Source organism: Ixodes scapularis, unplaced genomic scaffold, assembly GCF_016920785.2.
Source record: "Ixodes scapularis isolate PalLabHiFi unplaced genomic scaffold, ASM1692078v2 PGA_scaffold13__105_contigs__length_92229423, whole genome shotgun sequence".
Taxonomy (NCBI): Eukaryota; Metazoa; Arthropoda; class Arachnida; order Ixodida; family Ixodidae; genus Ixodes; species Ixodes scapularis.
This window is the reverse complement of record NW_024609839.1, coordinates 30,157,019-30,229,107: the sequence shown is the minus strand read 5'-3', so window position 1 is coordinate 30,229,107 and position 72,089 is coordinate 30,157,019. Positions and strand designations below refer to the sequence as shown.

The 72,089-nt window shown below is 46.3% G+C and overlaps 1 protein-coding gene and 1 pseudogene across 1 annotated transcript; one reads left to right on the top strand and one right to left on the bottom strand.

The window, feature by feature from the left end:
• The first annotated feature begins 23,217 nt into the window (after positions 1-23,217).
• LOC115322957 lies at positions 23,218-52,640 on the top strand. The gene is made up of 5 exons (XM_040207288.1): positions 23,218-23,292; positions 25,574-25,589; positions 43,455-43,596; positions 46,442-46,823; positions 52,356-52,640. Exons 1-5 carry the CDS (start codon positions 23,218-23,220, stop codon positions 52,638-52,640), a joined length of 900 nt encoding a protein of 299 aa, XP_040063222.1.
• Positions 52,641-57,045: 4,405 nt separating this feature from the next.
• Positions 57,046-58,477, bottom strand: LOC120837730 (annotated as a pseudogene).
• Positions 58,478-72,089: the final 13,612 nt, after the last annotated feature.

Below are 72,089 nucleotides of genomic sequence, written 5' to 3'. Positions count from 1 at the left end.
TGCCGTGGTTGTAAGCGCCTGTTATGCATTTACGTAAAGCACAAACATTAAAACAAAAACATTGACTACTCCATTTGATGTGCTAGCTAGTTGCTGATATTAGCTTTTTTATGTTTTAGCTCAGAAAGATCCGTAGCTGAAACGTTCTTCTTTAGGTAACAACCAAATTAGGTAATTGGGTAAATTGGGTAGCTTAAGGGCGAAGCTTAAAGGCGTACTCCGCCGATTTTTGAGCTACCTCAACTAACTATATGTTCTGACTCCCCGGCCTTTACCCTTTCTGGTATGCTATTTAGTATCGTGAAATTCATAATAGTTATTGCGAAATCGGCAAACGAAAATCATGCAAAAACAAACATTCAAATATACCCGCCCTTTTCAGGGCCGTGACGTCATTGGAAGGTCAGCTTGCCAGTCGGGCGAGCAGTCTAAAAAATAGAATATGCCAATCATTTGTTCCGTGCTGGAGCGCGGGGACTGGAGCGAGCTTCCAAAGCATTCATTTGACACCATGAAACTGCTTCGAATCAGTTGGGAACAAATTCTACAGTCCAAAGAGTGAACCCCTGCACTTCCACTGACGTCACTTTTTCATTGTTGCCAGTAGACACTTTCAGTTTGAAAAACACGGTGAGGACCAAAATTGTAAATTCAATAACTTCGTGAAAAAAAATATTTTGACCTAATATTCGGGATACTATTTTGGCGATGTTGTTCGGCGAGTTTAGCAAAATTTCAAGCAAATCGGGGGCCATGAAGAAATCGGCGGAGTTCCCCTTTAAAGGGGCACGAAACCCTAAAGGATATATTCTTAATATTTTCTTAACATTTTTATAATATTTAATAACGGCCTTCGTAAAACATATTGTTAACGCAATCGCGAACGAACTACAGCCCTAAGTTTTGAAATAGAGAGAGTCGGAGCCCGGTGTGATGTCGCTTCCTGGCCTTTTACCCTCCCTCGAAAACATGGCGGCGCTGCCGGCGCTCGGCACATGTAGCACTGGTATAATCGGTGAATCGAGGAATCGGACGAAGGTATCTTTTTAGGTGCCGACGACCTCTCAGACTTCGAAAAGGAGATCATCAAACGGTCAAAACAACTGGGTTTGGTGTCTGTATACCGCAGTTTTCGGTTGACTCCGCCGGGGCAGCTTTTCACGAAGAACGCGGCTGACGTGACTCCCCACGTCGCTCACAAAAGTTCACTGCGCGTTATCTTCAACCTCACACCTTTTCTAAGAATTTGTGATCGCTGAAAGGGTCCTAAAATATCTGCAAGCTCGAAAGTGAAGCTTCGTCTGCTCACAGCGAGAGGCGGCAGGCACGGAAAAGAGAGTTTGATCGCGGGACACGGGCGAACATGACACTTCGGATTGGGGTGGTTCGGAGGCGTGAGTGAAACTCGCGTTGCAGGACGATTCAATCTTTGACGTCACTGCACTCGCACGGACGTGCGGGAACTTCAAATTCGACTTTGGGATATTGTTTGTTACTTCCCAAATACTGAGGTGCCAAGTTCCGAATTTTAAGGATAATGCATCGCTTTTTAATCGTTTCGGATAACTAACAAAAAATATTAGTATGACCTGCCAGTGCCCCTTTAAGCGTTCTCCGATTTTTCGTATAGCTTAGATATTCTTGTAGTAAGGCACTTCAGGTGAAGGGGATGTTCTTCCACGTTGGTCGAAAGGAGGAAAAGGCTTGCGTTGGGCCTTGGATACAGTGAGCAGATCACAGAAAACTCATAATTTTCAAAATTCATAAGTCCACTAGTAGACACATACGAATAAATGACAGATGACTAAACGAATACACGAACACTTGGACAACTCGATTCGAGGTCTTGGCCACCATCAGAGAGTGGCTCGTATCTATCTGGCGGTACCGAATTAGAGACTCCTTTCCCTATCTCGTTCGCACTGTTATGAGCTTCCGTCTGTCCCTCTGTCACGCTCCCCCGTGAGGGTCGACGTTCACGTGCGGCGCTGGAGCCCTGGCACTAAACTGTGCCGGGAGTAGGAGACACAAACGGTTGTGGCCTCCGAACACAACGAATCATCCCTGGGGTACGATTTTTGTGACTGCGACAGCGAAAGCGCGAGATTTAATTGCCCTCTCGCGAGGCGGGAAAAGATAGCGTTCGATCAGACATGTACATGTTACTGGAATGAAGTAACTAAAAATGTCGTTAATCATTACTCACTCAAAATGTAACTAAGTACATTGCTCATTGTTGAGATTCAGGAGGAACGCGTGACGTCAGTTTGGAGGTAACGCGTCATTTTTTTGTTGCTTTGAATGCGTTATTTTTATGAAGCAATAGTGGGAGTGACATACACGACAAGCTGAAGTGATCGCCCGCTCGGGCAGCAAAAAAAAACAACGTGATGGAGAGGATGGACAGACGCCACCGCAGATGTTTTGAAGCCCACCTAGGCTGTTAAACAAGCGTAGAATATCCTATAATGTTGAGAATCAATGCAAATTGTTGGGCTAGTTGGTACTGGGAATTTGACGTCATGATGGCGCTTAAGACGAGGACAAAAGGGAGACAGACAACACGGAGCGCTACTTCAACTGTTTATTTTTGAACAATAGGGGGGGGGGGACATACATACACTCACACCGCTTCACCTCAGCCAATCCCGGGCCTCACCGACGCTCGCAAAAACGCTATCTCTTTCTCTAAGAGGGCAATGGAGGCAACGTTGACACACTGTGCTCCAGACTGTTTTATCAAGTCTGCTTCTGTTATTTCCCTGACCGTCTTATCCTTGTGTCTGGCTAGAATCGCGCACGTGTTGAACAAGGCCTGCATCCACAATCGTGACAATGAACTTTCTCTTCATCTTTCAGTTCATTGTCACGATTGTGGATGCAGGCACTTGTTCAACACGTGCGCGATTCTAGCCAGACACAAGGATAAGACGGTCAGGGAACTAATAGAAGCAGACTTGATAAAACAGTCTGGAACACAATGTGTCAGCGTTGCCTCCATTGACCTGTTAGACAAAGAGATAGCGTTTTTGCGAGCGACGGTGAGGCCCGGGATTGGCTGAGGTGAAGCGCTGTCAGTGTATGTATGTCCCTCCCCCCCTATTGTTACAAAATAAACAGTTGAAGTAGCGCTCTGTGTTGTCTGTCTCCCTTTTGTCCTCGTCTTAAGCGCCATCATGACGTCAAATGTTGAGAAAGCTGTCTTTCATCAATCTACCGATCATTTAATAGCTTGAAGTCAGAAATGTTTACCAAATAGAAACATTTTTGTTTTGTTATAATGCTAAGGTGAAGTATGATCCCTCTACATAAAATTATGGTTTACCAGGTGGATCGTTATTGTTTCATTCCTCACCATAGCGTTCGTTTACACGGATGACATAATTCTTACCGGCCGATGTGGATATTAAGGAACTTTATTAAAAATGGCAAAAGTACATATACATAAATATTTACATTACTATTTAAAGCCGCAAAGGTCAGGAGGTGTCACTGTAAGAAAGCGGTAAAGGCAGCACTGCAACTAAACCGTAGCCGCTCGCATCGGTTTGCAGTAGAAACGAACAGTTGGGGACTGAGAGCTTCAAAGTATAGGAAGTGGTGGCGTTTTTCGCTGGAGTGTTTTGCGTTATTCGCTCATCTTTGTGCTTTCATGTTGCACTTTTATATCTTTTAAGTCAACATGAACCAACTAGATCACACCAAAGTTACTGTCGGTGTCACTGTCAGTAAGAGCTATCGCCGTGACGAACGACCAACCTGCAATATGGTGAATCTAACCGGTCATGACCTGATGTATTTTGGAAATCCCAGGGCCTCTCATTTCAGTCCTGTCGCGTGCCGCTTAACCTTGGGCTGCGTCGGGCTGTGCGCCTGTATCGATTTGCATGAAGCACCTTCTTCATTCCGCGCGGGCCGTCACGCCGCAAATTAAACGTATACTTAACCAATATTTTGGGTGAAAATTGTTCGTCGTAATGGTATCTATGGCACACCAATTACTTACAGAGTACGTTGCCATGGGCGAGATCATCTCCAAGATTGAATCAATCAAAATATAAAGGTTGTGCGCAACCCCTGGTGCGTGTTTTGGGGATCTCGCTTCGTAAAGTTATGCTACTTGGCCGGCCAGGCAGGCCAGTTTGGGCAGGCGCTTTAGCCGGTCTAGGCTAGCTGGCGCATGCTGCCGCCCGCTACAAAGGACATAGCCGCTAGTAAACCATCCACCGGGTATCTGGCATCCTCGGCCCCTTCCGTGTTCGTCAAGCGTGCTCGTTCCTGCTTGCACATCGAGCTCGGACCTCGGTTGTGCTCTGGCGACGTGCGGCAACAGCAGCAGCGGCAGCGAAGTGCCATCTGACGAGGAGCGTAGGAATCTGCCAAGGAAGAGGCTTACGTGCTGCCGTGCACCTGCGACCCGTCCGCATCGTCGTCGTGGTCATCGTCGTCGCAGCGCACGATCAAAACAAGACAACTTCTTCTGGCATTTCAGAAGAATCGAACACCGCCCGTGCATAGCTTTGATCGGTGCTCAAGGTTCGCGAGCGGGCGGGTACCCATATATCTGTGGCTTCGCTGCCTGCCAGGAAAGCGCGCAGATGCACGTTAAACGCCCCTTCCACACAGTCAGAATGGTTGTTCTTGGACTATTATAAATGGGAGCCACTTCTGAGCATGCGCTGCAAACAACGTCCAGCAATAATGGCGTTCCGTAATAGTAATATGTCAGCTCCGCCACGGATACTCCCAGAAGGCCTCGCTCGCACCGTCCGCTTTCGGCGGAAGGTTCGCCCGATCGGCGCGATCAGAGAACTTCGTTAAAAAAAAAATACAATAGTTCGATCATCATCCATTTGTAAGAATCGCATATTTGGGTACTCTACTAATCCGTGAAGCTCGCTCAGCAATTCTTTTTGAAACTGCACATTTCATTTTAGTGTGAGCCACGGAGCAACCCTTTTTGGAAGAGAAGTGCCTTGCCTCGGTGCCTTCATGTGCACTCGACGTGCGTTGCTGTGTCAAGCCAGAATTGCATTTAGGCGGAGGTAGTTAAAATTGCGGACGCTTAGCCATTCAACAGGCTTGCTTCACGAAATTATGAAAAACCAACGACTTGTTCTGGTAGTACCGTAAATACCTTATTGTATACTGAGATAAAAGAGTCTTCACTGAATAAAAAGAAATGTTCAACGTTTTTAGTTAAATCTGTCGCACTTTTAGCAATATTTGGAGATGAATCCGTGAAAAGTATTTTAAAAGCTTTGGAATTCGAAGTCCGTGCGCGAGATTCGGAGGGTTCGAACCTAAATTAAAAATATTCATACTTCTACAACTTGAACCTTAGGAAAACATATAAACATCCAAGTCTTTCCAACTTTGGTCTTCCAATTTTTTAAAATATTTTATTATTTGTATAATTTTATATTGGAAGAAAAAGTAATCTTCAAACCCAGACCTAAAAAAAAAAAAAAAAAAAAAAAAAAAAAACACAATTATATCTTTAAGCGCTTCACCTTGGCGGGGTTCGAAGTTTGAGAACTGTTAAAAATGGAACATTCACAAGGTTCGGAATTTTCAATATATTTCGAACTGAAACTCAGAAAGGTTTGCGGCATTTCCCTACGAACACGGTTGTTTTGAAACCCGTGTGCGCCGCGAAGAGGTCTACAAAACATGGAGCGACGACATTCGTGACGCAATTACAAGGTATACGCGTGCGTTAGAGACGGAAATTCTCCGTCCAGGCAGACGAAAGGCCAAACAATGCGCCGTAACGACCAAGATTACACAAGCGGCAAAGCAGCTCACAGATGTCGTGAAAATCGAGCAGAAGAGCAAAGCCCTCAAGGTAAAGTCGTACGTCAGTGTTTAATTCCCAAACTCCACTATTCTCAGAACAATTAAAAATAAAACACATGTTGCCTCGCTACCCTTTCCCTCCTTCCTCTTCCGGCTTTTCACAATGCCACATGCGGATTCCAGTGCAGGTACCGTAGAACAGAATTGACGCAGAAGGTTTACTTGCAATTTCACTTAGTCAGAGTGAATCCGCTGGGCTAGAAATAATTGCAAAACAAAGCAAAACAAAACAAACATATTCCGGAAGAAATGAGTATTGTTAATGACTGTGGTTGAGAGCGGAGCTTGAACGCTGCAATTCTTAGTTCCGGCGTTATGTTAAGCTGCTACACGTACTTTAATTCAATAGACGCTGATGCAGAAAAGCCAAGTTTTTTTGTTTGTTTTTTTAAGCTTCCGATCCGCATCGTGGGCCTCCACTGAATTTGTCGCAACCCCTTCGGGGTCGCAACTCATGGCTAAGGACGAACTGCCGCACGTAGCTGCCTCTAGCACGTTGGCTAAAAGCCGCGGTCCCATCACTGATATACACCGTAAAAACGACACCTTGTTCGCTGTAGACGTGGAGGTAGGAATCATAAAGCCACCAGGGGGAAATCCAGAAGTGCGGGGGGACATCCTCAACGATGGCCAACACTAAGAAACGCCATTGGACGAAAATGAAAGTTCTCCTTTTCGTCCAATAGCGTGTGTTAGTTTTGGTCATCGTTGGGGATGTGTCCCTCCACACTTCTGGCTTCACCTCTGGTGGCGTTATGTCGCCTCCAGAAGCTTCCTCCCTCCATGGCTGTAGACGTGATGATGAAACTGTCTGCTGACATACCTCAGGAATGTGCGAAGAGCCTTACATACTCTATTTATCAAGCAAACAGTTCATATTTGATGGCAAGTGAATTCGTATTTAAAAAAAAAAAAAAAGTTGCAAAAAATAGGCAAGAGACGAAACTTTATATTAGAAAAGCAAACGAAAAATGGCCAAGTTAGTGAGGACAGGTGGCTCTGTTCAGATAAGGTCGTACACGCGCGTCCGGTCGTATTTTTTGTTGTCCTTGATTATGTTATATGTTACTTCTCAATATGTATACCGAACGTAATTGAAAAATATTTTGCGATAAACTGAACATTTGAAGAAGAAAAAAAATTCAGTGCGCCGGAACGGCAGATTTGATTTTTGAAGTTTCCGTTTATGTCGTGTTTAGGGACACCTACTATGCAAGACACAAATATAAGAAATCTCAAATACTTCTCACCTTTAATGGATTATGGGATCTATCGATTGATATATGTTCAGTATCGCGGAGGTCATATATATCGCGTCAAAAATGCGCAAACGTAGCTCCTTTGACGTTTTGTCATTAGATTTCTGAGCCGTTATCTATAAAACTTGAATATGTACAACAATACAATTGATGTAATATATTGTTATTAAGGCGTTCCTTCGAATGACATATCAATAATTGCTTTATTCTAATGAATTATATTTTTATGTCACCCCAATATTGTTGTAATTTAGAAAGTTAAACAATTTCAAGGGTGAATTACTAACAACAATACCTTAGATTTTTTCTGACATTTATAGTGATAGTTCATCAACATACTCCTGCTTGTGTTTATAAATGAGAAACATGTTGCAGCATTTTGTTTTATTGAATGTTTCAGCGCTGCAAAGTGTACCTTCCACGCCGGCATTTTTGCCCAATGTGACGAAGGAGATGATCGTTTTGATTGCATGTATTTTATGACTAGATATAGTTTTGTGTGGTGTTCGGGTATTGGACTCCAGTTAATGTATTCGACTAATTAAAACAATACCCGCGTTTCTTGTACTTTTTATTACTTTAACCAATAATCCTGACTTGCTCTTTAAAGTGACAATTTTTGGGAGAAAGAGGGACGAAACCTTGCCATCGGCACTACTGAATTTTTTTCTTACAGAAAGTAGTAGAAAAGTAAGTACAGTGGTGCAAATTAAATCCGAATTTTTATACATATATTTGCGATAAACTGGGAATGTTTGAGCTACCAAGCTTGGTACACTGCTAATTCGTGACCCGGGTGTAAGATAGACAGCTGGCGAAACGGCCCATAGAAGCCTACCGCAGCGCCGTGACCGGATTGTGTACTCGTCTGCTTGCGGGTACCCCCGATTAGCGACAGATGGCGCTGCGGCGAGAGGAAAAGAATTGGATACGGATTTGCGTGGAACTTTATGGGAGAGTGCGCAAAATAAACCGAGAGCACGACAGTCCTCCATTGAAAATCCACGAGAAATCATCTCCGTCAGTTTAGCCGGTCGCCACCGGTCCCCTACCCGGAGTGAGAGTTCGCGGTGCTCCACATAGATGGCGCCACAGAAAAAGAGAAGACCGAGGGGGACACAATCCGGTCGCTCATGTGGCTCTCGTTTCCCCACCTGTCTATCTTACACCCTGTTCGTGACGGTTGTATTTCCGACTGACCAAGCTAAACCTCCGACTTTGAGAGGTTCGTTAAAATTAATATTTTTAATTATTTATTTTAATAAAATAAGAAGAAATCATAAAAGTAAAGAAGTAAAAAAAGAAATGCCGATATCTAGCGCACTCTCGTTGCCCGCGTTGGCAGGAGGGCGTCTTGGGAAGTCCGTCTTTCGTCTCTCTTCAAACCTGACTGACGAATTCCGCGAACCACTCACCTGTGCTGCAATAATTCGAAGAAGTGCGAGAAAATCGGTCAACTCAAAAGATAGCACAAAATAGTCTACGGTCCCTCAAGGTCGGTTCCACTGCTGCAGACGTTTTGTCAAGACTCAACTACGAGGAACTGGCAACGACTTCGTTTATATGACCGCAGCGCGCGTGTTGTCTTGTCTAACAATCACACTACACCGCGGCCTGCCAAAAGCATGACAGGTGAGGGAAAGAAGAAAATATATAGCGTTATTAGGGCTTTTCTATGAAGCAACGTGCAGAGGAAGTCTACGCACGTGGCAATCAGTTCCTACAAAAAGGAAAGAGCGCCAGGTCAAAACAGGCCATAACTCGTGTGCTCTGCGGTCCATGCCCCCCTTTAGGTTCACGAGGGGGGGGGGGGGGGGGGCACCACCGGCTCGTGGGGTTTGCTTTTTTGTCTGAGTCACCGGCTTTCTGACTTTGGCGTCGATTAGGTCGGTGCCACTAGTATTGCGCTTAGCTTTTTGTGCTTGCGGCGTTTCGATTTTTAAAACCGGCGTTGGCTCCTGGGTCCGATAGTATATCAACCCAAGTGTTGGTTAACACTGGGCAGAGTGTCGATTAAAAATTTTACCCCATTAATCGCCACTCTTTAATAGATTAATTATTTGATTATTCGGTCGCGTTTTTTTTCGTGCATAATACTTTTAAGGTCGAAACTATAAATGTTTTGCTAAATATGTGATAAACGGCACAATACTTGCAACTTTCACTACCTAGGGGGCGCGCTGGCGCCTATCAAAATGGCTGTCATCTGGATGATGGTCGTAGAACAGCTGTAAGAGGCTGGGTCTGTGACTCGTAAGTAATTATAGTTTTGCCATTTACAAGCAGTATTAGAGCCTTACTTTATTGTTTTAACGTCAAGAAGGTGTAGAAAAGCATTTTTATTGTGAAGCCAATAATGCAGGCGCTATAGGGAGCGCGATTCTCACACCGCGCCATCGCTTAAAGTTGCGAATACAATTTTGATTAAGAATCAACTTTGATGGGTGCATGAGAAAAGTTCAAAGAGACTCACTCACAGATGGTGCAGACACCCACAGTTCAGCTGCATAAGGCAAAGGGGTTCGTTGATATTCTCCGGCAAGAGCGATCTTTTTTTATTGTTCGCAATAGTCTCTATTGCGCTAAACGGACACTCCCACGGCGTTGAAGTAACCGGAATACGTGTTACCTTCTGCGACTGTCTGCAGTTACAAATTTTGCCCCTACAGATTTGTTTAGGTTAAAATTTCACCTGAAGTTTGCCCTTGATACAGATGTTCTCGTCCACGCCTGCGTGCTGAAAGCGCCTAATTTATACTTTCTTTTAGTTCGTCAAAACTTTACGGATTAATCGGTTAAAACAATTAATCGCGATTAAAGCATTCTTTTATTAATCGGTAGGTTAGTCGATCAACTGCGCAGCCCTAGTTAACGCTAAAGGTACTGAATCCTGGGAAAGTAGTGCCAAGCTCTTCGTATGGCCGCCACCTTGTTCCGTGAAATGAGCAATTTCTCCTTGACCACTCCGTTTTTGGTAAGCCGATCTAAATTCGCTGGTGACGGGTAGCTTTATAGAAACGTTTCTTTTATACCAAAAATGTGCTATCCACACATCGGTGAAACAAGCGTACTTCTTTGTACCACCACCACATGCTGTCCGTTTTTCTCGTCCGTCTATTTGTTCCCTAAAAAAACTAGCACATAAGTGACACCCTTGCACCATTCTGTAATAATTTCGCACCACCTCTCATTACGTTTGAGGACTTTTTTGTCGCCATCATGAAGCTTCCTCCCAAGAAGTGTTACGGTCACGACGGTATTCTCTCGTTCATTGTAAAAGGTTGTGCAGATATTCTTTCTCCTTTGCTCGTTCACATATTTACATTGTCTTTTACACATTCAGTGTTTCCGAGCGCTTGGAAGAAAGCCGTTTTGATTCAGTTACTGAAATCACGAAACCCTACCTCTGTAGCTAACTGAATACCAATCTCTTTGTTACCGGCATTCTCAAAGTTTTTGAAAAATCTATTCACATGCATCTGTTTAGCATCTTCAAACGAGTCATAGTTGAGAATCAGCATGGCTTTATGAGCGGCCGTTCCGTTGCAACTAACCTTGTCACTTTCCTGAGTGACGTGGCACCAAGCATTTCCTGTCGAGAGCAAACTGATACAGTCTATCTTGATTGCAGTAATGCCTTTGATCGTGTTAGTCATAAAATCTTACTTCTCAAATGATCTTTTCATCGTTTAGGTGTCTGTTACTATTCGTGGATTTCTAGCTTTCTTCGAGAGAGAATAAACTGCGTTTCCCACGGAGCAGCCAAATCGCTTTTTTTTTCGGTTCTCTCCGGAGTGCCGCAGGGTTCACGTTTAGGTCCTTGGCTTGTTCAAGTGTTTGTTAATGATATTCACGAGGTGATACAGCACTTCCCACTGTCCGAGTTCACTGACGATATGAAGCTATACCGCAAAATTTAATGTTTAATGACTGCCCCTTGCTGCAAATCGACCTGTATGTAAAATGCGGTATATAGTTTCTCCTCACTTTTACTGTGTGACCGAATGCTCCAGTTGTCAATGACCTCATCTAAATACAAATATTGGAAAGATTGTTTTAGTTTCATGAAACTGGAACTCAGAGCCACTTCTCGTATAGGGCACTGCTAAGTGTAGGCTTTGAAAAAAGGACCATACTTTGGGGAGTGATATCTTCTTTCTCAATCAAATAATGCAACATGTTTGTAATAAAAATGAATGGCGAAATAGAGTATGATAGGGTACCCAAATTAAATAAAAAAAAATTGAAGGTGGTGTTTTCTTTTTAATTCACTTCGGAATTTTTTGTTTGATTTTTTTTACCATGTTTGACTAAATACAGTGTATTTTTTTTTTATTCTTACACATTTGTTAAAAAAAACGTGACAGCTACACTAATGCGGTTTGTGCAGGTGGGTTGTACGGCCAGGCGGACATTGTGTCGGTGGCTAATCTTTGCGATAAGTCGGCCAATTAATTAAAATGTGTTAATTAACTTTTTAATTAGGGGAAATATGCATATGGTTTCAATTAGAAACTTGTAGAGCATCATCGAAAACCACTAAATCAACAATTTTTTAAGGATATAACGCCGGGGCAGCATTTTACAGCGTTCTGTAAATCACTCCATTTGGACGCGTTTCTAGATTTCGGTTTCTTATCGGGAGCGCATCACCGCGCCCGCGGTCCCGCTCCCCAGTTCCTGAGACGCGCAACACGTACACGTGCGCCGTATTTCCAAGGTATATGTGCATGGGTAGCGAAGCTTCGGCCAAAAAGCGGTTCAAAACAAATCGCCAGCAACAGCGACCTGGAGGGTCACGTGAAGGATGCGATTGAAGCGCGAGTAGGAGAGGTGGGGAAAACTTTATTAAAATTAATCAGTTTGTGACTAGAAGTATAATCATTAATATTTTTAAACAAGCTAAATATAATTATTAGATAAATCACAAATATTTAACGCGCTACAAAATTCAAAACTCTCTTTGTTTTTGCTCATATTATGCATACTTCTTATTAGCGTCCTCTGCACGCCACTAGCAAAAAGGCCGACTAGCAATAGCGATATTTGCAGTTCTTTGCAGAACTCGTGGCGCGCGGAAAGGCAGGCGGCTGACGTCCGTCTGCTTGCTTGTGTTTGGGCCTCCACGTGCTCTTCGCTTTTGATTGTTTTAGTGGCAATTAACACCGTTTGGGGAGTTTTGTTGCTTGCTCGGGCGTGATTAGCCCAGTTACCTGCGCGGGAACTTGACTGTCGTGCGCTGGGATCTTGGACGCTACTGCGCCCAAGGAGCTCAACGTCTTTTGCGACGATGAGCACAGCGCGATACGCAAAAAAACTGTGCTCCGTGGAAATGTGTGAAAGCGACACCCGCACGGCTGGCATCTCGCTGCACCGGTTTCCCCTCAACTCTCGGAGGTGAGACTTCGCTACTGTAAGTGACATGCCTGCTGTGTGATGTATGCCCCCTTGTTCGGTCTTCTCTTAACTCTTGTTAGTTTTACCTAAAACTATTAGGGTTGTCTGGATGTGCATAAGAAACTACACCTGAAGGCGTAATATGTTATACTAGGAATGTTTTAACTTCGAAATCACTCTGACTTAGCAGCGTTGTGTGCCGTCATTATAGAAGTGCCCACGATATTCAAATTTACCTGCACCGGCCTGGCTCTGAGAAGCCTAGTATCGTGATCATCGGCGTGGTTATCAGAGGTACAACACAGATATATAATAGGGCATCTGTGCTAAGACTCGTGTTTTTACTCTCTATGATGTACACAGAGCGTTGATGTCATGCATTTGTTAATGTCCTTGCTCTGATTTGCTTTGGTTTGTGGACATTTTGGCTACATTTTTTTTTCGTAAGTATTCACGGCACAATCATAGCACCATGCCTTATCTGCAGGTGCGAAGCCTGGGTTCGGTTCTGCAACAACCGAAGTCTACAGAAGAAGACTCCATGGCAGCTACGAGGCAGGGTAGTTTGCTCCTTACATTTCGAGGAGTCAGCTTTCCTGCGCCCTGGACACCTCCGTCACAATGCGTTGCCAAGCGTGCTTCCCACAAAAAGTAGGCAGACCAATAACCCTTCCGTGCACTTTGTGACTAAGCATGGTTAACCCGCTCTTAGAAAAATAGTTACCACATGGGGTTGAAATATTGCTTTTTTGGGCTCATACTATTTTTATATTATTTGCAGAGACGACACATGGCGACATTTCCAGCAAAAGCTATCCAATTTCACCAGTTGTGCATGGAGAGATTTTTCACTGTAAATAACATAAAGTGGCAGCAACTGCCAACACTTCTGCATTACCTAATGGTCGTCATGACTTGAGCATTTTGCAATAGAACTAGGGGAAATTAGCTGGAAAACGCTGGTAGAACATGGACAGAGGCACTGCTAGAAGTTAATTTTAGGCCCGTTTATAATGACCTGTCTTATTTGAGGTGACATAATCAACGTCGATATCGTTCCACAGAGCATCTTGTGCGTTGCCGACACCCAGTCTGCCATAATAAAGCTGCCCATGAAAGAGAGTGATATACATTTTGTGTTAAAATAGGCGAATTCGCCATAAATTTGCGGAGATGAGTTCAGCACCCTCATCGAGCTACACATGCTTCGGCAGTTCAGATTCACGGAGCTTCTGTATTCGCCCTGACGACCAGACTTCCTAAATGAAACTTTCGTGGGAACAAGGTGATTTTTTTGTCGGGTGTTAGAATAGACACATAGGAAGGAACTCAACTGCTATTCCATGGCTAACTTCACGCTAAATTTGCAGAGAGGATTTCGCCAGCCTCATCGAGCTGCACGTACTCCGGCCACTCAGACTGGTGGAGTTCCTGTAGTCAGCCTGACGACCAGTCTTCTGAATTAAACCTGTCATGAACGAAGGTGAATATACATTTTATGCGTTCAAATAGGGGAATAAGGAAGAACTTCAACCTCTTCTCCTTTGCTAAGTTCACATTACATTTGCAGAGCGGATTTCTGTGGCTTCATTGGACCACACATACTCGTGCACCTTACTAGAGAATAGTCGACCAGAGGCCCATAATAAGTGGTGGCCGAATATTGCTTGTGCTATCTTTTTATTCCCTTTTATTTGTGAGCTTGCTTTCTTACGTGGTAGAAACAGCGCAACTTAACGAAGGACAGGAAACAAGGAGTGTACAGACAGGCGCTGTAAAAATACACAGAGAGGCACTGTTGCTGCCAGCTTAAATGAACAACCAACTCGCCCAACTTTTCACTTTGTTGAACTTGTTTTCTTACTTGCAGTTTTTGCAAAAGCCTTCCTTTCTTTTTTTCTTTTTTGCAGCTGATCACAGCTACGTTCTACGTCAAGATGCTGCTCCTGCTCAAGAGTCCAGCGGGGACGTGGCTGACATGGAGATTTTGGTTTCTTCACCGTCGCCTAGACACTATCTCTCTGGCTGTGCTGCTGGGCCTTCTCACAAATGTGAGTGCCTTCTATGATGCAAACTTTTTTTCGTTTGCGGCTTCCTTTTTTTTTGTGAAATTATAAAAGCCAGGCCGCAGAAATAAGAAGTCAAGGCTCGAAAAACGCCAGGGATACTAAACTTTATCTCGAGAGCTGATGACGGAAGGGGTCACATAACACAAGACCGTTTAGCTGGCAGCTACAAGTCAAAGTTTGTTCAAAGTTCATCACATTATTGTTTCACGGTACTGTCATTGTCAAGCACACAAAAATACAGAAAAGATGTTCTACATGCAGGTGTTAACATCGTCATATCAAAACAGCTGAACCGGTTTCACTGAATCATAAGTCTTCCCGCAAAACCTCACGTAAGACAGTGTTTTTTAAAGTTATCGAAAAGCTGCCGTGCTGATGTGTGTGATGCTGAGCCTGTCATGGTCCCTTGTCAAATCTGCCAAACTTTAGTTGTCTGTTGTTGTGCGAGCGCTTCACTGTTACAGTGCCATGGGCATAGGTAAGGTATGGGCAAGCTTTAAGAAAATGCATTTCACAGTTTGGATGCCTATTCTGACTTGCATGTTTCTGTGTGCGTCCTTGTCTTTTTGAACTATTAGGTCTCTGGCCAACATGAAGCGCCTAGTCCGACATAAAGGTATACTGCTGCTTTCCTAAAGTTGAATTGCATATGTGTAGTTTGTCACACTTGCTGTTCTTGTTTAAAGACACGTCAAATCACTGAGGAATATTCTTGAGCGTGAATAGGTTACACATTTAATAAATTGATGGTGAATGCACGTTTTTCTTGGAGATCTAATCTGGGTGATTTGTCAAATTGCAGCACCCTGCAAAAGCCGCAGCATCGGCAACAAGAAGATAAACGCCCTGAGAGCCAAGGTGCGATAACTTCAAGAGCGTAACAAGAGGCTGCAAAGAAGGCTGCAACGACAACGTTAGATGAGGACTGTTGCCGAAGTCGTTGAGAGTGTCCGCGTTCATGTGTCTCCTCCTGTCGCCGCACTCGTTGAAGCCCAACTTAGAATGAGCAATGTGAGCCGGTTTGGCCAGAGATAGTGCAGCCACAACAAAGCTTTGGCTTTAGGCCTCTACTTTCATAGCCCCAAAGACTATAAGTATTGGAGGCGACTGCTCAGGCTGCCATCAGTAAGGTCACTGCAGCTATGGCTTCAGCGTGTGTCACTGGATGTTGGATTTTACCCTGGCATTTTCGAGCTGCTAAAGAGGCGGGCAGCTTCTTTTTCTCGAGCCGATCGGGCCTGCAGCATAGTCTTTGATGAAATGCACATCAAAAAAAGCTTTCATACAACCCCTGGTCTGACAGGTTTGAAAGACTTGAAGAACATAGTGAACAGCAAGGCAAAAAGCTGGCAAATAAGGCTTTCATGTTGATGGCGAAAGGAGTCGGAACACCGTGGAAGCAGCCGCTTGGCTATTTTTTTGCTCACAAAGGCACACCTTCAGATGTACTAAAATACCTTTTTTTCCAGTGCTACAACGCCCTTGTGGACGCTGGTCTGGAGCCGGTAGCTGCTGTATGCGATAAATGGTGCAAGAACGTGTCTCTTTTTCAAGCATCGTAACTGCCGAAAAGCCTTACGTAGAGATAAATGGCAAGCCTCTTTTTTTCCTTTTCCATGCTCCGCACCTTTTGACGTGACTCAGAAACAAGTTATTCAAATACGACTAAAAAGTTGGTGATTACATAGTGAAAAGTTCCTACATCAAGGAAGCTTATGAAAAGGGCCGTAAACTTGAGATCCGTTCTATGCCAAAGCTGAAGGAAAAGCATTTTAATTTGACCTTCTCGTCAACGATGTCGGTGAAGCTAGCAGCTCAAGTGTTTAGCAATCACTGCGCAGCTGCAATATACGCCCTTGTTACTTTTCAGCAATTGTCAGCCACAGCTGTTCACACAGCGAGATTCGTTGAAAGAATTGACCGTCTCTTTGACAGCCTAAATAGCTCGCAGAAATTTGCGAAGACGCCATATGCCTCTGCAATGTGTAACGGCTCTATCCATGAGGAGTTTCTGAAAGGGTACATTCTGGTTTTTAAAAGCCTGCAAGTACTGGGGTGTAGAAGGCAGCCGCACTGCATTCGGGGCTTCTGCTTGACAGTTAGGTCACTGCTGCTCTTCAGCAATCACCTCGTGGTTAATTACGGTTTTTCCCTCCTTTTAAACCGCCATTTGAACCAGGACACCCTTAAAAACACTTTTGCTGTTATACGTTCAAAATCAGGTGCAAACACGAACTCCACTTTCCGTCAATTTCAGGCTGCGTTCAGGCACCTTTTGATTAGCAACCTATTCAAGCTGTCGGAAAAATCAAACTGCGCTGACGACATGTCGCTCCTTGCTACATTCCCGGCAGGCCTTTTGGCACCTTCTCCTCCTCTTGCCTCAGGAAGCACAGTTTTTCTTACCACGCAGACGATTCGCCTTCAAATTAACCTTTGGCAATAGAAGAGAACATGGTTTATTTTGCTGGGTGGCTGGCATCGAAATTCCTCAAGGTTCATTCCTGTGTAGGAACATCCCAGAAATGTGAGCTGAGGACAGAAAGTGCCTGTTTTTCTGGGGGGAAATAGAGTGCTCTTGTATTTGAGTGTGAAAGACACTGCCGACTCCCACTTTGGAATCCTCTCAATTCCTTCTGCTTCTTTCAGATTTTGGCGCACTATGGCCTATGTTGCTGCTGCCCCATAAAACTCCAAATTCATTCATTCATTCTTTCAGATTTTTCGTTGAAGCTTGTGAGGAAGTCATCGAGACGTGTCAACAACCTAATTTCAAAGGAGAACGTAGGCCGAACTCTTTGTGTCCTTTTTCACCAGAATATTCCAAAGCCTCTGACTGTATCTGACGAAAGTGTTTATGATGATTTGTTTTCTCCGATTGGCAGAGTCATTCTGCACTGGTTCGCGCGGAAACAAATGCTGAAATATTTGATACAGTAGCAAAGTGTAAAGCTAGGCAGCAAGTGCACAGGCTACGTATGTGAGACCACCCAGAGTACTTTTTTAAAGCAGTGCAGGCATGTTCTATTCGAGCCTTTAATTTTCTTCGGTTTCTTGATGAGTAATGTAGTCTTCTAACTGATTCACATATATAGCGTTTAAAGCTGTGAAGCAACACTGGCTTATGAAGTGCAGCATACCAGAGGGCTCTAAGAGGGTTTACTCCACTTGGCTTCCTTGACCTGCACCAAACAATCGCTGCGTTGCAGTGTAGCAGCACCAGCAGATACAAGTTAAGATATTTTCAGCGTTATGGTACCTTGCCCAAGGAATGTGTAGAAAAGTGTAGTTTTTTTCTGTGTATTACAGTGGTGGCCTCAGTTGTCCTCTGAACACTGTAGAACCTCCGAGTTATTAGTGGCTTCCTATAAACTGTCAATGTCCTCACAACATCCAGCTGATTGTCCAATGTCTCATTATGTTACAGTGTGCCTTATGTACCGATCTACTAGTTTTTTTTCCATCATGACCGTTTCAAAATAGTTGATACCGATTGTATAATTCTAGTGAGTAATCTGAGTGAATGATTGTAAGTGAATAGAACAAATAAAACGCGACTGTTAATGCGACGTTGGACTTGCATTAGAGTTACTGTTGTGTATTTCATACGCCCAACACACTCCAGCAATTTGATTCACTCTTTTTTGTGACATTACATCATTTGCTTTAAGGTTTCTTTCATATTTCGGAGGGATTCTGAAGGAACAAAAAGCAAAACACTGTGGCTGGAGTTTAACCACAGTGCAAAGACACGATGGTGTGACGAAATGAAACTACTCTCATAGCAGGTCGGCTAACAAAGTCAACTGCAGAAGAAAACATTCCGAACAAAATATAAGAGCAAGGGCAAATAAGGGCGTAAACGATCCAGTATTCCAGTAAAGAGTAAACACAAGGTGTAAACACCCCAAGAAAAACCCGAGACTGCAGGTAAAAAGAACGACATATACACTAAAAGGTATCAAACAAAGCTCAAACACGGAACTATGTTTGAGACTTTTTAGTGTGCATGTTGTTCATTTACCTGTGGTCTCTGGAATTAGTTTTGTTTAATTTCCGCGCCAAACCGCACGCACGGATGGCGTCACGTTTTTTTCCGGAAGTGTCGTCATTTCCTGTTGATTTTTTGTTCCGCCGGAAGTGTCCCCACGACTCATAGATGGCGCTAAAGCAGCCCCATGGGCCGCCATTTTTTCGACATGTGGGCTTCTATGGAAGCTTCGCTACCCATGTACATATAGCTTGGTATTTCCCTCCATTCTACGAGGGAGGCGAGGAGATGGCTTCACGCCGCGACCACCGGGGAGCGGGACCGCGGGCGCGTAGATGCGCTCCGATAAGAAACCGAAGTCTAGAAACGCGTCCAAATGGAGCGTATTTACAGAACGCCGTAAAATGCTGCCCCGGCATTATATCCTGCTAAAAATAGTTGATTTATGGATTTTCGATGATGCTCAGCAAGTTTCTAATTGCAACCATATGTTTATTTTCAGTAATTAAAAAGTTATGTAACAAATTTTAATTAATTAGCCTACTTATCGCAAAGATTAGCCACCCACATAATGTCCGCCTCGCCGTATAACCCACCTGCACAAACCGCATTAGCGTAGCTTTCACGTTTTTTTTTTAAACAAATGTGTAAGAATAAAAAGAAAACACCCTGTATATTACAACTACCATATCATTCAGATACCTAACATACATTTTAAATAATAACCACGTATAAGTAGAATACAATCTGAAAAGTATATGATGATGATTAAATCATTCAATGAGATACAGGCCTTCTGATTTTGCCTTTCGTCGTTCGAGCAGGCATGTTAAGCAATTTTTAAAAACAATATGTATGTTTTATTAAATATTATTAGTATATAATACATGCAAGCTGTACACATAGTGGTTTTCTGAAAAGTACTAGAATTCTCAAAATTTTATTATTTTAGTTATTTACCTTAAAACGTGCCTCCTCCATCAGTGCGCGTTAATGCAACTGTCCACCTCTTCGTGCCTTACGACTTTTCGTGTCCCCAAATTTTTTTTTCTGGTCAAAACTAACTGTGGATTCGTTTACACCAGACACTAGACAATAGCATATTAAAATATCAGTTGATTTAAAAATGTCGACCAGCCACCTTTTGCTCGATCTTATCTGAAATCACCCGACTATAAATTTCAAGAAAATCAAAGGTAAAGCTAGTAAGCAGGCGAGCTGGTCCGGAGACGACAGAAAGGCCGTCTCCGGTCTTTGAGTTGTGAAATCGAAGGTATTGTTTTGTTTGAAATTTACCCTTGAAATTTCTTCACATTGTAATTTAGAACAAGTTTCGAGCGACATAAAAATTTCAGTCATTAAAGGGGCACTCAAGCGGTTTTTGGAGAAGCTACTTTTTGGTGCGATGGTGTTAAGGAAGTGTCAGTAAATGAGTATCTTCAGTTTTAAAAGGCAGAACCGCCTATTCATCACGCAGGAATAAAATACGTGCGGATTCTTTCTGTACTTGTGAGGACCAATGAAATTATCGTATGTTTGAAATTTTTGGCGGTCTTTGTAAAGTTTCGCTAAAGAAACAATTTTCAGTTCATTTAAATATGTTGTGCATGATAATTTCACAAGACGTAAAATATTTCTAGTTTAGAATACGCGATACTGCAATTATCGTTTCACAAACAAGGGACTACGTTTTCTCCTTGCCTTCCTCCGCGGGGGGGGAATTTCCCGTTCCCCAGGGATGCGCGGAAGCGCACGTATCTCCGCGCGTTGCAGGTCGGTCGTGCCGGTCGCGGGCCGGCCGACTCCTTCTGTCCGCAAACGTGGCGTCGGTGGTGATCGTCGGCGTGACGGCGTTGTGAAAGCTCATCGTTCCGCGTAAAAGCGCTATCCTTGACTGTGAATTTTCGTCGTGTGTCGCTATGATAACCCAGCACGTACTAGAAGGGAAGATCCACCTACGCGTGCGGCGATGTCGTGGCGGCGATGTCGTGGAGGCACTCTCAAGACAGCAGAAACGCCCGTGCCATCGTGTTTGTTTACTTCGACTACAGTACTGCCTTCTAAGCATTTGTGTCCTCGAACATCTCATTTGGCGCATTTCATGCGTGTGCTCAAGTTCAAGGTATTACAGGCGCGAACCACATAAAGGATGCGAATTTTCACGCGTTTTCATCACCGGAGAAAAGTGATTAGTGTTAGCAATCCTGAACGCTCGCAACGTCTATCTGATCACGAAATCATATTTATGCGTTGCTAAATCGCTGCTAAGATTACATTGTCTTTTATAATCGTAGAAAAGGCATGTGGCGATATTTGTACTATTGCAATGTCGTGTATTAGAGTCCTGATCGTCCAAGACGGCTGACTGCATCTTTTTATTTCCTTTTTTTCATCCACTGTACCCTGCAAGCCTATCAAGAAAAAGTAATAATAAAGCTTTAGGCTATAGAAAACCGTCTGTCTATATTCTGTTACGGCATTAAGTAGCAGTGCGTCCCCTTTTTAGAGGGGCCGCTGAAACAGCTGACGGCGGCGTAGAAGCAGTCGCCGTGCTGACGACCCGCAGCCCCCGCTGCGCTTGTTGTAGTGGTTACAGGTGCGTGTACGCGCGGCGCAGAGCGGTCGTTTCGGCCGCTCCGGTTGCAACAGACGCAGTCGTAGGTATGCGCTCGTTGCACATGTCTGAACCAGCCTTCCCCCCGTCCTCCCGAGGCGAAAGTCAACGTGGCGACATCGTTTGACATCACGTACCAGAGGTAACGCTGCGATGTCAAACGTTGGTTTGGTTACGACTTGCCCCAACCGGAAATCGAAGAACGCCCGAAATGGTCTGCGTTTCGACGTCCTCGGAACCCGAACATGACTCCGAAGCGCTGCTATCGTCCACATCGCACGTCGGAGTGACGTCATAGGAGACCATCCCCAGGTCGGCTGTCCGCCGAAGAATTTCAACCTCTAACGGCGTCAGGTCATCAAGCGTAGATAACTCTGCCATGATCGAAGCTCGAATGACAAAAAAGTTTGGCCGGTGCGGCTACCTCGGGATCGCTGCGCGACGGAACGTCGTCCAACTCCATTGGCCCGAGATCCTTTTGATAAGGGTGCGAGGACCAATGAGAGTGGTTTCGTTTTCGGATGGATCCGAGGTTTGGCGGCCTTCAATTACATATTCATTAAAGAAATAATCACCGTATGACTATATTTTTTGGTTTTTAGGGATACTTAGGGCGTCTAAATTCAGCTGTCATCATCAAAACACGAACTCAAAAACCACTTGAGTGCCCGTTTAAGATAAAGTATTTATTGATATATCATTCGAAGGAACGCCTTAATGACAATATATGACATAAATGTTAATATCGTAGCCTCACTTTTTGTAGATAACGGCTCAAGAATCTAGTGACAAAACGCTAGAGTAGCGATGTTTGCGCATTTTTACGCGAAAGATATGACCTCCACAATGCTATAAATATATCACCCCCAAATCGTTACTATAATGTACTATAAGCGCAAAATATCTGCGGTTTTCAGTACCTGCAGGGGTTTTAATGTCGTTGGTCAGAAACGCGCCAGACAGATCGTGTGTTCATTTTATCACGAATTCGGTTGAAAGACAGTGCAAAAGGTTGACCAGTGTAGGGTATAAAGACAGTTTTATCAAACGGCGATTAGAGATAGTTATCAAAGGAAGTAGAGAAAAAGAACAAGGTGAAAGGACCAGATTTGCTGTGATCCCATGTTTCCATAGACTTTCGCACAACTCGAAAGCCTGTACGAAAACGTTTGGAGTAGACATGGTCTTTAGCTCGGATTTTAAACTGAGTAGATTGACGCTATTTCGAACATGTGCGAATAACTGCAAAAATAACCATCGAGAAAGATCGGTGAGTTGCGAGGATGGTGTTGTGTATGAATAACCGCTGGAATGCGGGTTTAAGTATGTAGGACGGACATCACGATGCATCAACGACAGATTAAGTGAACATAAAGGATATACCGGAGAAAATTAAGATGTATACAGCTTTTCGGCTGAAATTAATCTTTGACAGTGTTTTACGGAGAGCAGGCGAGAGGGGGCGCAAGGTGTTCATGGACAAGAAAGCTGGGGATTTTAGTGCAATCTCTATAATAATTTCCGGTAGCAAGAGAAAAAAAAAAGATAACGATGAAGTTATATGGCAATAGTGCCCTTGACATGAAATCATCCGCGTTTGTTCAGTATAGAAAACATCCGCGTATAAATTCAGTATTTCTGCTTCTCTAAAACCTTTACTCTCTTTAAAACGCCATTGATAAATACCCATAACTCGGCGATTCACGAGTCATTACACAGGGGTGTGGCGTGTAGTGAGTTGGATGGAAATCTACGACTCTGCACGAAGCATTTGGTGCAAGTGCCGGTCATAGGGTGGCATTAAATGTTAAAAACCAGCAGGCCCTGCTGCGCTGGCGATGTAGATCTGATTTCTACGCATGAGCAATGGTCACACCTGCTCATTCAACGCGGGCTTTTTTTTATACAAAGCGCATCGACCTACGGGTTCACAGCTGCAGAGTGGGCAATGATGTGAGGCTCTATAAATGCGGAGGGTACACCGACTGATTTCTTCTGGCCCTTCAGCGTTGGTGCCGTAAATGTGTTATGCTGAACGATCGCAGCAGAACCATGATTGTCCAAGCACTGTTCCACTGCTTCGTTCTCTTTTCTGGAGCTCTCGTAAGTTGAATCGATTTCTTTTAAAGCCGTCCATAAAACTAATCTTGGTACTTCGGTTTATGGTAACATGCAAGTTTTATTCGGTTTAAGATGGGGGGAGTACATTGGTACAAATTTGAAACACTATCGTCGGAACAGGGTTCAAGGGTGATTCAGGCAGCACTGGGGGGGTAGCGTGGTCGTGTTCCAACGTGGCTTGAAAAAAAGGAAAGCGTAATGCTTCTGAGAGAGACTAGAGCCACTAAATGAGCTGCGCTTAGAGTGTCGGCACTCTGTTCCCCGACATTGTCGTGGGCGCCACCATTTTGGTTCGTATGCAGAGCAGACGCAACTGCCGATCGTCATGACTCAAAAGTGTGACTTCCTCAGCATTAGATTCGGTGTTGTAATATTGCTTTGCTCCGTCGCGAGCTGTTTAAACATTTGTGGAGGGCGGAAAAGCGTTTCCTGGGATTTCAGATAAAGCTTCAGATAACTGGCAACCATGATTTTAGGACGCAATATGGCCAAGTGTCGTTACTCTGAAGCGTAGCTTATTTAGTGGCCCTAAGAGAGACCAAAGGCCGTAAGGAAAGCTGCTCTCTGGCCCCGCCGTCGTATGGCAATCATCTGTGATATATTTACGAAAATGTCACAAAACACTTCAGCAGATCCATTGTTTTCACAATGAAGCCCCAGATCTTGACTCAGGGCTCCTACAAACTGCATTAAAAATGCTAACCAAACGCATGGGCTACAATACGACGAATTCCTTAACATCAAAATGAATTAGATCGCAAGATATGCGATCTAATTCGATCATGCGAAATGTATTCAAAATAAGGCATTTCATATACGTTTGATGAGTTCCTTATTACAAAAAGAACAACTTACTTCCTGGATACAGGACGTATATCTATCCGTTTCTAGTGGAAGAAACATTTAAGTATTAAAGGGACCATGAAGGAAATTTAATTTCTTTTTTAAAAAAAGGTGTTCTTGGAAGCATTGGGGTCCTGGTATGCCACACAATTTTTTCTAGAACGTTGTGACTGTTATTTCTGTACCTGAAAATAAATTTGCGAAACCGAAACAAACATTCATATTTCTTCCCTTTTTCGTCTCTGGAAGGAGAAGTGACGTCAGGGAGCACTGTCGGCATCGGTAGGATTTAGTGCACACTCAGTGTGGTTCCCGTGGTTCGCTCTAGTGCACGGCGGTCTGTGAAGAAAACCTGGAAGAAATGGACGACAACGCCGCGCTCGCAAACGAGTTTGAGCTCCCGTTCAGCGACCTCACCCCGACTGAACTGGAGATGCTGCTAAGGACGCAGAACTCTGGATTGGCGCTTTACGAGGGTGCCCCAGACCTAACACCAACTCCTCGGTCGCCGCCACCCCAGAACGACTCCCCGCCCCACTTTTACCCAGATTTTGGCTGACGTGAAGGTGCTGCTCAAAGTCTTCTGGTCGGAAATGGAACGAACAAATCCTGACACCGTTGTCCACAGATCTACGCAAGACGACGGCGCGCAACCAAATGCTGCGCATTGCTGCATCGGTCGGCAGTTTATGCAAACTAACATCGCCCGATCAACCGCACGTCTTTAGCCGACCTTTCGCGCAACCTACTACTGCACATAAACGCGGCATGATTGGTGAGACACCAGTTCGCAAAGCGAACACGAGACGAAGCACGAAACCAAAACCAAAAGTCCGCCGCCCCCAGCGCTCGTGCCCTTTTCTTTTTTTTTTTTTTTTTATTGTCCATGGTTGCTCGATGCTTGTTACGCGCCTGAGGTAGCTGTGCGGGATGCGTTCAACCAGAACAAACGGAGGGATTGCTTCAGATTATGCTTTTATACACGGTATGAGACCTATTAATTCCCAACTACAACTTCAAAAGATTATCCAACGTTCAAATAAAATTTTTTCATCACATCTCACCACCGAAATCGAAACCAAGAGCGCGTCTATCGTTTGAACCATTCGCCAGACGAGGAGCCCGTTGTCGTCACGCTTCGACGGCGCACTTTGGTTCACCTTTCTGCCGCCGCCTCGGTGGGGTTTCAGGCATCGTTCCCGGCGCTATTATTACCGCGCCTGTTTGCTCGATTGGTGCGGCACCCAAACTTCAGTCCGGGCTAGAACTTGGTCAACAGTATCTGAGACGCGCCTGACATCCATTTCAATCGTCGAATAAAACTTCGAAACTGCCTTCATGGTCCCTTTAACATGTTTAGCATGCAAAATAGACTACTGAATAGCCGTAACAATACGTTATTTCTTTTTACCAATTCCAGGCCTCTAACCCCGAAGGTGAGTGAAGGCTTTTCTGAAACCTCACAAACGCTAATAAAAACAAAAACATTTTTTTTTTACAGAAGGGTGGAAGTAGTCTACGTGTCAATCCATTCTTGACGTAGTGAACGTTTAAGAGAAAAAAACGAAAAAAAAACGTAAACCACATTACAGCTCTTAGAGCCTGTACAAAAGGACATGATTGCATGGTAGAGAAATCAATATATTTTTTTTTTTACCAGAAAATAAAATACTAAAAATGGTTGCGTCTGCAACCAAGCCTTTTCTAGAACCTGTAAAAAAAAAAGAACTTGGGAATTTATGATACTATAGTGCAGTGCTCTAATATAGGGTAGTGTGACCACAGAGGCTGGCGTAAAGCCCACGGTGCCAGCCACATTCACAAAATCTTTGGGTAGGAGGTCAGGCGATGGGCGTCGCATTATTTCTTTACCGATACCGTTTACGCATGCGCGGAGACAGCGCTTGCTTCTTCGAGCCATTTGTTCAAGTTACAAATTCTTTTTTTTTCTTTTTCACGTGTCTTTTGCGGCAAGTGTCTTTTGGAACACCGAAGCGAGACGCTGCCTTCTCAGCATTCGGCGTGTAGCGAATACCACCTTGAAGGCAGGGCCTTGCCGCTTGACATCATCGTTGGTGGCAGAGCCGTATATTGGGAGAGTTTGGCCAGTGGGTGTGGCGACGAAGGCGCGGGAGAGGAGAAAAGTAAAAGTAAGGGAGGAGAGCGCGAAAGGAGCGAGAGGGAAAGAAGGGAGCAGAGAGGAGACGACCGCCATTTTTTAGCAACGCTGTCGGGGACTGGTCGGAGAAGAGCACTGCTGAGGCTACGCGTCGTGTGCTACGGGCCGACTTCTTTTTCGCCCGAATAAAAGTTTGTGGCCATACGCCGAAAAATCTTCATTTATTAGCTTTTTAACCCACCGAGGAATAACAGAATGTCGTTTTCTTGCCAGAGACAGCGATATAAAAGGCAATAATCGAGATTTAGATGCCGATCCCACGCATTCCGCGGGGAGAATGATCGAAGATGGCGGCCCTCCCCACTCAGGTGGGACAAGCCGGGAGTTCACGCGCATGCGCTCATGCCTCTCGCTCTGCGCCGCGTGCTGATTGGCTCACTCGGGAGGAGAGCGTTACGGCGGCGAGATCATAGACTGACCAAACTCTCCCCATATACGGCTCTGGTTGGTGGATACCCGCCCCGCCCCAAGCGGCAAACGCGCGGAAGCTAGATGAGAGCAGACGGCGGTCGCGTCCGTCTTCGCGCGGGCGCCTGCTAACGTCGGTCTCGTTGTGCGGCGCAACAAGAGGCGATGGCGGTGACGCTGGCGAAGGGCAAGCGGCGCTGTGTGGATCATAGAGCTATAGGCAGGAAGAAGGGGAGGCGACATACCGGCTCAAGCCAGCCAAATGAGAAACTTCCAATTGAAGCCGTAAATAGAGGCCGCGGTCGGTGGGAAGGACCCGGAGGGCGGCCAAAAAAGCTGTTGGCGCCAAATCAACTGCCCTTTCCACCTAATAGCTTCCTGTGAGTTTGATCATCGTTGGGGCCGTGTCCTTCCAAAGCTGGAAGGACACGCCGACACGCTGTAAAGTTGCTGGCGCCGTGCATAGTCCGGAGGGCATCACCTTGAACTCGTACAGTCGATTCGGCGTGACAAAGCTGTCTTTTCTTGGTCCCGTTCGTCGACTTCGATCTGCCAGTAGCTGCTCTTTATGTCCATCGGTGAAAAGTATCGAGAGTGGCGCAGCCGGTCTAACGTGTCGTCTATACGGGGGAGTGGATAGACGTCTTTCTTCGTCACCGCGTTCAGCTGCCGGTAGTTCAGGCAGAACCTATGCGTTCCGTCCTTCTTCTTGACCAGTATGACTGGAGAGGCCCACGGACTGCTTGAGGGCTGGATTATCTCGTCGTTCAGCATCTCTTCAAATTGCTCCTAGATCACCTCCCTTTCTTTAACGGAGACTCTCTACTCTGTACGTACTGTGGGCGCGGGCTGTTCGAGTGAAACCCGCGCAGCCCCAGTTGTCGGTAGGGGCATCAACGGTAAATATGTTCGGCTTCACCGCAGTGACAGCACAACGGGAGTCAATCGGCCGTCGTCCACACGTCGGTCTTTCGTGGCGCAGCTTCTTCTGGGCGGACGTGCGCCCGATCTTCCTGGCGTCGGGAATACTGCGGCGCTGGAGGTTCACGTAGGGGTGGCGGCGTATACGGGTGAGCAGGGAGCGGTGGTCGTCGGGTAGCTGCGGCGTAGCTCAGTGTCGGTAGTTCGGGAGCGGTGCTGACAACGACTTCTGGCTGCAGCGCCTGCTGAATTTCTTCCCGGACAATCTCGGCGATTGAGGGCGAAGCCGGGCTTACAGCAGCAAGTAGAAGCTTCGTGATTTCCTCCCGCACGACGTCCCGGATGATCTTGCGGAGGTCCGGGATGTTGCCGCTGAAAGTCGAGGGGGCAGCGACGCCGGGAAGTCGCTGGTAATGGGAGGCGCGCGCTTGAAGGGCATGTTTGATTTTCTCGGCTTCCTCGACGAAATCTTCGACGGTGGAGGGAGGGGGGGGGGGGGTGTTGAGGACAAGACCGCCGAAGATGTCATCCTTTGCACATCGCATCAGGATCCACAGCTTCTTTTCGTCGGTGGCTTGAAGGTCGGCGCGAGCGACCAGGCGCAGAACATGCTCGACGAAACTGGTGACTGTCTCGTTTGCGCCCTTGGTCCTCATTCTAAGAAGGTCCTCGGCCCTCTCCCCTCGATATTGGTTGGTGAATGTCCGCATCAGCGGACCCTTGCAGGCGGTCCACAAGGTCAAGGAAGTTTCGCGATTTTCGAACCAGTGCCTGGCCGCTCCTTCGAGCGCGAAGTAAAAACTCTGCAGGCGCTGTTCTTCCGTCCATCTGTAGTGCTGGGCTACTCGCTCGTACTGCCGTAGCCAGTCCTCGACGTCTTCATAAGGCTCACCATGGAAGGACGCGGGCAAACGGGCAGCGAAGGGTAGGACAACGACGGTCATGGTCGGGATCTTCTTCCGGTTCTCGGGCAAGAAACCAAGTTCGGGAGACTGACCTCTGGTACGACGTCTTGTTCGGGCTTCGGCGTCTTCGGCGAAGGGTAGCCTTCCGAGGCTGAGCACCTCACTTGGCCGGGATGCCTTCGAAGGGGTAAGGTTAGCGGGCATAGAAAGCGATACCCCGCACCTCCACCAAAATGTCACGAATGAAAATTGATAAGGCAACGAAAACTTAAACACGCTAAACGTTTCATGGGGCGAACTTGTGCCAAAAACAAAACAAGAACAAAAGATAACAGTAGAGCGTCGCGGGCGTCGATGGCGGCGTAACAGCAGGACCGCACGCTGGGGCGAGACTGACTCCGGCTCGCCACGCGGAGCCACTTTTATACACACGTGGGCTTCTAGAAACAATCGGTTTGGAAGTTTCGGCGCGTCGAACATTCTGACTTCAAACATGCAACAGAGTTTCGAATTTACCAGAACATTAAATTTCAAAAATAAATAAAAGACGCCTCCCCAAGCAGCACCAGAAAGTGAATTTCGATCGGCCGACGGTTGGCCAGTGTCTGGACAGCTTGGCCACTTTAAGTGCTTGGCCATCGGAGGCATAAACAAGGCCGGCAAGGGTCCGGCCACAAACTAGTTGTTTTTAGCTTGTCCGCCGGAGACATAAACACTGCCGGCAAGCGCCTGGCCAAAAGTGCTCATTTTCAGCTTGGCCGCCGGAGACATAAACACGGCCGGCAAGTGTTTGGCCAGCAGTGGTGATTTTCAGCTTGGCCGCCGGGGACATAAACACGGCCGGCAAGTGTTTGGCCAGAAGTGCTTATTTTCAGCTTGGCCGCCGGGTACATAAACACGCCCGGCAAGTGTTTGGCCACAGGTGCTGATTTTCAGCTTGGCCGCCGGAGACATAAACACGGCCGGCAAGTGTTTGGCCAGCAGTGCTGATTTTCAGCTTGGCCGCCGGAGACATAAACACGGCCGGCAAGCGCCTGGCCAAAAGTGCTCATTTTCAGCTTGGCCGCCGGAGACATAAACACGGCCGGCAAGTGTTTGGCCAGCAGTGGTGATTTTCAGCTTGGCCGCCGGGGACATAAACACGGCCGGCAAGTGTTTGGCCAGAAGTGCTTATTTTCAGCTTGGCCGCCGGGTACATAAACACGCCCGGCAAGTGTTTGGCCACAGGTGCTGATTTTCAGCTTGGCCGCCGGAGACATAAACACGGCCGGCAAGTGTTTGGCCAGCAGTGCTGATTTTCAGCTTGGCCGCCGGAGGCATAAACACGGCCGGCAAGTGTTTGGCCAGCAGTGCTGATTTTCAGCTTGGCCGCCGGAGGCATAAACACGGCCGGCAAGTGTTTGGCCAGAAGTGCTTATTTTCAGCTTGGCCGCCGGGTACATAAACACGCCCGGCAAGTGTTTGGCCACAGGTGCTGATTTTCAGCTTGGCCGCCGGAGGCATAAACACGGCCGGCAAGTGTTTGGCCAGCAGTGCTGATTTTCAGCTTGGCCGCCGGAGACATAAACACGGCCGGCAAGCGCCTGGCCAAAAGTGCTCATTTTCAGCTTGGCCGCCGGAGACATAAACACGGCCGGCAAGTGTTTGGCCAGCAGTGGTGATTTTCAGCTTGGCCACCGGGGACATAAACACGGCCGGCAAGTGTTTGGCCAGAAGTGCTTATTTTCAGCTTGGCCGCCGGGTACATAAACACGCCCGGCAAGTGTTTGGCCACAGGTGCTGATTTTCAGCTTGGCCGCCGGAGACATAAACACGGCCGGCAAGTGTTTGGCCAGCAGTGCTGATTTTCAGCTTGGCCGCCGGAGACATAAACACGGCCGGCAAGCGCCTGGCCAAAAGTGCTCATTTTCAGCTTGGCCGCCGGAGACATAAACACGGCCGGCAAGTGTTTGGCCAGCAGTGGTGATTTTCAGCTTGGCCGCCGGGGACATAAACACGGCCGGCAAGTGTTTGGCCAGAAGTGCTTATTTTCAGCTTGGCCGCCGGGTACATAAACACGCCCGGCAAGTGTTTGGCCACAGGTGCTGATTTTCAGCTTGGCCGCCGGAGACATAAACACGGCCGGCAAGTGTTTGGCCAGCAGTGCTGATTTTCAGCTTGGCCGCCGGAGACATAAACACGGCCGGCAAGCACCTGGCCAAAAGTGCTCATTTTCAGCTTGGCCGCCGGAGACATAAACACGGCCGGCAAGTGTTTGGCCAGCAGTGGTGATTTTCAGCTTGGCCGCCGGGGACATAAACACGGCCGGCAAGTGTTTGGCCAGAAGTGCTTATTTTCAGCTTGGCCGCCGGGTACATAAACACGCCCGGCAAGTGTTTGGCCACAGGTGCTGATTTTCAGCTTGGCCGCCGGAGACATAAACACGGCCGGCAAGTGTTTGGCCAGCAGTGCTGATTTTCAGCTTGGCCGCCGGAGACATAAACACGGCCGGCAAGTGTTTGGCCAGCAGTGCTGATTTCCAGCTTGGCCGCCGGAAACATAAGCACGGCCGGCGAGTGTTTGGCCAGAAGTGCTGATTCTCAGCTTGGCCGCAGTGGACAAAAACATGGTCGACAAGTGTTCGGCCAAAAGTGCTGATTTTCAGTTTCGCCGCAGGGACACCCATAATCTAAACTTTCATCGCGTTGACGAAATTTTGGCATAACGACGGGCAGCGAGAGAAGCATCATGAGCGAGCGGTTGGCAGGATATTAGTGCGTGCATCGCACGAACACTGTTAGCGCAACTAAACGATCACCGTTTTATTCAGTTTTTTTTCGTTAGACTTGAAAGGCTATTGTCTTAACTAGCACTGTCGTGCGATATGTTCATTTGGAACATTACTAGGAGTGGGAAGATATTGTGCCCCTCGTTGTGCTATGAGAATAAAATACGAAAGCAGCGCCGACGTCATCTTCGCGCTAACAATACTGCTCTGTCGCTGCGCGGCTCTCTTAGCGCGAATACCACATCCGCGATTTTTCGGTTAGCGCTCCACATATATACTTCCCAACTGCACTCAAAGAAAAAAAAAAGTTGTAGTCGGGTGCATCGGGCGCTCATTCTCCCCTTTCCAGGAAGACGCACCCTCCGTTACCCAGCCAGTGTACCTGTATACCGACCATAAACCCCCTTCTCTACCTTAACAACCTATAGATGTATCAATGCACTCAGCTTAGTAAACCGCCACGCTAGCCACGCACCCCGATCAGCTTGTGCTTGAATCGGATAAGATTGGATATTTCAGGCTTTGTGTTTTGGAAGAGCCTAAACAGGACGTCCCTCATATATTGATTAAACTTAAGCTAGTCTCAGTAATGTTTTAATTAGGTGCTAGGATACTGATTTTCTGATCCAAGGAAAGCTAACAGCTTCGGTTAAAACCACAACGGAAACGTTCAAAATCGAACCACACGTAAAAGAAAAAGAAAATGAACATCTCGACCTAGATGTGCAGGACGCTGGTTTTGTTGTTAACAACGTGGTTGTTGGCGGGTGGTGGGCAACGCCGTGACGCTATCGACGCTATCGTGGTGATTGACGCCAGTGATGCTCGGCCGTACTACACAGTAAAAGTTTTTACACCTTTAAGGGTGTAACAGGGGTGTTGTAGCAACTTACACCCTCGGCTACACCCTTCTAACACCCTAAAAACTAGGAATACAACCTCATATTTTACCGAAAATTTGCTGATTCGTGTTACACCCTACATTTAGTGAAGAATGTGAGAAGGGTGTAGAGGAGGGTGCTAAATAAATAATGTGAAATGGTTTTGAAAAGCTTATACATGGCTCTGTACGTAATGTACAGGTAAGATTTCTGCTTGAAAAGCAACAGTTGTTAGCAGTCTAGTTTTTTATAATGTCAGTTGTAATTCATGCAAATAGCTGATAATGAAGTGCCTCTTTTGCATACAATTTTTATGTTTGCAAACAAAATTTTATATATGAGTTTATATTTAATTTTCTTACAAATCACTCCATGCTCAGAAATCGGAAAGTAGGGTGAAATGCTCTATACTAGCATTTTTTACAAATACTTATTGATGGAAGTGTACAGTAAGAAAATCAGTTAGTCTCGAGTTTATATCTGGCAACATGAAATCAAAATATTGTGAAAATGTTTGACAAATATTCATGACATGCTGCTAGAACCTGTCCCATGACCATGTCAACCCCAGTAAAATATTCATTTGAGAATATGGTGACATGCACAAAACTCACACACATAAAGAGGCAAATCCCATAATAAACCAGTCCGAGACATCCCATAAAAAATGGCCTATGGTCGTCTATGGGAAATTCAATGGGAGGCTATCACCCCCTGTAGCTTTGCATGGTCGGCCTTAAAATTTATAGATACAGCTACAGCCAGCTATAGAAAAGTTTAGGGCCTTGTGTCTAAAGTCTCAGGGCTATGTTTCAATAACAACAGCAACAATAATAATAATAATAATAATAATCAATAAGTTAGTGTTTTAACAGTGTCCAGGGACATCCAATTGTTCTTCTTGCGGGCGCAGTGCAATAGAACGCACAAACAGACGCTTGCGTGCTCGCAGTCGCACACATACACGCGCGCACGCACGTACACACACATGCACACGCGCAATCCCACGCCCGCGCGCAGAGGCACACGCACGCACAACCAGAAACGCACACGCACATGCACGGGGACGTATCCACACGCGCGCGCACCAACACACGCACGGGCATGCACACACACACACACATACGCAAACAATTACGACGAAGGAAACGTTGCTTATGTTAGCTTCGGTTTCGGGTTACACAAAAAAAGAAACAACCTGAAGTTTAAATAAAACCTAAGATTTACTCACTTTTTGTAATATTTTACATCATTATTGTAGTGACATTCTTATTGTTACTAATATAACAATATTTTGCTTAGTATCGTTCTAAAAAAATTAACAATAAATAAAAAGGAAAAGAGACTCTTAAAGGCTGCGCAAGACCATCGCTATCGCAATCAGCTTCCGTTGGGCTCGGTTGAATGATTGTTGAAGTTCCAGAGTCTTCGGAAATTTCCTTTTTTTTTACGTTTTAGCCGTTTTAGTGGATATTTTAAATATGTTCCTTACGAATACCGTGTTCAAGAATAACAATCGGTGACTGAGAGCTGAGAGACGCTTCCTCTTGCCAACGCCCGTAAGTTCAGAACCGCCCATGCACGACACGTGCAAACGCCGGTTAGCAACTTTCTTTTGTTTCTGCGAAGTGGGCTGCTGTTTCAAACTTTGTCGTGTACCGTGCGCTTGCTAAGCTATGCTTGATTCTAACTATGCTTCTGCCCTGTGTTATTTCGTCATTTGAAAAGAGCGTATCTTCAAAATCTGTGGCTCGCTCCGCAGTGTGAGAAAGATTCCCGCGCGGCGGAACTGTGGGCATGTTCTGGGCGCCGTCGTGCGGCGCTCGTCCGACGACGCTTGTGCGGAGCGTTCAAGTGCCGTCTGACGGCAGTTCAAGCATTCAGTCGCCGTCCCAAAGTGTTAATCACAGGTCACGCTAGTTCTGACGTCTTGTCCTAACAGCCGCTCGCCACCGATTTGTTTCATAAAGCGGGAGCGAGAAAAATGTTACAAGAGCGAGCATGCAGCATGATTTTTTGCATATGCTAATGCCTGTGCGTTGAGACGCGCGGTCTCTTCGTCATATTTCCGAGGGTAAAAACGCTAAAAACAAAGGACAAACAACGCCCTGTGTTGTTTGTTTCTTTTACTTGTCCGTTGTTTTTAGAGGTTTCACCCTCGGAAATTAGGTCTCTTCGCGTTTACCGAACCGGCACACTTTCTAAGTTTACGATTGTGTGATGCAAAAAAATAAAAGGAGTTTAGATGTCACGTTTTTTTAGTAGTGGCGAAAGCCCTTACGAAAATCAGAGGAGCTAGAAAAAGCAAAAACATGAAAAAAAGGCGGAAAAAATTAACTAATGTCAAACCTGAATATTTGATGGCGTTCAAAGACTACCACCGCACCAACTCGCCCGGTTATTCTTTTTGTCAAAGAATAATAGCCAATAGTAATAAACAAATAAATGCCAACTATTAATTGGTTACAAAGTCGTAATTGGTGCAGTGCAGCCCTACCCTACTCTACTCTTTTGGTGATATCAGGTAATGTGTAAATGTATAGGGCAGTTCATAGCAACCATTTATGCCCGACCCATTATATTGAGATTTTTCTTTATATAAAAGTTATATGAAAAAAGGTGCTCTTCCTAAATTAAGCCGCACCACTGAATGTACAATAGCGTGTAACGTTTATGTATGTTCTCAGCAAAAGAAAAGGATGCATTAAAAAAAGGCCAATCATTTTGTTTCCTCTCTGTTGGAGCTTCTTTCACGTACACGCAAAATGTGGGTGTCTACGTCTAAAAGAGTGGAATTGACATTTCCTGCAGGGCTGCAAGGCCTGACTCAGTTTGGCTAGCAGCTTGAAACCTATGGGAACCTGGGGAACTGAACCACAAGAGTGAGAGTGACACCCTCCTTTCACTTGTTGAACGATTGCACCATGAGGAAGGGGGAGCTGCCCTAAAGTGAATGCAATAGCACATGGGTCGTTCCAGCGAACCCCTATACAGATGATACCAAGCAGAAAATTATTAATAAATGTGTTATTAAAAACATGGAATGTGAATGGCACGGACAAGAAGGAGGAGATCAACACAGTGCTGTGTTGTGTTTATATCCTCTGTTCCCATATTCTTCATGATTTCTTTTCAATAATTGGCTACTAACTAGTCTAATCATCAGCACTAGTCAATAAAAGTATGCTGCTATTTATTAGTATGCATTAACACGGTGCTTGAATCCTACAGTCATCCTACAGTAGAATCCTACAGTCATTTATTAATAAACAAAAACGAGGGTGCAAGCTAGCCAAACAGGCAAACAAATAATTTATTAAAGACGGGTTCTCTGAAGGATGACACAAACGCAGAGAAGTATCAAACACAGATGAGTATTAATGGGCAAAAAATGAATAGGCGACCCAAAAAAGAAAACGTAGGGGAAGACATAAAGTCAGTCTTTACAATTTATCTTCTGCTTGCCACCACTTTACAAAGGGAATTCCTTCCTGGGCCTTACAGCGTTTTACTGTTCACAACCCCTGACATACCCAAGGACAGTAAATATAAAAAAAGCAACCTACTAACATTTGGGTAAATGTGGTTGAACAAACAACAGGGAATGCCTTGAGCTTTCAACCTAGGAAATAAAAAATATGCACAACATCAAGATTTAAAAAGACGGACGCATCACACGTGTTTCTAACAAAAATATAGGCCAAGAAACTTCTTCAACTCAATGGCAAAACACAGGGAAAGCACTAACAGATTTCTCGGTTTCATCATTGTTAGTGATTCTTTCAGTATACCCTTGTGGTCACTCTCTTTAGTCAAAATTATTTCATCATCATCATTCATTAAATCATCATCACAGTTGTGTTCTTTAAAGGGGTACGGAAACAAAAATTGAAATATTCAAATTTCGTTCGGAAGTGAATCAAGTATGAGGGATAATAACCGTAAATGATAATCGCACGTTTGTATTTTGAACGACTGGTTATAGTTTTCGTTTTAAACGGTGCACTCGAGCAAGCGCTCGAAGAGAAGCGAACGGAGAGCGCGATGCGCCATGGGATATCCGGCGCAAACAAAATCAGAAAGAAAAGATTCCCCGCGTTCGTGGAGCAGCAAGGCAGGCGTGGTTATCAGCTTTGCCCTTGGTGGCGCTGGCAGCGTTGTGGTGGTGTCAATAGCGTCAGCGCGTTACAACCGAGCCGTTCGAAGTACCCGTGGCGTGACGAGCGTGTGGCTGGCCCACGTGGGCTGGCCTAAGGAGCACGTAGTTTCCACAACACTGTCAGCTTAGGGCTGAACGGGGTGGGGAAAGCAACTTTTCGAGTTTTGAGCGACGGGCTAATCTTCTAGGGGGAGAATGACTGTTTCCGGTTGCACGAACGAGGGTCCGAGAATGAGGGGAGTCCTTCCTTTCCGTCTTCTTGGACCGTTTGGTACAATGCGCGATTTGTGTGTTGAACCAGATGCGCGTAGGAGACAAGTGATAAGCGAAGCGTGGGTTGCCTGCAATCCTCTGAGACAAACAAAACATGTCACTTGATCTCCAAACGGGAAAGCTTTACATGCTTCGTTTGTGGCAGACCATGATGTTCACAATGGTTCAGCCATGCAGTGCGATGCTTGGGGCCATTGCTTGCTCACTTAGAGTTCGAGAAAGGGGGGTGCCGTAGCACTTCCCAATTGCCCACGGGGTTATGATGTGGCTTGCAAGGAGCTCTTTTGTATTACTTCATGAAGTGAGTTGTGTTTAGTGTGACTCAATATTTCTTTATCGCATGCCTCGTATGTGGTGTTGTGGCAATCCCTCTAAGTGAAAAAAAGTGTAAATGTGTTCGGTAAACATGATAAGCTGTAAATCACGTAATAATAATATAAGAATATGCAATACCATATATGATTTTTGTACAATTTACAAGTTCTGATATGTGTATTGGACACATTCCAATGAAATGTTCACTGGGGTCTATACTTCATTTCACCCTTCGTCCGAGCGCGGCGGACGCTACCAGCCAATCCAGCGTCGAGAGAGCGTTATGTGACCTTGTACTCCACATAACCAAAACGTCGCATGACACCCTCCCGGTGCCAGATTGGCTGGGGTGGCCCAGCATCCACTGGGCCACCCCAGCAGGTGCTCATTTCATGCCAAGCACCCTTTACCAAGGGTGTTAGCAAGCACCCTTCATGAAGGGTGCTTGCCTGAACGCCATAAGGGTGTTAGCCCAGGGACAAACTGATTTACACCCTTAAGTGTGTAAAAACTTTTACTGTGTACTCAAGGCTTCTCTTTCCCATTAGTGCCAGTAAGCTTGTGTAAAGTGAAAAGTATTGTAACCGAACAGTAGAGAGCTTTAGTAGATCGCTCCCATGACTCCGATAACGATACCCGATACTCCGCTACCGCCTCCCTTGCGCATCCATAGTACCGTTATCGGGGCTATCGGAGGTATCGGAACGATCTACTAAAACTCTCTATTGTTGCACTGTCCCTTCACCTAAAGTTACTTCTTTTTATTTTCTTTTACTGCTGCACTACCGGGGGATCTTAATGGTGGGACAACATACCATCCCTGAACCCACGACGACTGGAATGGTGGTCGCAACCAGCGTCGTAAGACTTAGTACTCAAAAAGTTAAATAAATATTGAGCAGCCTTGCATCAGCTTCGCGTGTCATTACTACGTAAAAGTTTCTGGGGTTGAGTTCTCAAACTTGACCTCCCGAAACTCTTGACAGTCTTCTGAGCAACACCCAAATTTTCTGGCGGTCTGTGATAAATTATGTATTAAGTGTATAACTACAGCCACTTTCGGCCAGTGACTGGCCGGAAGTCAATCGCTAGTGGCTGGCCAAACGTGAATGGCCAGTGGCTGGCCGAAAGTGACTGGCCTTAGGTGAATGGCAAGTCACTGGCCTAAAGTGAATGGCCAGTCACTGGCCAAATATGAATGGCCGGTCATGGCCAAAGGTGAATGGCCAGTCTCTGGCCTAAAGTGAATGGCCAGCCACTGGGCAAAGGTAAATGGCCAGTCACTGGCCTAAAGTGAATGGCCAGTCACTGGCCTAAAGTGAATGGCCAGCGACTGGCATAAAGTGAATGGCAAGTCACCAGACGAGGACGAAAACACTGCTATTGCCGAGCACTTTGGCCAAGCTTGGGCCATCGAAAATCTGGTTGGCCATAGTACACTTGCCAGCGATGGCCCATTCACAACGTGCTGCTTGGGTCGCTCCCAGGAATTGAACCCTGGCTCTTAACGTTGGAAGCCAGCACGATCACCGTGAGGCCACGGCGGTGCTCCTTACTTGGCCAGCTATGCGCGCGGCATTATGCTCAGTGAGCAGTATATTCTTTGCATCGAGTAAAGTTGCTAAAATGTATCGCCGCTACGTTTTAAGAGGCACGGTAATTATAATTACCATTTCGTATAAGTAACTGTAACGCTAACTTCGCTACATTTTGAAGTAACTGTAACGAATTCATTTTTGAAAGCATTTTACCTGAGACTGCTGAAAATTGTAGGGGATGGCTCTATCAGGACGGCATATGGACTGCATCGGATGATCTAACAGCCCGCTGGATACATTTTGTTTTCATCTTGTTTTCTCTTCCACCAGCCCGCTGCGACAACAACGCAATTGCGAACCCTTCACACGTCCCCTGCCAAACGTGGCAGGCTCGGTAGATCGACCTCAGTACAACTCGCGTTCTCTGTACCCACACGGCCGCGCAAGATCCAATTGTCGCTTAGCGCCGGCCGAAACATTACGCGGGGTCCCAGACTCCCAGCGCAGCGTGGCACCAGCAAATTCGAGCCACTCCACTAATGTAGTTGACGCCACCCAGTTGGATAACGCGACTAATTACATTTCAATGCCAATGCATTAACTGTCCCTTGGAGCGAAGCCGGCGTTGTCTGTAACCGTCTGTAGCAGCGAAATGGCAGTTAAATTTCCATTCGCCAAAAGCACATAAACGCGGATGCTTCATCACGGAAGCCGGCGGGGCGCTCAAGGTCAAAGCGGACGCGCCTCAGAAATAAAACACAAAGAGAAGCATGGCAACGCAGATGCATCAAATACCATATGGCTTCGCCGATACAGAAAACTCCTCCGGAAACCCATGGGAGCGGTGGCGAACGCGACAGCAGCCCCTCTAGGGGACTAGGAGTTTATGGGGGCAGACGACGCAATGGAAAAGTATAGGCCCCGCGACGTCCTCAAGCTTTGAGAGCCCGGTTTTGTCTTCCCAACAGCTGAAACAGCTCCTTATGCCCGTGTCCCACTAGAGCGACAGACAGAAACAGAAGACAGAGACAAGCCTCAAACCCATGCAGCATGCTCGCGATGGTACCTTTGGCAGGCGTTTAGTCGTTTGGTGCTCGTGAAGTAATCATGAGCGATTGCAAGAATGCCAAAGATACCCTCGCGTGCATGATGCTCGTGTTTGAGATTAGCCTCCTTTATTCTACAAACCTCTCAAATCGCGAGAGATTCTGGTTTGAGGCTTGTCGCTATCGTTTGTTTCTGTCTGTCGCTCTAGTGGGACACGGGCATTACGGTCAGTACGCTTGCAAAGCGGGATTCACTGATCGCAACTGCAACGAGAAAACAAATAACAACGCGCACAGAAACAAAGATAGAGCAGTTCATTTATCGGTCTCAAACGCCACTCAGAGGATCAAATCCGTTTCAAACGCGTGTGGGAAGCGCAAAAAAGGCGTTTAGCTACTCGAAATACGTCGTAAGACGTTACTGTTAATCCGATACGAACTGAGTTGTCACTAATTCTTAGCTAAATAGGTAATCAAACAACATGTAAAGATTACCAGAGCAAGCACACCAGCCACTGCAGCATAACAAAACAAATCGATGAGAAAATCACCGTGCAAACATTTTCCGAGCTTTGCAGGAAACACGGAAATAAGAAGAAATGGGAACAGTAGCGAACAACGGCGAATGAAACAAAGAAGTTAGCAGTCGACACAAAGATACAAAACACCCAGTAAAGAAACTCCTTCAACGACAGCCATCGTCGCGCAGGTGGTGGTCGCCATCGGTGCTGAGTCCACAACAAACAAACCGGAAACAACACGACAAAACTAGTTAAAACAGAAAAGAGCTTCACTTTTTTTTTCAGCTGCTTGTTACACGTTTGCGCCGTTGTTTTCGCAGTCGTGTTAGGAACTAAAAACAAAACAGGGGAAAATAATAATGTAGTCCAGCTTATTATATTTATTTTAGCTCAGAAGACCCGCGCCGCCGCAGAGGGGCAAATCGCCCATACCTTGAAGGCTTGAGGCGCCGCATCTAATGATGATGACATGGTATTGTAAATAAAATATGTGAATAATCACGATGATATTGGGATGGTGAAGAGTGAGAAGAGCATCAAGCCTAGCAGCAGCCCTCGCGATGGTGGTGTTCGGTGGGCCGCCGTGGGTTGCTGACTTCTAGCAGGCCAGTCTTGGGCGTCTGGCGAGGGCTCCCTGCGTGCCCAGCTTGCAGACGATTCGGCCGAATTTCCCGTGACGCATGGAGTTCATCAACCCTGTGGTGGAGCTCCAGGGATTAGCGCCGGTGTTGACCGGACGGCGGCCTGCGCGAAAAAGGGCCTTTGTGTCTCGGAGCTTGCGATCGAGCTTGTAACCAAGCAGCTTGATCAGCTTGCCGATTGGAGACATGGTGGTGCCAGTGGTCGGGCTGGCTCTCTGACGATGGAAAATACATGTCTTATGCCCATCCGGCTTCCTCTTCTGCGCAGTTTATTTCCCCGAGCCAATTTTAACATTTTTCTCTTACCTTGCCATGTTCTTGTCGTGAGCGATCCAGCGTGTCCACATAATTTCCGAAATTTCGATGAAAGAGTGAGGTGACGACGATCCCGACGACATTGCTTCACAGATTTAAAAATACGAAAGAGTTAAACAAAGAGGACGGACAGGACACAAAGATGTTTGTCCTGTCCGTCCTCTTTGTCTAACTCTTTCGTATTTTTGAATCTATTACCAACGCGCTCGGTCCTAGTTTTCTTCACAGGTCCTCACCACACAGCATTGCGCACACCCAATCGAACTATATTCACTGCAACGGCCGCCTCCAAAAGATTGGCGCTTTGAACTACAGGAAGCGAACCGCGGAGAGGGTGGGGGGTACCGCCTCTGTAAGAAGCGCCAATGAGCGTTTCTGTAACTGAGCTAATCTAATAACGCTGATCGAAGCCACCCGTCTGACGACCGTCGAGCGCGGCTCGTGGATCAGACTCAAGAACAGTGTGACTTCGGTTCGTAACAATTAATGCCTCAGAGGACATCGGGGTTAATTGTGGCTCGTGTCTATCCACTGCAGTCATGAGAATAGCCGAACACTAAAAATACCTGGAACTCGGCACGTGTTTTCTACTTTGCCAACCCGAGCGCGTGGCTATGATTAACGCTGGCAGTAGGATAGGCAATATGACACGTGGAACGCATTTTGTGCCTGAGGGTTAAGGCATAGCCTCCTCTATACTCACGAAGACAGGCAGTTCGATGACGGAGCCATAAATTGCCCGGTCGCAGATTTAGAGCGCGAGGATCTGGTAGCACAGAGCACTTCTCAGGGAGCCTGTAGTGAGCCCACAGCCTTTGCAGCGGCGAGGAACCGAAAAATGGTTTCCAAACTCGACGAGAAAAGAAGCGGTAGCCCGGGGAACGCGAGAAGCACGAGCGGACATTCCATCGCTCGGGACGACTGTGTTTCGGCGCCTCGGCGCAGCGGGGTGCCTGTTTAAATTCCTCTCCCCTTATTCGTTGTCTGCCGCTCTACCTTTTCACTTTCGGCGGCCGCGTCTTGTGGCGATCTGCCAGGTTGAGTCTGCATAGAGAAGCCTATGGCTCAGGGGATGAACGATGCTTATTTATTTAAATTTATTTCCCGACTGCCATTGCTTGAAAAGAAAAACTAAGGCAAGCTTATTCGGTTATTAGCCTTAGGGAGTGATTCTAAGCAGTATTTAGCGAGCGTAGAAAAATCGTTTCCTGGCCCCTTCAATGTCGGTTCACACATTTGTTTACGATTTCTTACGTTACGTGAGGATTCACCGGAACATTCCTGTTTCTTATGTCGCGTGCAAAGCTACTCTTTGCACCGGTCACCACGCTTCATTCGAAGCACGAATGCCCCTGTGACTCTTGACGTAAACGGTCAAAAGCGGTCGTAGCGTAAGAACGTAGAAAAATGCCCCATTGTAAATCGACCTTTAAACTAAAAATCTCGTTTTGAAGGAGAACAATGGAAAGTTAACTTATGCATATGCGAATCGTTGTCATTTTTCTTCTCTTTTTTTTTTTATTGCAGCGCAGCTTTTAAGCACCTGTTCCCGCATATAGCGGCGTCGGCATCGGCATCGGTGTCGTCGTCACAGCCGGCGTAACCGTTATTAGCGGGAACGGGCGCTTTAGAGTACCATAATGCAACACTGCGCGCATTGCATTATGAGACATCACAGACCTATACACCAAATCAACTTTTCCGCTATATTTAGCGTAGAAACTGAATTGACGTGTACGTCTATGACGTATCATAAAGCAGCCCTACGCGCTTTGCATTATGGAATGTCACAGGGTACGCTTTCACGGAATGCGGCTTGACGCCTGTCGCCGCCCCCAATCAGGGCCCCCTCCGTACCGCCTCCTCCCCTGTCACCTACCCTCTCAGCGTAACCAGCACAGCTAATCACGGCTTCCTTTACGCCAATCAGGGCTTCCGTTACGTTTGTTGCGGTTACAGCGATTACAGACGCCACCGGCTTGTGGGAATTTCTTTCCCGTTGTTTGCGGTTACAGACGCCGCCAGCTGCGCTCCACGGAACAGTTAATGCTTCCGCATTAAAAAAAAAAAAAAAAAATAGGTGAGGCAAAACGAGAATGGGTGACGGTTGCGCTTATATTCTATAGGAGTGGCGACGGCGAAACCCGTTTTCGCCCATACTTCGAGTGACGACGTTCAAGATGGTGGCGCCCTTCGGGAAAAGGTTCTGCCACTTTTTTAATATTTTGTTTTCGTATCTGCTCAAGTTGTTTTTACCGTGATCATTCATCAACCTAAGGAATTTTGTATTTCTTTAATGTTCGATCTAATTTTTGCCTTATTTTGTTTTCCGATACTAATCTTGTATATTAAAATGATATTTGTAATGTATATAAACTGGAACACTTGAACATGCTTGCTTCATTTGCTTCTCTTTCTTTCTATCTCTGCAGGAAACGAACCGAAGGTCTTCAATCTAACGATTGCAATGGAAAAGTTCGTTAAACTTTTTGAAAAGCAGTACAAAACAGAAGTGAACTGGACAGATATTCAGTCAGAAAGTGAAGATATGAAAAACCTGTTCCAGACAAAAAAGTAACTAAACTTAACCTAAACTCTCACACAATTCAGAAAGACATTGCGACATTTTTATCCTACGTACGTGTTTCGTTGAAAGCTTCCCTTACACTGTGTTGTTATTATTGAAGGGTTTCGACAAGCCCTGTTTTGCAACAGTGATATTGACACGAGGGCATTTGGCTGCAGCTTTAATGCACGTAATTCTTATACCTCGCTCAATACAAAAAACGTTAATAAAACTTTCTAATATGACGCCCAATAACATTCTACGTGAAAGAATCAATCAACACGAATAAAGAAATTCTAAATGCAGCGCTCAAAGGGATGCTCCGGCGAAATTGTGAGGATCATTGGTTTTTATAAAATGTTTACAATTTACTAAGTATCCACCAGTGAGTATGTCTACGAAATATTTATTCAAGACAATAATTTTATTTCGAGGAAATGAATTCTGAAATTTACGCGAGCACCACCGAATCTATTGCTGCCGCTTTACTGTCAACCATGAGCAGGGGCACTCGTGCCGTCGAACGTCTCCGAGAGCAGGCGATGCTCGCTACTTCGCTGCGTTGTGCGTTCTGGGCCCGTTTGCTCGAAGCGCTAACTGCGGCTAAAGTTAGCCGCAGTACCTAGGGAAGCGATTTTAAAATCACGTGACTGGCTCGGTAGGGATGCGGGGAAACATGGCGGTGCCCCGGTGAGTGAGCGCCGCTCGCTCTGGAACTAATATGTCGTTTTAGCTGCAATATCGGGCGCGTTAGTCAGCAACGAATGGTGCTGGAAGCTTTCGCTTTGCCTAACCTCACTTAAATCGCGAAGCATGAGCAATGACCTCGCCGCATTTTTTGATAGTCTTCCGATTCTGGCTATTCTTAAGCCTAAATGAACGTGATAATTGTCGGCATGGAAACGTCTTTGGAAAGCGGATTGCCTTGATTCAATCGGCCGGGTATTGATTGCACACAACGTGGCACCCTCATACGGTTCCCTCTCGTGACGTCAATACCATGCGAACAACAAGTTCGATGGTGTTCGTAATGAGCATGGTGGAAGCTTGAAATCATTTCGATCTGAAACAAATACTGCCAACACCATTAAAATTAAATATCTTGCATTACTCTTATTTCCATCGGTGAGAAATCCTTTGCTGACGTCATAGTCAGCTTTCGGTCAATCGTGGAAAGCCGACCACAGCGACGCTTTCGATCGCGCACATTGCCAATAGACCTTTTTCTAAATTACCCAGGCATCGAGGAGAACGCTGGAAGTCTAATTCTACGGACCGCGCGCGCTGGCTTTCCTCTTATAAAAGATTCGAAGTAAATAATCATAATAAGGATTTGACGAACGCGAGTGCAAGGCAGTATTCGTTTTAGCCTTTCTTTTTTTTTTTTGCTTTAGAACGATTACTACTGCAGACGCAAACACGTGCAACGCGGGTAACTACACTCGTAGCATGCACCTCGGTGCTTGGGAAATTTAGAAAGAGGTCTATGGGACGCTGTCTGCTTTTGTGTGCTAGCAATACCCGGCCGATTGAGTCAAGGCAATCCACTTTCCAAAGACGTTGCCATGCCGACAATCATCACGTTCATTTAGGCTTAAGAATAGCCAGAATCGGAAGACTATCGAAAAATGCGGCGAGGTCATAGGTCATGCTTTGCGATTTAAGTGAGGTAAAGCAAAGTAAAAGCCTCCTGCACCATTCCTTACGGACCAACGCGCCCGATATTGCAGCTACAACGACATATTAGTTCCAAAGCGAGCGGCGCTCACTCACCGGGGCACCGCCATGTTTCCCCGCATCCCTACCGAGCCAGTCACGTGATTTCAAAATCCCTCTCCTAGGTACTGCGGCTAAATTTAGCCGCGGTTAGCGCTTCGAGGAAACGGGCCCTCGTGATAGCATATGTGGCTTTGTGAATTGCCTCTGGATTAGGTTGTTTGCGGCGTGTGATGGAGGGTTGCGGTGATTGGTGATTGGTGGTGGAGTGCAATAGCTCCACGAAGGAGATCAACGGAGTGAAATGTTTTTGGTATCCGACAAGTCTCTGTGGTGCAAGTGGATCCGAGCAGTCCGACGCAAACGCTGGCTCTTGGCGTACGCGTCTTGCTAGAAAACAGTTCGCACCTTGTTAGCACATCAAACCTTCCATGCCATTCTGAATCGAAGCGACATATTGGTCCGCACGTAGGCGGGTTGTGAAATCAGCCCAAAAGGGAGGTGTCCTTGGAGGAGATGCCGGCGGATCAAATGCGAAGGGCGAATCGTCTGATATCTGGAGCTAAAAAGCTTTAAAAATTTGCTGGTAATTGTTTGCTTGATGTATCGTCGTTTATTATTTCCCGCTGACGCTGGGCAAAACAGGCTCAAGCTGCCCATGTGCTAATGGTTAGACATCTGACATCTGACATCGAAAAGACGAAGGACCAGGAAAGTTGGAGGCTCGTCTCGGTTTCGCTTCTAACGTAGTTCTACGATTAAAAATTATTTAAATGCTTTTAGGAGAAATTTACTTGATGCTTTTGGCTCAGTTTCTCGCGCTCTTTCGGAAAACATGCCAAGTCAAAAACGTTCAAATTGGCGCCGGAGCTCTCCTTTAAAAATTGACATGTGCAGCCAAGAGTGCATAGCGCTACAGACTGTTAAAAATATGGATTTACCAATGAAAAATATTAATACGTGTCGCCATTCCTGCTGCGAAAAGTACACCAGTGTTAGGTTGTCCACCCCTATATTGCAAGCGATATTCCGAAATCTGCACGTTAATCGATAAACGGTTTATTGGTTTCTTCATTGTTTTTAATATGTATATTAGATAAATCTGGCGATATATTCTTCTTTTCTTTTTTATGCCAGATTTTATATACAAGTCGAAGGGGGCAAGGTAACAATGAGTGATCCAAAAATAGCTCCCGGTAACCGCAGCCTTCTCTACGCTAACCTCTATGACAACGAATCGAATGCTACCCAAACATACACCGTCACGCATACCACCATTCGCAAAGAAAAAACATCTTTAAAAGTAAGCAACGGATTCACCCTGGGCATTGAAACTTCGGGAGGTGTGTCACTAAAAGAGGTGTTTGGACTGGGTGGCACCTTCGGCGCTAAATACAACTCGGACAAGACCACGACCGACAGTCAGACGAAACTCAAGACGTTTGCGGTGGCCACAGGAGTCAACGTTCCCCCCAAAAGGACTGTTCAAGTGGAGTGGTACGCCACCCCCGCTCAAAGCGTACGTAATTCCTTAACCAGGGCACAGCAGTCCGCTTTGTGTTCACTGGAGCGATTTGCACATTAGATCGACCATGTGGGCGCTGTTGTCGAATTAATCCTTACCATAGATATCCAATCATGCACTCAAATCGCTTACACCCTTAAGGGTACAAATCAATATGTCCCTGGGCTAGCACACTAAAGCCGTGGTAATACTGCTTATGCATCACACAAAAGGTAGTCTGTATACAAAATGGAACGCGAGTTACAGCGAGATCCGTGCTTAGAATGCCGCATGGCAACGAGTTAAAGGAGAAACAAGCAGAAACAAAATAAAAGAAAAGAAAACCTTTCGCACGACGCGTCTGCGTTCGACACACTTGGCGCCCGGCATTCGAACCACAGATATTGCGGTGTCCTGTGTTTGTAGTCTGTCTTTTGTATGATATATGATGCCTGAGTTCCAGTACAGCGACAAGCCTCCAACACATGCAGCGTGCTCGCGATGACAGTAGGCAGGCATTTAGTGTTTCGGTGCTCGTGAAGTAAGCACAAGTGATTGCAAGCCTGCCCAAAATACCCTCGTGTGCATGATGCTCGTGATTGAGCATGGCCTTCGTTATTCTACAAAGCTTGTCGAATTTCGAAAGAATCTGGTTTGAGGCGTGTCGCTGTCGGTTGTTTCTCTTTGTCGCTCTAGTGGGACTCGGGCATGAGCTGTGTGATCCCGGCTTTAGGGCGGGATGTGAACGAACATCCTAAAGACGGAGCGTTGGCGAGAAGGAAGCACCACATGCAGTACTCACGTACGCAGAAACAACAAATGCAAATGCAACAAATTACGCACGGTATTGCAATCACGACCCTTTTTACTGCTCTAACTCCTTATGTATACTCGATAATTCAAAAACACTCATTCACGGGTGACCGTCTCCGCAATTACGAAGGCCACACGTGTGTTGTTTTGCTGTCTTCCACGTAGAGCATACTATGTCTAAGTTCAAGGAAGATATCTCCAAAAAAAACATCATTGATACAGCGGAATAGTATTCGACAAAGCCGCTAACTTAGCGACTTGTTCAACAGCTTATTGTTAGTGCAGCAAACTTTATTAATAAATGAAGTGTGTTCTCACCTCACCTTAGCAGCCTTTTCCACTATCTTCCTATACCCTTCAAAGTTGAATGGTGTTCCATGCAACAGCACCTTATTTTACAACCGAAAAGGGTGAATTACTCAAACTAATCGTGTTGAAAAGGTTTCGCCGTGATTGGGGGGCAAGTCTATAGAACTTCTTTTTTATGCCATTAAGGGTGCAAAATTTCTTTGTGCAGATGTTGATACATTTTCACTCTGTATTCAAACGTAGCGCAAGCCGCCCAGCCTTTTCGATCGATCGATCAACCACCACATCCATCAGTTAATCGAAAATTATTTTAACATATAATTCATTAGCTAATAAATAAATACTTTTTTTATATTACATCACGCATCGACCAGACAAACTTATTTTTCTGAGAGCCACATATGAGCCGCGTTCGAAAAATTATTTAGATAACTGGAACACAAATAAAAGAACGCAGTTGGACGGACGCGGATGGGTTGTGTTCACCTGGCCGATCGCAAGCCGTGAATAACCCCCCACCGGTGTTAGTGAGTGTCACACGTAAACGCCATTCGGTTGAGAGGATTGTGCTCTACTCCGTTCACCCTTTGAGCTGACACTGCAGCCAATGCCACAAGCACGAGAGTTCGAGGTTGCGGATTTAAAGCGTTCTTCCGCAGAACGAGCACTCGGACAAGAAATGCACGTCTCAAAGCCAGGAGTGCGGGCGAGCCCGCGCTTGTACCTTTAGCGGCAGTCTCCGCTTAAGGGTGAACGGAGTATAGGGAGTATTCACTAGACGCCATATCTGAGGGCGATGTTTAGAGCGCATGCTCGGAACGAGCTCACGTTATTAGGCTGCTAAGACCGGCAATCTTGGTGGTGCGGAAGGCACGTGGCGAAAGAACTGTGGAAGCCCGCCGTCAGCACGCGCTCAGCAGTCGCGCAAACAGCTATAGACGCTTTACACACGCGCCAAATTGCAGCCGCCATTGCTGACCTTCTCTTGTCTTACCGAAATGCCGAGCAACTGAAGCGGTAGTTGACGATCTTCTACAAAGGCCTATGCTTTAGAAAAGGACACAGTTGAATCTAATATGACAATAACCTGGCCTGCTATGGTAATGATGAAGTGAAATAAACGGAATAAGAGGAAACAAAAACTGAAGGTCAGTTATGGCGGCGTCCATGCACAGCTGCTGCAAAGCGTCTATAGCCGCCAGTGAATACTGCGGGAGTATTCACTGGCGGCCATAGCTGTGTGCGCGACTGCTGAGCGCTTGCTGACGGCGAGCTTCCACAGTTCTTTTGCAATGTGCATTCCGCACCATCAAGAGTGCCGGTCTTAGGAGCCTATCAATGTGAGCTCGTTCCGAGCATGTGCACTAAACAGCACCCACAAATATGGCGTCCAGTGAATACTCCCTATAGACGATTGCAGGGATGGGCAAAATACATGCAAATATGTATCGAAATACAAATACAAAATAGTTCATCAAAATTGGATTTAATTACAAATCTAATTACATTTCCAAAAAAGCATTTAAATACTAGATACAAATACAACCAAATGCATTTGGTCTCCTCCAAATAGTTTTCCAAATTCATTCCTCAATATTTGCGTCAGCGACTTCAGGGCACCTGCAACGGGTTTCTGGGTATCTCATTTTAATTTTGCATTGTACACTAGGGAGTTAGTGTGCGAGGCTCTGTACTTCGTCTCACCCTACGATGGACTAAAGGCACAAGCTACAAATCGCCAGATCCAATCACGAGCCACTTAGACATTGCGTGGTATTTCGCTTCGATGCACGTATCGGTGCCCGCGTCTCGGATCACTGATGGGAACGGGCGGACAGTGATTCGGATCGAGCAATGAGTGACTCAACGATTTTACATTGCAAAGAAAGCCACGCCGTACTGGCGCTTTGCAGTGTGGAGGCTATAAAGATGACGCAGCGTTTGTGGATACGGAGCATCATTTGTCCAAAGCCAACCAATGCTACGCGTGTCATAGTATAGCGTGGAACGTGATTGGACTTGGCGGCCCGTGGCTTTGGCTTTTAGTCCATCGCAGGATGAGATGAAGTATAGTAACGTGATAGAAATATAATAAAAAAAATGTAATCAGCTTGGACGTAATAGGTGGAAAAAGTCCAGAGCTCCAAGCAGCTTTTTTTGTCGATTACATTTTGGTATAGACCAACAAAGAACCGAGACGACCAAGACGCGCAGCACAAGCTAGAGAATTTTTTTTATTGTTGCAACTCGCACCAGCTACAAAAATCTGGACGACCCGCGCATTTAGAATGTTCCAGGCAAAAATATGGATGGAAACCAGGCTGGAAATCATCACAAGTTGTCACAGACACTTATTTAGCCAGTCTGCCTGTGAACGTCGATTTCGTCACTATTCTTGCCCTGGACTAGCACCGTAATCACAAAGTCACTAAATGCTTGTGCTTGATTCAGAGACACTGCATTTGGTGCAGAACGTAGTTTTCTTCCTGCTCTGCACAGTGACAATAAATTTGAGGGATGTATTTTTGCCCACAAAATTGTATTTAATTACAATTGTATTTGAAATACCTACGTTTTAGTATGTAAATACACACGTCAAACACATTACCCAATTTGTAATCAAAAACAAATGCAAAATACACAAAGTTTTTGAAATACGTATTTCAAATACTTGTATTTGAAATACTGCCCATCCCTGGACGATTGCAAGCAGGGCATCTGGCAGCCGCCATCTCTCAGCTCGTGCTGTCAAGTGCGTGCATTTACAGGCTTGGGAATGCTACGTTCACGCACACGCTGCACATGCTTGCTCGCACGGGGCACCAGTAAAGCGCTATGCTTAAAGCCCGGAGCACGTGGAGCGAAAGCTCGCGCTGCAGAACTTGGAGATCCCGACCGTTTCAATCTGCATGAGCATCGTAGTGGCGTGCGGTTGTGTTACAGTATACTAGAAGACGGGGTAGTGTTCGGACCGCCAGGACTCGACAATGGGAGTATGTGAGGCTGCGCGTGCAGACAACAATCGCTGCGCTGCAGTCGACAGGGCAGCCGAGGCAGCACAAAGTCGCTGCAGTCCACACGTGCCGCCGCACGTGCGCGTGCACGCAGTGCACGTGCATAACGACCACCATTCTCATTCTGCCCTCACTGTCGATGCGCCGGTATCGACATCTATTGCGATCTACACCACACGCCTCACGCGAACCGCTCCGGCTCTCGTATTCTAGTACACCGTAGTCGTGCATCGTTACTGCGTGATGTACATACTTTAAAGACACGAGGCTAGCAGCCTTACTGGGCTGGCTAAATTTATCATCTACACTCTAAGAAATAGGTGGTGTACAGGGGTACTCTCCTTGTCCCATATGTAACTTCCCAAAACTACATTTCGTCGTTCTGTCCACTGACCTCGAGCTGGCTAAACCAACTTTTGCAAGCGGCTTGATAGCTGTTGCATATAACGTACTAAATAGCTGATGTGCGTATCAAAAACTACAAAAAAAATTATTGAGGTTTTGCAGCAGGACCAAAAAGACCTTGACTGTCTTAATGTCCTTTCATAAAAACATTAGCTATTTTAACTAGTTGTATTGCTCGACAGCCTCTCGTAAACGTTGGTATCACCGGCTCGACGTCAGTGGACAGAACGATGAAATGTAGTTTCGGGGAGTTACATATGGGAAAAGGGGAGTACCCCTGTACGCCCTCTATTTCTTAGAGTGTGCAGTGTAAACCACTATTTCCGTAATTCAAAGACACACCGAAGTTACGCTCTATAAACACGAACGTAAAATCTGGTTTTGCCGCTCGGTTGCTTCATTTCATCTTCGCCGCAGTTCCAATGGTTTTTAATCTTTGCTGACTGAAAAAAAAAACGACGAATGAGATGTCGCAATCAAGGACGTGTTTAAAGCTGAAATGAACGAAAGCAGCGTGCGCATAGCCCTCTCCATGTTAAACGAGTATACAATTTTATTTGTATACAGTTGGCATAACATAAAAAAGTGAATTGTTAGTGCACTGCATATGTTTTAACAATATTTCAAATGCCTTCATTGAAGAAATTATTTGAAACCTAAATAAATACACTCACACACTTGACTTACGTCTGTTGCATAAAATAAAAAGCACTGTTTGCGCGCGACTGCCACACTGTATATATTACATGCACGCGACGTCATGGCGCCGTGCTGGTGGTCATTCGTACCTGTTATTGCCAAGAAAAACACTTCCTGTGGTGCTAAATGATGCCATAAAACGTATGCGCTTAGCAGCGAGACCGCCTTAATGGCGGTTGATGTGACATCATTGCAACCTATAGAAAAAGGATAGGCTTGCCGAGAAATACAGACATTTTAAAAGGGTGCATTTAATTGCTTACCGGAGTTTTTACCGACTCTCAGAGCTCCTTCTTGACCTTTTTAGGATATCTCTTGGACCTGCGATTTGACCATCAGTGGATACTTTGCTATGGGGCTCAAGAAACCGTTTCAAGACACCTCCGTGCTCATCATGCCAGCGTATTACCTCGCCTTGGCCAACAAGGAGCTGGAAATAGCAGGCCCTAGACACGCACGCTTCGTGGCTTCTGGTGTGTTCACTAAGGTCTCCGTGCCGGAATCTGACATCTACACGAATGATGTGACAGAAACGCTGAAGAAAAAAACGGTGATAGTTTCTGGAAGGTCACGGATCGCTGGTGAATTTTAAAGAAGAGTCTGGCGAGATCAATGACCCCTCCTTTGACAAATTAAAGGTGAAATGAAGCAAACTTATGTCGCCTTTTATGTTGTAAACGTCGACGATGTTATGGCAACAGCACAAAGACACCCGTTTTTTCTCGAAAAGACATTTAAACATTGGTTAAAAAAAAAAAGACGATTCTTAAATTGCATTTGGTTGATGTTCCTCAAGCTAATTAGAATTTTGTTATGCCAATAGTGGGAGCCACTGGCTTCCGAGCAGACATAAACCGCGGACGCGACGGCCGGAGTCTGGCGCTTGGCGCTCCCCATCGTGCTGGGGAGAGTTCGTCACCCGTTCTGGCCTACTCTGTCGCACCCCTCCACGCGGCTCCCGTTTCGGGCCCGGGGGACTGTCGGGCGTTCCCTCCACTAAGTGGACGGTCGACTGTAGAGATCTTTGGATTGAGGTCCTGGGAGGGGTCGAGTCGTGGCGTGAGCTCGTCCGACCTCCGAGGACTCCGGCTACGGTTCCCCTTGCTCAGGTCGGCGAGCGCGGCGGGTGCTTGTATCCGTGGCTTGCTTCACAGCACTTTCTTGTTGGCGACCCTGCCTTACTAATGCCCGTGTCCCACTAGAGCGCCAGACAGAAACAAAAGACAGTAACAAGCCTCCAACCCATGCGGCATGCTCGCGATGGTACCTTTGGCAGCCGTTTAGTCGCTCGGTGCTCGTGAAGTAAGCACGAGCGGTTGCAAGCCTGCCAAAGATACCCTCGCGTGCATAGTGCTCGTGTTTGAGCATAGCCTCCTCTATTATACAAAGCCTCTAAGATCGCAAAATACTCTGGTTTGAGGCTTGTCGCTGTCATTTTTTTCTGCCTGTCGCTCTAGTGGGACTCGGGCATAATAAGGTATGTTGGACACCGGGATCATTGTTGTTGGCACGGCGGTGGTGAACCGGGCGTGGCGACCGCCCTTGCTGGTAGCCGTCGGGTCCTGCATGGGGTTCCCAATGAGCACGGGCTCCCGAACGTAAAGGTACGTGGTCCCCACCCAAAAGACTCGTGCAAAAAATTCCCGCACGCAACACTTCGCACGTAGCATTATGGAACGTCTTTGATCACGGGGAGGAGGGACATGGTTTCAGTTTCGATTGCCACATTGACGAAGAAGTGCATCTCAGCACTGCATAAAAATAAAGTCCGCACTCGCTGACATTTCACTGAGCCATCTTTGTGAGAGCCCCCCGTTGAAACACGGACCTTCAGGGGCCGTAGGGACACGCCTTGGCTTAGGGGGAGTAGGATTACGGGCGGCCGCCTCGCACACCTTTCTGGCGACCTGGCTTCCACTCCAGAGTGCAGCTTCTCTCTCCCTGCTCAAGGATCGTTTAAAGGGACACTGACACCCCCCAAAAACTTTTTTTTATTTTTTGCCAGGCGCTTCATTAAGGTGTCAAAGGACTACCCAATTAATATTTTGCAACAGAGTAGCGTATTTCTTTCAAATCAAATCAAATCAGTTTATTTTCACCTTGTACAAAGATGAAGGAGCTGTGGAAAAAAGCTGCAGCATTGCAGCTTGACGAGTCCACAGACCCTTAGTTTTGGCAGCTAAGCAGCATCCTGCTAAAGTACTTACAAAAGAGAAAAAAAAAGAAAAAAAAAAGAAAAAGGCGGGAAGGAAAGTAATCTTAACAATACATTGCAACAACACACTCACCAAAGAACAAAACAAAAAAAAAACATTGTGATCATAAATGTTCAGGGCGCACACAATTAAACAAAAAACAAACCGTAAAAAATCATACTCTGTCAGTTTCATACATTCTACGGAGTTCACTGTACTTACAGGTAAATAAATCAAAATGCACAAGATGATATTCATTTAATAAAGACGGCAGTATGAAACTTAGGCAATCTTTTCCATAGTTCGAACGAGGTGTATGCACTACCCAATTTTCTCTATGTCTTGTTGAGTAACTAATTATGTTCTTTATTCGAAGATGAGCCAGATCACGTAAGTTAGTAATATTGTTTCGTGTTTCTAATTTATACCTGGTACTTAATCGATATCTATACAAGTTAAATGCACTAATCACATGGGAGCGGTGGAACAAGTTAGTACTTGGCGCTCCATAAGGCTCATTGTAAATATGACGAAGACATTTTTTTTGTAATATATGAACACGTTGAAGGTTTGAAATTGTTGTTGTTCCCCATACCAATTTACAGTAGTTTAAATGAGAGTAGAAGAACGAATTATAAAGGAGTAACTTACTTTTTGTGGAAAGAAGGTATTTAATATGACCTATAATGCCTGTGATCTGAGCTATCTTAGTTACTATATGGCGTATGTGGCTACCCCACGACATAGTGGAAGAAAATACGACGCCAAGGCACTTAAAATGTTCAACAATTTCTATAGAACGTGAATTTAGGATGATATCTTTATGTACTGGAATTGTCTTGTTTTTTTGGCTTAATAAAGCCAAAAGACGCAACTGCTCGAAACCGAAACCGAAACCCGACGGAGGTCGGAGAAGTGGAGAGAAGAGAGTGACTGGCGGAAGTCACGTGGCTACACCCGACCGTGCGTTTTTTTTTTTTTCTCCGGTAGCAGACGACACGACATGCGGCGTGCGATGCGGCGTGAGGGAACAGCTTGCCGTGCGATTCTTTTGCAGTTATGTTTGTTCCGCTCGTTGTTATGTACTCCAAGATGAGTTGTTTTGTACATTGAGGAGTTGAAGATGAGTAGTGAGTGCCCGTGGTGAATTTCCATGATCGGCTCCGAAAAGAATAAACCCAAGATGTAGCGTGAAGAGCTGGCTCACATGTCCTGCATCCGAAAAAAAGTGGCATTGTCGAAAGATCAACGGCATCGGGACCAATGGCTGGCTGCAATTCCTGTAGAACATTTACGGGCACCTCGGAAAGCGGACGCTACCTGATTTATATGCTCCTTGCATTTTGTGGAAAGTGATTACATTGAATTCGCAGGTGTCAAAGCGGAAATCCTATACCGTTTAATTCAGCGAAGTATCGTCCACAACATTTGTTTGTTATTTTTTTGTTTGTTTCTTCAGTGATGATTGTAAGAAAAAGAAAAAGATATGTAAACATCAAAAAATGTTTGAAAAAAAAAAAAAAAAAATCACGGGGGATCGAACCCGGTCCTACCGCGTGTGAAGCGGACGTCTTTCCCACTGAGCTACTGGGGCATCTCATTTCTGCTGGATCTCTCTCCTTAGTAGTAATTCAGCCGGTAAACTGTAAGTTGGAAAGTTTGCTGTCGATTTTTCTCTAGCAAAAGCACTCCCGGGTCGAAGTCGGGAAGCACCACGCTTTGGGGACATTCGCACCTAGTAAAGAAATCGTACGCGTGCATATTCACCTCGAAGATAGACACGTCGTGCTTGACGTTTGCGCGAGCGTTGTCTTCAGCCACGAGAAGGGAGCGACGGCTCGGCGACGTCTTCGTGCAAATCGGCTTGGTGGCCGGGCGTGTCGTACGGGATGAATACCAATTCTTTTGATCAGTCACAAATTTCTCTTTTAACGGTAGACAGAATTCGCCGGTACCACGAACGACAGTTCTGAAGTAGAGGTCCCACGCCCGTCGTCCGCTGCCATCGCCGTCCCCGCGAGTCCCACGATACGCGAAACGACGAACGCACAGAATGCTTCCGGTTGTCTGTGGAACTTTTTTTTCAATCAACGTATTTACAGCTTTTTAGAAGCCACAAAAAAATGGGTTTCGTATTTTTTTTCTATTTTTAATATTGAGTGTGTGCCTTCAGTGACCCACGACTTTGATTAAATTTGGTGGTCGCATCGATACCTTAGAAAACGGCCCGTGACCGCGAAAAAGAGAGTGAGCGAGACTCGAACCGGCCAATTCTTGATCGGCGGTTTTCGGGCGGAACGAAACCGAATTTCGAGCCGCAAATTCTGTTCTGGGTAGTTGAGCTCTCATATGTCACGTACAACTAAAAACCTCGGCGAGCATAAATACCCTGTCAGTGTCCCTTTAAGGAGCCTAGCATATTGAGGAGACGATGGAACAAGGTGACCGGCCGAGTATACTTCTTCCATTATTTATTGTAGTCCGTACTTACATGCGGTCAACTCTGGCGAGTCGAGAGCCCCCCAAAACGTCTCCCAGCATTCTATTCGTTTTGGAAGGCAACATCGACAGTGTTGCGTTTTTGAAGACACCCTCCAGCTACTGTACTCCAGCACCGCTCGTGCCGAGTACAACTCAGAAGTCCCATACGCACCAGGTTTTCGTTTGCCCGGCTACCGCCCCCGCGCTCGTAGTGCCCTCTGGACACCACATCTTTCCCCTCCTTTTTAAACAAACATACCCAGCTGGTAACATCCGGCCATTAACAGTAAATAGTTTAGAAAAGTCCGTCGCGCTTTTTTTTCACTCTTCTATCAGCCTTCAAGGCTTGCGCCGATCTCGCACGGGATACCGTCGCTCTCCGTCACTATTATCTGCATCCATAAGCGTATCAGCATCCTGGGTGTTGCTTCTTGTCCTGGGGACTTCGGACGGTGCAGGCAAAGAGGCCTGTGGAAGGCATCTGTCGCCTGCGCTGTCTTCCGGTGTGCTGTCTGTCCAAGCCGTGGCAGACACCCCTCCGGCCTCGTCTGGACGCGACTCTGAAGGTCCGGAGTCTTGCGACGGTGCTCGGAGCAACTGGTCCTGCTGCCTTCGCCATACCCGTCCCGGGGAGACTTGCACTTGGAAAGACACTGGACCAGTTTGGGCAGCGACTGTTCCTGGCTACCACTTGTGACCACTTCGATAATCTCTGGCATAGACTTGGTCTCCTGCAGTGAAAGCCCGCTCTTGTCCTGGGTGTTGCCGCTGTTGGCGGTAGTGTGCGCTGGCCACACAGTCTGCAACTGATAGTTTCAGGAGGTCCAGTCTGGTGCGAAGATGCCGCTGTAGCATCAACTGGGCCGGAGACTCTCTTGTTGTCGGGTGCCGGGTGTTCCTGTACGACAGAAGAAAACGTGACAACCTTGTACGGAGGAACTGGCTCGAAGTTGTTTTCCGCAGATAAGTTTTTCATGGCCTGAATAAACCACTCAGCTAGTCCATTCGTAGCGGGATGGTATGGTGCAGACGTGACCTGGGCGATATTATTGTTCCTTAAGAAAGTTTGAAATTCCTCCGACACAAACTGAGGCCCATTGTCAGAAACCATGGTTGTGGGCAGACCAAACCGTGCGAAGCACTCTTGTACACACTGGATTATGACCTTTGACGTCGTACACTCCAAGACAAACACCTCTGGTCATTTGGAGTGAGCATCCACGAGGACGAGGAACATTTTACCCATGAAAGGTCCCGCCAGATCCACATGCAGTCTCTCCCATGGATGTGTCGGCCATGCCCAAGGGTGCAGGGGAGCAGCGGACGGATTGTTTCGGTGCAGCTGACACATGGTACACCCTCCAATTTCCCTCTCAATGTCTTTATCCAGGGATGCCCACCAAACATAGCTCCTAGCCATTTCCTTAGTCCGCACGATGCCATAATGGTCCCCATGAAGTTCTTCTAGGACCCTTTTCTGCAGGGTCTTCGGAATCACCGCTCGTAAACCCCACATGAGGCATCCTTGGTGGAGTGACAGCTCATTGCGGCGTACGGGGAAGGGTGCATACTCTGGATCGGTTGGCTTGCGTTCTGGGCCCCAACCATGCTTTACTCTTTCCACGATCTGACTTAGGAAAAGGTCTCCGGACGTCGCCCGTGAAATGTCTTTACATCTAAGGGGTACATTGTCGAAGTTCTCACAGTAGAAGGCGTACGTTTCGTCGACGGCGTCTGTGCTGGGGTTGTCCATTGCTTTTGGGAGTCTTGACATGCAGTCTGCATTGTCATTTTCCTCAGAAGACCGGTGGACGATGGTGTAGCGGCGTGCGGCTAGCTGACAGGCCCACCTCTGGAGCCTCGCTGCTGTCATTGTAGGGATCCCGGTCGTTGGGCCTAGGATTTTCTGTAAGGGAGCGTGGTCAGTGATCAGCGTGAAGTGATAGCCGTACAAATATTAGTGGAATCTTCATATCCTAAAGATGATAGCTAGGCCTTCTTTTTCTAACTGAGAATAATCCTTCTCGTGCTCAGTCAGGGTCCTAGAAGCAAAAGCAACTGGCCGCTCTGTTTCATCTTCAAACGCATGGGACAGGACTGCCCCTACTCCATACACCGATGCATCGCATGCCAGTATAATGGGTCGACGCGGGTCAAAATATGTCAGGACTGGTGCCGACGTCGCCAGCTTCTTAAGCGAATCAAAGGAGTCCTGACAGTCTGTGCTCCATTCCCATGCAGCCTTCTTCTGCAGTAGACGATTCAGAGGATACACGGTAGTTGCTAAGTTCGGTAGAAATCTACCATAGTAGTTAGCAAGCCCAAGGAATGAACGCAACTCTGCCTTGTTCTTTGCAGTGGGTGCATCTCGAAGTGCTGCTGCTTTATCCTCCATGGTTCGTAGACCATCCCGACTAATCACATGACCGAGGTAGGCAACTTCCTTTTGGAAGAATTTGCACTTTTCTTTCTGAAGACGCATTCCCTTTTCTTGTAATCGTGTTAAGACTGCTTCCAAGTTTTCAAAATGCTCACCCTTCGTTCTGCCAGTCACCAGGATGTCGGCCAGGTAGCAAGTGGTCTGCGGCGGCCCTTGAAGCACTTGATCCATAGTTCTTTGAAAAATGGAGGGTGCAGATGCTATGCCGAAGGGAAGACGGTTCACTTGGGACAGCCCCAACTGGGTGTTGATGGTGAGGTACTTCCGCGCTGCAGGATGCATCTCCAGCTGTAGGTAGGCTTTTGAGAGGTCCAGCTTTGAGAAAAACTTCCCTCCTGCCAGCGTTGCAAACATCTCTTCTATCCTGGGGAGGGGATAGTTGTCGACCTCCAAGCACGGGTTGATTGTTGACTTGTAGTCGCCGCAGATTCTTATGTCTCCATTCTTTTTGATGACCGGCACGATGGGCGATGCAAACTCGCTGCTGTCCACCGGGGTCAGGATCCCCGCCTCCTTGAGTGCCATCAGTTCTTTAGAGGCAGCTGCCTTCAGGGCGTGGGGCACTGGTCTTGGCTTGAGGAACTTTGGAGTGTGCCCACTCTTCAGCTTGAGGTGAGCTTCAAACCCCTGAAGACGGCCCAGATTGTCTGAGAACACCTGAGCAAAGTCCTTCAAAAGCGTGTCGACTTGTTCCTTGCTCCCCTTCTCCAAGCACTGGACAGCCTTGATGCTAGTCCAGTCGAGCCTCAGAACCTCCAGCCAGTCACGTCCCAAAAGCGGGGGACCCTTGAAGTCCACAATCTGCAGCGGTAACTTGTGAACCTGGTCTTGGTACTCCACTTCAACCTGTGCCTCGCCTACCGGCTTCACCTTTTTACCGGTAAATGCTCGAAGGACGACTCCACTTCTTCCCTTCACAAGATTGGGAAACCTTGTCTTGTACAGGTCTAACGGGAGTACCGACACCGCCGCCCCGGTGTCTACTTCCATCGTCAGCGGAATCGTGTTCACCTTCACTGTTACTTGCAGAGGCCGCGGACGTGTCCCCCGAAGCTCGAACATCTCGACCTCGTCTTCCGTGTCGACGTTCAGCGTCTTAACTTTTTCCCCTTGATTCCTCCGGCCTCGTGCCGGTGCTCCGCGATGCTGAGAAGCTGCTGGCCCGGACTGCTGGCTCCTGCACACTCGTTCAAGGTGTCCGCGTCTTCCGCACCTACGACAGTCTAAGCCTTTCCACCTGCAGCTAATTGCTGTGTGATCCGTAAGTCCGCAGTGCCTGCATTCCAACTTGTCCTGCTCCACCTTGAGCACCTCGGCGTCCGCGCTCCGGCAATGTAAAACTTGTGCGTTCGCGGAGGCTTTTTGTCGCGCGTGCTTTTTGTCTCCTCGATGGATAGTTTTTGTTATTTTGGTCGTACCGAATGGTATGTACTTTGATTAACATTGTAAAAGTGTAATTACTTGAGTTAGCGCATTTTTCTTCATTAGGGAGCGATGTTTAACTTCGCTACATTTCAATCCTAAACGTGTGTTCCGCAGCACGTATGTAAAAATAAGTGACGATTTAGAGCAAAATTACAATCGAAAGGAATATTTCATTTCATTTCATTTATTTACCTCAAGGGCGTCTTTTGAGGGCGCATTACATGAGGGGGGGTGGCAATAAATGGGAATACAATATAAAACATAACGTAAGAACACTAACACAACCACATCTCGTCTAACCACAAAATAAAACAAGATATATATATATATACACAAACATACGTTCCCTACTCATTGAACAAAAGCACGCACATTTCTTCAAACGCTGTAATATCTAAGTTGGTTACAAGATGATCTGGCAAGTTATTCCATTCTGTAGTACATAATATTAAGGGAGAAAACATGAATGAGTTATTATGGGAGCGGTATTGAAAGAGTTTACATGTGTTGTCGTTTTGAGGAGATATATAATGGACTTTTTGACAATAAATATTTCTGAACTGTGAATTACTATGGTAAACTTGATGGAAGAAACACATGGGTTTAATTTTGCGCCGTGTGGCTAATGAAGCGAGACCAAGTCTCGATTTTAAGGCGGAGACACTACTTTGTGGAGAGTAATCGTTTAGGATGAACCGGGTAGCTTTGTTTTGAATGGATTCTAGGTTTGATATCAGATAATTTTGATGTGGATTCCACACAACGCTTGCGTATTCAAGTTTGGGTCGAATTATTGTTTTATAGGCGAGTAATTTTGTCACAGCAGGGGCCAGATAGAGGTTCCGCCTCAAGAAAGCTAATGATCTCGTTGAGCTGGCGATTATGTTGTCGATATGTTCATGCCACGATAATGTTTCAGAAATATGGACACCCAAGTATTTGTATAATGAGACACTTTCTAATTGTTATGACAGTAATGAATATTCTCGAGATGATTTGGTCGAGTTGGTGGTAACGGTCATTTGTTTGCATTTTCCGGGGTTAATATTCATCTGCCAATGGGTGCACCAGGAGCTTATGGTGTCGAGATCGTTTTGAAGAATGTATTGATCTGTTGGGTCAGTAATTTTTCTGTATACAACACAGTCATCGGCAAATAGCCGAATAGTCGAGTTAATTGAGGAAGGAAGATCATTAATATAGATAAGGAAAAGAAGGGGGCCGAGGACGCTGCCTTGGGGAACACCGGAAGTTACTGCGACTGATGCTGATGAAGAACTGTTGACTGAAACTGACTGCTTTCTCTCTGTTCCCTCAGAATTCCCTCAGGAGTGAAAATAATTGGAGGCATCAACGCTTCATGAAAAGGTGGGCAGTATGGGGGGAGTGGAAAGATTTGGTGCGTAAAAATGCTGGCGAAGAATGAATTCAACGAATCGGCAGCCTGGTCATCACGGAGTGTTTCACCTTGGTAATTTGTGAACACTGGGCAATCTCTAGATTCTTTTGGATTTATTATCTTCCAGAATCGCTTGGGGCCTGTAGATAAGATTTGTGGCAAAGTCACGGAAAAGAAAACTTTTTTTGCTTTCTTTACTTCGCTTTTACACAATTTTGTGAAGGAGTACGTGGTATGATGACCAAACATCAAAATTATTTATTTTTTTTGCATTTGCGAATAATCTTTTCTTTTTATTTAACATACGTTTTAAATTGTTATTAAACCAGGGAGATGTGCGATTACAACGAACTGAAGTTTTGGGAACAAATTTTTCGAGTAGTTTCATGAAAGTATTTTTAATGAGTATCCAGTTTTCACTTGCGGATCGGTCACAATGTGACGAAACGTAATACCTTTCAAAGTTCGTTATGGCTATTGTGAGTCCTTCAATATTGGCTCGTGAAAATGCGAATATCGTTTTCGGTGTATTTTCGGAGCGCGTTACTCCTAATGATGTTTCGATTTGAATCAAAGCATGATCATTTATATGCTCCATGATAGTGACGGACGTCACACATTCGGGTTTATTAGTGAAAAAAAGATCTAATATCGCGTCACGACGGGTGGCCGAGGTGATAATTTGTTGGAGACCATACACACCAGTTATTGAAAGGAACTCTGTACACTGTCGAGAGTTTGCGCAGTCAGGGAGCGGCATTAGCGTTGACCAGTTTATTTCGGGATAATTAAAATTGCCACCAAGAAAGAAGTGGTCAGTAGGAAATTCCTTGGTGACAGTTCCAAGGGCATGGTGCAATGAGATGTTGAAATCTGAGCGATTAGAATGGGGTGGACGATAACAAACACCTACTATGACACAGCGAAAATCCAGTTTAATACGAATCCACAAAAGTTCAAGATCAGAAGAACATTCTACTTGCGAGCATGACATAGGTTTCTTGACAGCGATGATTACGCCACCGCCTCTAGCCAGCAGTCTATCTTTACGAAAAATATTGTTCCAGACAGGTGGTCCCGAAAAGAAACCGAATCGCATTTAATACTATGTACCGTTACTTCAACAGTGCTCAAATTCACCTGCATATTTGTGATTTCGTGCGCTTTGAGTTCAAGATTTGTCACCCGGACTCCAAGAGCAGCGATGCCGCTGTTGATTTGGTCCAACGTAACAGAATTTTCAAGCTGATTCTGGGTGGACGCCGTAACCAAACTCTCAACAGTTCTTTGCAGCTTATGAATTTTTTCGGCATTCGTGGTGGGTCCGGGGTTAACTTCGACGTCACCGGCGGAGGTCAAAAGCATGAACATCACAATAGCCACAGTTAGCAACTTCACTGACCCGAACATGCCTCTGACATGAAGGCGTAGAACCTTTGTGCGTAGAAGCGAGGTCGTTCTCTTTCTAGGTACAAAGCGGCCGATACGGGCTCGGTAGGTAACTATGTCAACGGCCATCACAACAACCAGGCGTTAAAACAGTAACACAATTTGGGGGATTCACAGCCACTACAAAGTAGAACAGAATCTCGCACAGGAAGCTTAGCGCTCACCTGGAACGATATCGACGGTGTAAGCGTGACAGTGTCAGGGCCGTGAATCCCACGCTGGTCTTCGCTGCGCTGGCTTATGTAGTCCCGATGTTTGCTGCAACGACGCCCGTAGCACGTGTCTGGTCACGGGGTTGGCCGACTCGCTGAGTCAGGCTGGTCCAGGCGGTGTTTTCTTCGGAAGCGGTGAGTGGGCCGATCGTAGACACCAACTTCTGAGCAGCCCGTTCACGGAAAGTCTGGAACGATATCGACGGTGTAAGCGTGACAGTGTCAGGGCCCTAAATGAAATGTGTTCAAGGCTCGCCAGCATTTCGGTGACGCTTATATATTGATATTATGCCAGTCCTGTCACTATATGAAAATGACCCCGTCGTGCGTATGAGCGGATAAAAACGTTCAGGCCGTAGAGAATAAAGTCCGTGGGCTATGAAAGGTGTCTCTTCGTATTGTTTTCTCTGCCGGGCAGCTTTTATCGGGCACTTGTGCTCAAAGATTTCGAGCGTGCGGGGGATATTTTGAACGTAAAACGAATATCATCTTCGTTCAGAGCAGAAAGAATAAAGCGGTACTTACTTATTTAAAAGCGGAATAGATTTGCGTTGCCTTCAATTTATTTTGACATGCAGGGACGTAGTTACTGATCCAGTGTTACTGCGTAGTTCTTGCCGTCTCCCTTCATTTCCAAATGTTCTTCGTTCGTTTGGCACGTGTATCCCTCATGCTGAAAAGCGCCGTCGTCGTGTTCGCGCTAACAGTATCCGACAGTGCACATAGATACACGTACGAAGCCGTTTTACCACAGTTTTCAATGCGATGGATTTGGAAGAAAAACGCCGTAACTGATCAATTTTTTCGTCGGCCTCGCTGAGAAATGTTCTAAGCTACCTAGTACGTACGAACTATTTGGGATATTTGCTCTTACGATCGAACGCAGGGCGAAAATGCACTCACTTTTTCCCATAGAAATGCATTACCGGAAGTCAATTTTGGACTGGTTGCTGTCTGCTTCAATTTGCGTCAGCACACTAGCGCCACTTGAACCTCTAGCGTACATTATAATAACTCTATGTATTTATTAGGAAGAGACTTAAAGGAGCTATGCAACAATTTTTGTACTGTGCACAAATACCGCTTAAAACGGATCCCTAGCGTTAATGACCTATGAAACACGCGTTCGTTTTTCACCCCACGCAATAGAAGTCCCAGAAAAAATTTAAGAAAAACGAGCAGTGTTCACCCCCTCAATTCGCAGCCAGAACAAGCGGCCACGTGATCTGGAGCCGATTATATGCCGCCAGTGTTGATCATAGCCACGCGCTGGGGTTGGCAAAGCGCAGGACACGCGCTGAGTTCCAGACATTGTTATAGCTCGGCTGTTGTCGTCGTTGCAGCGATTGCTTCTCGAGCTAGCAATTGTCACGAGCCCAAGTCGAGTGCCCACGCAATGCTCGGGTCCAATCTATGAACCGCATTCAAATATCGTCACTTGGGTGTACTGCGATCCCCGAGTTACGTCATCAAATTTTGTAAAGGAGAGATTGAATGAAAATGATCGCTTTTGTCCTTGAAATTACACCGCAACAAAGGAGTTTGTTGGCCAATGGCGTTGCGTGTGAGTATCCTTGAGTCCCAGGTGTGCCAGTAAGCTCGTGTATAGTGAAAAACATTCCAACTGAATATCGTTGCACAGCTCCTTTAAGCAGCACACCAATGTTGGTCCGACATTTGCCTAGCATTGGCAAAGATCGGCCACAATATCGGACAATACTGGAAGCGCTACCCGATCCGACGTGGGCGCAACCATGGTTTCAGCCAATGACGCTCTTGCATTGGCAAAAAAACGCCGTAATATTGGAGAATTCTGGCAGCGCTACCCGATCCAATGTTGTCTGATATTCGTGTCGATCTTGAAGAATCGTTCTAGCCGATGTTGGCGCGGTTATTCTGTACCAATGATGAGTCATTATCTAGCCACCGTTTCAGCCGACGTTGGCCGTCATTTGGCACCGATTTTGGACCATTAGTCAACCATAATTCCAGCTAAAATTTGGCCACTGTTGGCCAGTAATCTATTGGCTATCTTAGTGTTATAAATGTTTCCTAGAACTTGAATTTTAGAATAATGGCGTTGTAATCTGAATCTCCGCTACGTGTGTCCAGGCCCGTGGATAGAAAAACTACAAGGGACAGGAACAAATGGACTGTGCTTTGCAAAATGCAAATCTAACATGCAAATTACCAATTCAAAACCAATTAATTGTTTTGTAAAACTTTTTCTTTGTTTTCTTTGTTTGTTATTGCGCTATTGCGATTATTACTTTGCGTCAGAAGAAAGCCCGGGCTATGGGGAATAACTTGGAAAGGGTTGTAGTTGTTGAAAACGTTTTACTAGGTATAGGAGGGTACGACGCGGCCAATTCCAAGCCCTGCTTTAGGGAAGGGCAAACAGATTTATAAAGAGGGCAGGGTTGGGAAGAAATATTGGGTGATTCAAGGAGCGGCCAGGCCATTTAAATCGACCGCAAAATTTGGTTTCTCAACCTATCGCGCTACAACTTTGTGCAGCGTTGCCAACAGATGGTGCTTTTTTTTTTTTTGTAAAATTTGGAAAGAGCGAACTTACCTGAGGAAAAAGTAAAGAAAGAAAAAGGCTTAATTCCTATGAAAACGCAGCGAAGCCACCGGTCCTCAGACAATACGGTGCCGTTTCACACGGGAGACAAGAGATGGCTCTGCGACGCCAACGGCCGCCTGCGAACGAGCATGCAGCGCCGAGAGCCGGCGTCGTAGAAGAGCGGTCAATTGTCGCGAGGTAGGTTGCAGCGCACTTACGATGACAATACCGGACTTGGAAGATGTAATCCGAGATAGATGTCGACACGGGTAATGCAAAACAACCCCTCAAAAAAGAAAAAGAGAAGGAAAAGATACCTCAATAATTAACACGATGTAGCACAAGCTGTCTTTTGCCGAACTAAACACTAAACAAATCACAAGAATCTCTTAAGATGCTTTGAAGAAATCGCTTGATGCCGACATACGGGCAGGACTTTTCGAACGAGATATCATTTACTACAGAAGCGGAATCCACAGCAGCCCCGCCAGGCCGCACCACACGCGAAACTAGTTTCGCAAGCAGACATTCCGAGATTGTCAGCGGCTAATGCTTCATACGTCAAACCACGCGATCACGCTTCTGCCGTTATCCGTGCACAGAGAGCGGAGTCAAGCGGTAAAAAGTGTACGGCTGTTTGGCCGCCCAGTGCGCTGCCACGCTTTCAGTTTTGGGAGAGAAAAAACAGAGAAGGAGTAGAAAGGTAGCAGCCTTCAAGTTCAGAACGGGGCTGCACTCACAAAGACTAATCTTCAGGGGCATCCCAACAATGAACGCAACGGGAGGATTTGTCGCTGTACCCCAAGGTTGATAGTGCAATGGATGACATAAGTGTGGCCTTAAACTTCAGGACGGTGCCGGGTTCTGCCCTATCATCAGCTTCAAAATTCGTTCTCACGTGACCCTAACCGCAGACACGATTGCCTAAAACACGCATAGCGTCTACCCTGCTGTCAATACCGAGTGAACAGGACCGCTCCATGAAGGGCAGCTTTTGAACTTCCAAAAAAGCTGTCCAGCCCAAAAGTGACCCAAAACGCGGAAAATTTTAAGATACTATGTTTTACGTCGTATAATCCACATTATAATTTAGAATGAAGAAATAAGCGTGACTGCTTTTTGCGCACGATGTTCACAAATACGGATGCGGAGCATATTGGAGTTTATATTTCTTTGATTCCCAAATTCGGAGATTAATTTCGCAGTGTTTCCTATCAAAAAGTAATAATAAATAACCGGATTCAAACGTATGCCAGATAAAAAATAAAACGCGCTTGTATTATTTAACATTTCTTCAGTTGAATTTGGCGTTGATGTCATTGGCAATACTAATTCGTCCCACGAGAAAAGTCGCACACAAGTGTGGCTTCAATAAACGTAGATACCTTAAAACCAATAAACTGCCGGAGGTAGCCGCAAGGAAGCTCGTAGTCATCCCATAAATCTATCCCGCGGCCCCGCCAGGTGGAGTGGTTAAGGATGTAGTAGGGAAGTTTCAACTGCCCCTGTTCCCTATTTTATGCAATCTCTATGGTCCATATAACTTTCACTGTTACAGAAACATACCCTCTCCCTTCTCTAAAACCCAAATTCCATGGCCCAAACTAAAAACCAAAAGAGTGGCTTTTGTCGTGACTCGAATGTTACGATGACCTGTTTTCCTGAACCATCCTTGACGAGATAAACCGTGAGACCCCCTTTTGACAACGGACCGAGGCTTGAAAGATAATTATGGTGTACCATAATTATCTTTCAAGCCTAGGGCGCATGGCACATAACAATTCGGACTTTGTTATGTGCCCATCACCCGCCGGTAAATAATTGTTTACCGGCGGCTGTTTTTCGGAGTTTTTCAGATTTTTCCGAGAACACGAAGCCCTACTTATAATCTAGGCTTTCTGAAGGTCCCACATGGCCGACGCAAATTGAATTTTGAGGAGGATTAGAGTGATATGTTGCTGGCAAGCAGAAATACAAAACCATTTTTATTACCGGTTGACACTCGGCATCAAAAACAGGCACCTGGCAGCAAAACCTGCCCGTCTGCACGCAGTTTCTGGGGTTTCTATTACATCGTCAACGACGACACGTCGTTCCACAATCTGAAGGCGGCCATCTTAGCCGAGTGTACGTAGCGCTGCTAGAACTGCTCCGAAACTTCGCTGTTTCTATACACCTTTTCCGCGCAGTCGTCGCCATCTTGCGTGTTGCAGCGACAGCCGCGCCTTCTGGCGTCTGGCGTACGGTTGTTGTGCGCCCATTTTGGTATGCGGAGAGCAGCGCTGTTCCTAGCTCCCACGTTGTCCACAGAGACCCCGTGCATCGTATCTTCATTGTTTTCCCTTTAGTGAGTTCTTAATTTGTTTGTTATTGAAAGTGTGAATTACTCTTGTGTTCTGGCGTGTTTATTCGCCGCCTTCATGGTGCCCGTTGTTGCGCCAACAGCACCGAGAGGTTCGTCGCCAACGTCACCGGTAATCAAAATCGGAGGCATGTTCACTTTTCCTGAAGACGTTTACCAGTGTTTACTCTTCACGTGTTGTTGTTTGAGAAGAATGACTGCCTTCTGCGAATGACTAACGGAGGGTTTCTATGCGCGAGCGAGGGCGACCTTGGGCATAGAAGTATCATCGTTGAATCGTAGAAATACTCACAATGGGAGTTGGCGACGCGGGCCGTACGGTTTATTGTTATGGTGCACCGTCGAGGTACGATGGCTAGTTACCGGGACATCTCTACTTCGTATGACGCCCACATGCTTCGGAACTATTCAGGAGATGGGGGTGAAAGGGGGGGGGGGGAGGGGGGGGGACGACGACGACGATTTTGCGCCCTCTTTTCGTATTGTTTCCATTAACGTACTTTAATGGGCGTCGCTACCGAGCAACACACAAAATTATAGTGTACATCCTCGTAGGAATGAACGGAATGAAAAGCAAAACATAAGTAGACAATAACAATCATTACACCCAGGGTCTTACATTTGCATCACAAGCTGCAAAATTCGTTCTGCATTTGACTTATCGAGGCCTATTACTGCACTTGTAGATGTCCGTTTCTATACTGCCTATTTGCTTTTTTTATGTGCTGATATTGCATAGCTTCCCCGCTGATATCAGCGGGGAAGCGATGCAAAATGTATACGTTACAGCCGCATTCGCTTTGCGACTTCTTGTGTTCGGTGCACAATTTCTCGCGCGCTATCTTCCGTTTTCAGAAATTGCTGCTACAGCCAACGACTGCGCGGTGGCAGCCCGATGACCAAATATGCGCGGACGTGATACATCGACGTATTAACCCACCTTATTACAACTCACTTCGCTGTCAAGGGCTTCAAACCCCATTTAACGCGCACCACTTCAGCATCTTGCCAGCTGGCTAGGCCTGCTCCCGCATACCGGAAGTGTTAGAACCGGAAGAACTATTCCCGCTGTGCGCCGAGTCGCCGAGTCGAAGCTACGCACGTTACGCGCTGGGTCGAGGTTAGATGGAAAAGGTGTATACACCAACTCATGTTTACAAACAAACCGGAGCGCCCCTAGCGGACGCCACCGGCGCCGCGCATGCGCGGTGGATGGTGGGCAAGAAGCCCGCCGTCGCCCATAAACAAGCATTGAATTGCGTTGTTGTCGGTGTCGGTGGGAGTCCCCGTGCTCTTTTTCGCGTTGGAATTGTTTATTCTACCTTCTCCTAACAATGTCTGACTACTTGAGCGGCTTCAGGAAAACTAACGAGGCAAAACTTTGCGTGAATAATGTGACGTGCAGCGATTCATTTCACGTGGACGCCGCAGAATGGGCGCTAAAACCTGACTCCCACGATGAGATTCTGCTCGCCACTTTGAGTCACGACGTCGCTCGGACTGCAAAAGTGTGGACCGTAGCTGAGATGGTGGACGTCGATACTGAAAACCGCAAGTAGAATCGGGCATTACAAGTCGGTGATGGCCACTGGTAACAACGATCAACATCTTCTTGCGTCTATTTACACTTAGCCTACTTACCCCAACCAACCTTCAAAAGTGTTTTGAGGCCTGCACTTAGTTCTTATCGCAATTACCGGGTCAACGTTTGGTTTACGGGCCGCTGTCGTTTGAACGAGCTGACGACAAAAAGCAACTAAGTTTGAAAGAGCAGACGACAGTTCGAACCCATGCGCAATGGAGTACGGGCAAGAAGCACCGCATCCCGCGTCAACGAACCATTCGAATGTCACGTTGTCGGCGTCTGTGTGAGTCTGCGTACTCTTTTTTGTTTTGGAATAGTCGATTCTACGTCCTCATCGCAATGTCTTACCACTTTAATCACCTGAGCGAAATTATCAAGGCTCGTTACGCCGCTAAACGTTCCGTAAATAATTTGACGTGCGGCGATTCATTCGCATGAACGCCGCAGAATGGACGCCAAAACCATGATGAGATTCTTCTAGCTATTTTCGGTCGCGACGTCGCTCGTGCTGCAAAAGTGTAGAAGGTGCGGCGATGATCGATATCGATACTGAAAATCGGAAGCGGGAACAGAGCAAGCGTATCAAGTCGGTGATGGCCACCGGTACCAATGATCAACATCTTGTATATACTGATTACACCGAACCTACTTAAGTCTTCTGAGGCCTGCAATTACTTCTTGGTGCAATCACCGGGTTAAAGTTTGGTCTACGGGCCGCTTTTGTTTGAATGAGCAGAAGACAAAAAGCAGGCAAGTTTGAAAGAGCAGACGAAAGTTCGAACGATCAGCCGGCCGTGTGAATTTGAAGACGCACTGAACCCGTAGGTGGTCCGGACAACTTGGAGGTTTTCTCTCGTTCATGTTGGAACAAAGCAAACACATCTGGCGACCACAAAGCGTTGCCCGCACAAGCAATCGTAGATCGACAGCGTCTGGTTTGCCCTTGTCACGGCTCCTATCCACGTTCTCGGACGAACGGAGGGGGCAGAAACACATGAAAACTGATCTTCAAGCCTTTCCAGACTCTCTTGGCACAGCCCCCGTCGCAGCATTTTGACGAGAAGGCAGGTTTTTTGTCTCGTTTCTTCCAAAGGAACACAGGAATGCATGCCTGGCACGGCGACTTCTGCCCACCGCCCCACGCCGGAAGTGCGTCCGGCGCGCCACCACCGCGGCGTGACGTAGGAGAGTTGAGTCGGTTACAAGCCAAGAAGGTAGAAGAAGCTCCTCCCGCAAGCGTGATGCGCCGGTTTCAAATCTCTCCGCAGACGAAAGAAGAGTTCACTGGAAACACTCCTTGTTCCGCTTCAGTGGATTCCAAATTGTCTCCGATCCCACTTTTTAAGAAAGCGACCTTTGTATTCACCGGAGAGGGAACCGAGGCCCTGAAAGCAGCCTTTGTATCCATCGGGGGGGAGCGGGGGGGGGGGGGGGGGGGGGAGATAATCCCCAAAAGTCGTATTTGTTTCCGTCGGTGGGAGAGAACTCTAATCTCCCTTTCGTGGCTTCCACAATGCTAAGTCAAATTTGAAAGATAAAGCAAATACAGTGCGTACAGAAAGGCAAGACCCTCCTCGCGCGTTGGCCGCGACGTCACGGAAACGGTGGGACGCTATTGGATGCGGAGGTGGCGGAGGGATATATCTTATTCCCTTTGAGGGGCATTTGCCGCTACGTGACTATAACGGCTTCGTTCGCTTTTTTGACAAAATTAGCGTTAAAAATGTCAATGCAACCAAGATGTTGTGCACGTTTGGACTGCGAGATAGAATTACAGGCGGCGTTCGCTGCCGGTGAAGCTCAATCATCTCGACAGCGTTTATTAATCTACGCGCGCGACGTGCTCGGAAAACGAAACCGAAATAAGATAAGGCCGGAGGGCGGGACTTCTCTCCGGTCTGCCTGGAGGAAAGAAACGTTCCATCCG

Coding starts and splice junctions, on each gene's coding strand:
- LOC115322957 (XM_040207288.1), top strand. CDS start 23,218: ATGCTGAACGATCGCAGCAGAACCATGATTGTCCAAGCACTGTTCCAC. Junction 43,597..46,441: donor AACCTGTTCCAGACAAAAAA/GTAACTAAACTT, acceptor TTTTTATGCCAG/ATTTTATATACAAGTCGAAG. Junction 46,824..52,355: donor ACGCCACCCCCGCTCAAAGC/GTACGTAATTCC, acceptor TGACCTTTTTAG/GATATCTCTTGGACCTGCGA.